The sequence below is a fragment of the Scylla paramamosain genome, chromosome 22, assembly GCF_035594125.1.
Source record: "Scylla paramamosain isolate STU-SP2022 chromosome 22, ASM3559412v1, whole genome shotgun sequence".
NCBI lineage: Eukaryota > Metazoa > Arthropoda > Malacostraca > Decapoda > Portunidae > Scylla > Scylla paramamosain.
In genome coordinates this window covers 21,764,930-21,817,429 of record NC_087172.1, presented here as the reverse complement: position 1 = coordinate 21,817,429, position 52,500 = coordinate 21,764,930, and the positions used below count along the sequence as shown (strand labels likewise).

At 44.0% G+C, this 52,500-nt stretch overlaps 2 protein-coding genes and 1 long non-coding RNA gene across 5 annotated transcripts in view; 1 reads left to right on the top strand and 2 right to left on the bottom strand.

Annotated features, from left to right (window-relative positions):
- LOC135111795 (uncharacterized) overlaps positions 1-569 on the bottom strand; it is a 7,625-nt gene extending 7,056 nt beyond the window's left edge. For both annotated transcript variants that reach the window (XR_010273912.1, XR_010273913.1), the window contains exons 1-2: positions 425-569; positions 1-87 (exon numbers count right to left, since the gene is read on the bottom strand). The exon at positions 1-87 is cut by the window's left edge and continues 75 nt beyond it. This is a non-coding gene — a long non-coding RNA (uncharacterized LOC135111795). The remainder of the gene's footprint in view (positions 88-424) is intronic.
- Positions 570-7,213: 6,644 nt separating this feature from the next.
- On the top strand, positions 7,214-14,285 carry LOC135111793 (uncharacterized). Of its 2 annotated transcripts, XM_064025507.1 has the most exons (10): positions 7,214-7,288; positions 8,564-8,883; positions 9,271-9,436; positions 10,068-10,249; positions 10,629-10,819; positions 11,409-11,496; positions 11,998-12,172; positions 12,287-12,474; positions 13,151-13,457; positions 13,745-14,285. In XM_064025507.1, the coding sequence occupies exons 4-7, from the start codon at positions 10,157-10,159 to the stop codon at positions 12,124-12,126; spliced, it is 501 nt and encodes a 166-aa protein (XP_063881577.1). In that variant the 5' UTR covers positions 7,214-7,288; positions 8,564-8,883; positions 9,271-9,436; positions 10,068-10,156; the 3' UTR covers positions 12,127-12,172; positions 12,287-12,474; positions 13,151-13,457; positions 13,745-14,285. The 2 variants fall into 2 exon arrangements, with proteins under 2 accessions (XP_063881577.1, XP_063881578.1); XM_064025508.1 differs by lacking the exon at positions 7,214-7,288 and having other exon boundaries at positions 7,871-8,883.
- Positions 14,286-35,673: 21,388 nt separating this feature from the next.
- LOC135111830 (uncharacterized) lies at positions 35,674-36,342 on the bottom strand. Its single transcript, XM_064025541.1, has one exon. The coding sequence runs from the start codon at positions 36,340-36,342 to the stop codon at positions 35,674-35,676; it is 669 nt and encodes a 222-aa protein (XP_063881611.1).
- Between the last annotated feature and the right edge of the window lie 16,158 nt (positions 36,343-52,500).

Here is a 52,500-nt window from a genome sequence, read left to right as displayed (position 1 = left end):
CGCACAAGTTGTTGTAGATGTTGTTGTCAGAGCCACACACGCGCGTCTGCTTCTCCACAACAAGGCAGTGGCTGGAGCAACTTGCATCTGGTGAGGCGGGAAGGCAAGGTGTGAGCAGCCACGTATTGGAGGGCGAGTGATGTACTGTACGCTGTGAGTAGTTATGATCATGGTGGTGATGATGATGATGATGATGATGGTGGTGGTGGTGGTGATGCTGGTGATGATGAATAAATAGACAAATAAAAAGTGACCTCACCATTTGTTACACACACACACACACACACACACACACACACACACACACACACACACACACACACACACACGAATTTCAAGTGGTAGCAGTAGTAGTAGTAGTAATAGTAGTAGTAGCAGTAGTAGTAGCAATAGCAGTAGTAGTAGTAGTAGTAGAGGTACATACCCTTTACACCGGGCATCGCTGCCACCATCACCACCACCGCCGACAGCAGAATAAAGTGCCTCATGTTTTCCAGAAGTTACCAGGAAAGTTAGGAATCTGCAAAGGAAAAAGTATAATCCCATTGCGAGAAAGTAATACGGAAAAGCTTCTTTTACGGTGCTAATGACAGATTAACAAGATTTTTAACTTATTAACAGGAAAGACACTCTTACGAACCTGACTAATCATCTCTGTGGCCTTTGAAAATAGTCGTGGAGAGAGAGCAAAGCATCATGGCAAGGAAGTTTTGGGGATGGGGGTGACGTAAGATGTCTTCCAGTCCGCGGGGCAAGAGTGTTGAGAGAGTGAAGCGTTTATTATGGAGCATAGCGGTGTTGCTAGCTCTACAGCAAATTCCTTGTAAATTTTTATAGGAAGGTCAGTGGGTGTGGTGGACCTTGGTTTAAATTTAAGTATTCTCTTAAAAACATCCATCGCCTGGACAGTGTGTGGAGGGGAGGGAGCGGGAAGATAGGCAGGAAGCGGAGTGGTGTGGAGGGGAGGAAAGGTTTGACAGATAGCAGCAAAGTGATCGTTCATCTCCTAAGCCGCGAGAAAGTGTGTGTGTGGGTATGTGTGTGTGTGAGAGATTAATGGGGAGGTGGGTGTTTCAGTGCACCTGTGTATTCTGCTTCCTTCCTCCACTCTCTCTCTCTCTCTCTCTCTCTCTCTCTCTCTCTCTCTCTCTCTCTCTCTCTCTCTCTCTCTCTCTCTCTCTCTCAAGCCTTTAATCAATACGATCCAGTACTCTACACTCGGGACTTTCAAACACTTTTCCTTCCTTGACTACATAAACGTTAGCATCTGTAATTCATGCACCTGATTCAATTACGGTCCGGTTCCGTCAGGTACAGCTTCAGGGTGCCCCCCTGGTGGGTGACGCGCGTGCCGAGTGTCGGTGACGGTCCAGGACGTGGCTTTGTTGAGATGGGAGGGTGTGTACTAATAATAATAATAATAATAATTATTATTATTATTATTGTTATTATTATTATTATTATTATTATTATTATTATTATTATTATTACTATTATTATTATTTTTATTGTTGTTGTTGTTGTTATTGTTGTTGTTTTTGTTGTTGTTGTTGTTGTTGTTGTTGTTGTTGTTGTTGTTGTTGTTAATTTGTTATTGTTGTTATCATCATTAATATTATCAGTATTATTATTGTTATTATTATTATTATTACTATTATTATTATTATTATTATTATTATTATTATTATTATTATTATATTATTATTATTATTATCATTATTATTATAATTAATGTTACTTGTCACTAATTATTACTCTTATTCTTATCATCATCAATTACGAAACTCTATTTGTGTTAAACCTGTGTATTTTACAAACCATTGTTATTGGTCCTGCTTTAAAAAAACTGTCGAAAAGTTTGTTGCCAAAGAGAACAAGCTAACCTTTATACTCCATCAGGAAAATAAGGAACATAACAACCTGTACTGACACACCGGGGAGACGCGGCGCTGACACACACCCGGGGAAGAACCTCCTCAAGAAGTTAACTCCTTGGAACATGTTCAATTAGTCCACTTCAACTTTACATCGGACCAAATTAAATACTTTTAGACCGATGATTTTGCTGGCCACAACACACAGCTCACTGACTTTAAGACAGCACCCGTGAAGCTTCGTGAACTCGTGAAGTCTCAGCCTGAAATAAAAGTGTAAGAGAGCCACCGAACTTGAAGGGTTAAGGAACGGTTCACGGCCAAGGAGGAAAGTTCAAAAGGCTTGGATTATATATTTTTTTTCTTTTTTTCTCACACACACACACACACACACACACACACACACACACACACACACACACACACACACACACGCCCCTAAAGGTGCCACGTACAGACCGGTACAGACTCAGTGCGATTCCCACCATGGTGCGAGCCATCAATCATTAGTCCCTTCTAGATTTGACTTACCTTTAGGATTAATGTCAAGTATTTCCCCACCCCCAATGTACATTTTCAGTTTGTTGACTGCCTAAAAGAATAAACCGCTTATTATAATTATTATTATTACACACACACACACACACAAACACACAATTCTAACCAGCTTATCAAACATCGCTGGAAGTATGTGGACGACTGCACCGTAGGCGTCCCAGTTTCCACCAAGAACCCCGGGACTATTCGCAACTGCAAGCAATTCTGGAGCGACAGCAGACGTGGGCGGAGGAGAGCAGGATAACCATCAACCAACTGTACCTCCTCTGTACCACTGGCCCCCTCCCCATCTAACACTGGGCCTTCACCCCCTCCAGGTGGTCCGATGTGCCAAGCTTTTTCTAAGTCACGGTGGACGACCAGCTGACCCTGGAAGCAGCATCTCGCCAGCACCGTAAGATCAGCTACCTACAGGCTGTACATGCTGCGCAGACTCAGGTCGCTGGGGACGCCGACAGATGAGTTAAGGGGGGGTCATGTACTTCACCATCATTCCTCCCCAAACTCATGTACGCCTCCCCAGCGTGGTCCCTCCTCCCCCTCACACACACTCAACAGCTACATCTAGAGAGTGTGCAGAAAAAGGGCGTGCAGGGTCATCCTTGGACCTGCCTACACCACCTATGAAGAAGCCCTGACCGCCCTGACTCTGTCCAGACTATTACACCAGGCACCGAGAGGCTCTGGAGAAGTTTGGAAGGGGACTACTGCATCATCCACGTCTCAGAAACATGCTGCCGCCTGACGCGCCCTCGCCCGGTCCGTGCCACCAGACACCACAACAAGATAACGCCCCTAAAGGCGCCGCGCACGGACCGGTACAGACTCGGTGCGATTCTCACCATGGTGCGAGCCATCAATGAATAGTCCCTTCTAGATTAGACTTACCTTTAGGATTAATGTTAAGTATTTCCCCACCTCCCTCTGTACATTTTCAGTTTGTTAACTGCCTAAATAATAAACCGTTTATTATTATTGTTATTATTATTATTATTAATATTATTATTATATACACATACACAGATAGACAGAATACGTAGCCACTCTAAGTCAGCTAAAGTCAGCATTTTGCAAATTTACTTATAGAAGGTCCTCAAAAAAAAAAAAAAATTGGTGGTGTGTGGTGGTAACGATCAAGGAAAGAAATGAGAAGAGAAGAGAGAGAGGAGAGAGTAGAGAGAGAGAAGAGAGAGAGAGAGGAGAGAGAATGAGAGAGAGAGAGAGAGAGAGAAAGAGAGAATGTATGTTAGATTTTGAAGGTAAAATCTCGATTGATGAACATTTATCACTCACTCTTGCCACCACCCACCACCACCACCACTACTACTACTACTACTACTACAGTGACTTAACCCGATGCTAGAAAGAGTTACGTGGAAGTTGAATAATCTCACATATCCACTTCTCCTCTTCCTCCTCCTCGTCCTCCTCCTCCTCCTCCTCCCTCCTCCACCTCCTCCCCTTCCTGTCCCTTCATCCCGCCCCCTCCCAACCACCACCACCACCACCTCCACCACCACGTCCACATTACACTTATAATTATGCCTTCTCTCTCTCTCTCTCTCTCCTCTCTCTCGTCTCTCTCTCTCACTCTCTCTCTCTCTCTCTCTCTCTCTCTCTCTCTCTCTCCTCTCTCTCTCCTCTCTCCTCTCTCTCTCTCTCTTAAATGTGCGGTTTATGGAAAACAGTGTGTGGTGTGTGTGTCTGTCTGTGTGTGTGTGTATGTGTGTGTGTGTGTGTGTGTGTGTGTGTATGTTGTGTGTGTGTGTTTTCTCTTCGTAATGTGGATGAGTGAGTTGCTTTGTAGCGCGAGGGACTTCATGACCCTAATTTTTACGACAAGGCGACGCTTCACCATGGTTGCGGTCTCTCTCTCTCTCTCTCTCTCTCTCTCTCTGTGTGTGTAAGACGTCAGAACCGAGCCATTATTTTTCATTTTTTTTCATTTTTTTTTTCCTTTGGGAGAGCCGTCAATAAGCTTCTTTCCTTTATTTATTTACTTTCTTTCTTTCTTTCTTTCTCTCTTTGTAAAGCCTTTTCCATCTTCCTTCACGCATGCAAATAAAGATAAATAAACAAAAAAAACACTTATGATGTACTAAAACTCTAACAATGCTTACTGATCGTTTATAATTGCTTGACATTTGCACTGCTGAGGAAAAGAAAGCAAAGGAACAAAGAAGAGTTTAAGAAGTTAACTGCCGTCGTGGCGAGATGTTGTGGTACTGCTGTAGATCTGTGGCACTTGCTTCCTCCTTCAGCGCTGGTTAGCCTCGCAAACCATGGGTAAGCGTGAAGGAAAGGTGTGAGTGAGTGTGTCAGGCATGGTGTTGTGTGGTGTTGTGGTGGGGGATGTGAGGTACTGTTGCGTGCATGTTATTGTATTCCAACCCTCACACACACACACACACACTCACACAGTAGTAGTAGTAGTAGTAGTAGCACTTACCCAGCTAGCTGTTCAGTAGTTTGCGGTTCATCTTGGTGTTCATGTTCCTAATTTTCTAGTTTTATTACTGGCCCATCGTTTGTTTCCAGAACTTTTCCCCTTCATGCTCATCGCAGTTTGCTCCACGCTGGTCATTTTAAGGTTCCTGGCCGACATTTCTCCACTCATGCCTTCTGTAGGATAACCTGGGCATGACTTCAGGTTGTCGTCAGCCTGGAAGTCAGGCTCGTTGCAGCGCTTGGCTTTCAGCTCACAGTCACTGTACTGCATGCCATCCAGCGCCACACAAGATAGTCGGTTTGGTTTGCACACAGGTCTCCCGGCACCTTTTCTCTGGCAAAAGCAATGGTCAGTATGGCTTTGGAGTTATTAATGAGATGATTTACTATTGAGATGAAACTCTTACATACCGCAAAGTGAGTGAAGAAGTAATGTGAAGGAAAGATAGTGAATGAACGAATGAGTGAATGAAAAGGTGTGTTCAGGTGTTGAGTGTGGGCATGTGAAGTTGTAGTGTTGCGTGCACATTACAACATAAGAACTTTTAAGAAACATAAGGAAAGCTGCAGTAAGCCTTCAGGCTATGCACGTGCCACTCCCTGCGTGAAACCTGCCTACAGACCTACCTGCTTCAATATCCAATCCTCATCCATACATTTGTTTAACCTCCTTTTAGAATGTCCTGTTAACTCGACACTAACAGCCTGGTTACTGAGTCTATTCTATTTATTAACTCTACAATTTCTTCCCATCTCTATTTTTCACAGACACACACACACACACACACACACCTCTCAGCAGTTTCTTTCAGGCCGCTTCGTCAAGTTGAGTGAGTGTTGCATCGCTGCATTTCTGATAGTCCAATGCGCACAAAGTTGTTGTAGATGTTGTTGTCAGAGCCACACACGCGCGTCCTGCTTCTTCACAACAAAGCAGTGGCTGGAGCAACTTGCATCTGGTGAGGCGGGAAGGCAAGATGTGAGCAGCCACGTATTGGAGGGCGAGTGATTGTACTGTACGCTGCAAGTAATTATGATCATGATGATGATGATGATGATGGTGGTGGTGGTGGTGGTAGATGCTGGTGATGATGAATAAATAGATAAATGGAAAGTGACCTCAGCATTTGTTACACACACACACACACACACACACACACACACACACGAATTGCAAGTGGTAGCAGTAGTAGTAGCAGTAATAGTAGTAGTATAGTAGTAGTAGTAGTAGTAGTAGTAGTAGTATGTAGTAGTAGTAGTAGCAAGTAGCAGTAGCAGTAGCAGTAGTAGTAGTAGTAGTAGAGGTACATACCCCTTTACACCGGGCATCGCTGCCACCATCACCACCACCGCCGACAGCAGAATAAAGTGCCTCATGTTCTCCAGAAGTTACCAGTAGAATTAATTTAGATATTGCTTTGAAAAAAAAAAAAAAAATGTCATGTCTACTCATTTTCTGTTATCCAGCTTCCTCTTTGATGTTTATTGTACTGGCCCCGATGTTACTTCAGCATGTTACAGGCGAGAAGTATTATCCGTCATTGTCATCGTACTAATGAGTTGGGTGGTGGAAGGGAGGTAAGAAGAGAAGGAGGTGGAGGAAGGAGGAGGAGAGAGGGACTGAAGGAGGTCTTGACTACCGCTTTGGACCCTTTTTTGGGGCTGGCATCCCAGTGGGCTTTTTTTTTAATTGGATTTTTGTTTCACTTGGCCAGTGTCCCTCCTACATAAAATAAATAAATAAATAAATAAATAAATATAAATAAAAATACTAGTTATGAAGTAATTGAGGAGGAGGAACAGAAGGTGTCGGTGACTGTGGTGGAGAGAGAGAGAGAGAGAGAGAGAGAGAGAGAGAGAGAGAGAGAGAGAGAGAGAGAGAGAGAGTTATTATGGTGGGAATGATGGGAAAGAGGGGAGGTGCAGGAGGAAGAAGTGGTGGTAGAAGGGAGGGGAGTTCTGGGGGGAGGAAGAGAGAGAGGATCGGAGGGGGTAATAGCAGACCTAACTAGTTAAAAAGTGATTCTCTCTGGATGAGGAAGTATCAGAAGGAAGGGAGGAGAAAAAAAAGTGGCTGGTGATGATAGGGAGAGGGTGGATGGGCACAAATGAGATTTATGAAAATAAATAAATAAATAAAATGAAGTGTAAGGAGAAAAATATTCATATAAAAGGTCTCTAAGAACCACATATAACCAGATGCATCAAACAAAATAACAAAATTACTAACATTGACTTAAAATGAAAAATAACATTCTATTTAATGCTACAAGAAAATTCTATAAAATAACAAAATGAGGTATGTCTGAGGTAAATATTTATATACAAGGTCCCTCTATCACCAACGTGCGGGACAAGAGAAAGGCCTTGCTTTAACTCACCCGGATTTCTTCTCCCGAACTCTGGAGGTTATATAGTTCACCTCCAGTGGCCTTCACACAGTGGTATTCAGAGAAATGCAGCCACTCTTATTCATGACTTAGCCACCGTAGAGCCCTATCCTCTTGATTTCTCCCCGCTGCTTCACTCACTTCACTGGAATCAAAATACTCTCCCAGCCTTGTAGTACACTACCGATTATTGACTACCGGCTTTCCTCAGTCCTGAGCTTGCAAGCCATGTCGTGATGTAGATGTATTGCTTACCTTAGTGACGGTAAAGAATAACTTAAGGGCGCTTCTCAATATCGGCCTTCAGTATGTCATAACTATTTTTAAATAGGTGAATTTTACTAATGGCGGCTCCTTTTTAATTCTATTGCCGGGGTTTTAGGATAGGGGAAACCAAAATAGTCCAAAGTTGGGAAACTCAAAAGTTTAGAATATCACCGTTTTTGGGGAAAATCCCTAATCAATAGTCAACAAGTAGGGAATACCCGCCCCCACTACGCAGTCCTAACCGATAAAGTGTTTTTCTCCTCTATTCCCAACAAGGTTAGGGACCTAGTGGGAAAGTGGAATTTTAGGGTGGGAAAGCTAAATTATGCCAAATTTGGTCATTCACGGAAAATCTAAGGATGAAATGCCATATTTTGAAAACGGAAAATTTCTAGTCTAACCTAACTTTACCTAACCTTACCTTACCTGGAGGGAGGGTGGCTTTGACCCCCTGGTCTCCCTCCCCCCCGTAAAGGACTCTACCTAACCTAACTGGTGGGGCTTCACCCCACCTGGACCTACCTTAAGGACACTAACCTAACCCAATCTAACCTATTTATGGGGCTTCACCCTCTCCCGCTGAACCACCCCTTAAGGACACTAACCTAACTAAACAGTCTGGTCAGTGTTTACGAGTATGTATATAGAAGACCTCACAGTTCTAGTATGTCTCAGGATTGGTCATACTTCTCTGAATAGACACATTGAATAATTCTGAAGTAATAGTAGAGTCTTCATCTGAGGTTAATTTCAGTTAGGGTTAGGTTTAGGTCATTAAATTCACTGTTAATTTATTTATTATGTTGATCACAATTTGAAAAGGCATCATGCTTTGCACAGAAATTAACAGCCAATGCATGGAAATTAGTACCCTAAGGCTGCTTCCATAATATTCAACACATTTAGTGCATATGGCCATACACCTTTTTGTCCATGGTGTCCAGGCACTGAGGAGACTATACACCTCACAAGTGCTCTTCCAGTAGTCAATAATTAACTTGGGTGCCTCCTTCCATGCTCTTCCAGTTCTTGCAGGTGGCAGGCTTCCAAATGAAGATGATGACAAGATATTACAACATGGGAAGAAATATCTCCATGAGGCATCCTAGGCCTGTCATCAGAATGGTGTGCCATCCTTTTCATGACCATTAACAAAGAGGGAAACAAGACTAAAGGAAAGTAGAAGACAAAAGTGTACAGCAGGAAACACCAGGAATTATAGCAACAAAGGATCATCACCTGAATTGTCCTGGTGTGCCTCAACCTGTGTGTGTCTGCAGGGATGTGTGGTGCAGTGCAGGAGCTGAGGGATTACTGTGTGCACGTCACTGCAAGGAGTATTAATGGTTAGTGATGTTACATACTGTGCACAATGTTTCTTAAGTGAACAGTTGTCAAGTCACTATCCTTGCCCTTAGGTATGATTTCATATCCTTTATATCAGAACAGAATGTATGGTGAAGTTCATAGGAAGCCTTGTATTTATCATAATGACAGGTTCTTGACATTGATGAAATGAGAAAAATTAATATGACTACTTTTTTGTAAAAGAAACTCATTAATCTAATACAAATAACATGTGAGTATCTTCTCTTCATGGCTGTAATTCTTAAATATTTTGTTCTCTTATTGTTGTCCATGAAGAGGACAGAAGTGACTATTTGGATTCCCACAATAAAGCATCATAATAAAAAAACAATATTTCTTAACTAACTTGTTATTCACTTCCACAGAGCACACTCAGCTGAATGGTCTAACCCAGCGTGACCTGCAGGAGGTGTGTGCAGGGCTGAGTGTTGACCTGCCTCTGCCCATTGCCCTTAGCCTGCCCCTGGATAACCTTTACTGGCAGAGGAGAACCCAGGCACACTTCCCCCCCACCTCATGTTTCCCTACAGAGTAAGTCAAGTAGTGGAAACCTTCTCGTGGGAAGACTGGTGGGATGTGATGTTTGATATGAGTATACAGTATGTGATATAATTTGAAAGTGTAGTAAGTAAGGGGTGTTGTAGTGATGAGGACAGGTAAAAAAAAATAAGGGGAGGAAGAGAACTACCTGAAGCTTAAGTAAGGAGTGTTGTAGTGGCTTGGACAGGTGAAAAAAATAATGGAAGGAGAAACTACTTGAGAGAGGTGAAGAAACAGGCCTAATTTGACTGAAAGTGCTGGTAAAGAATGTTGTATATTCCCTCAAACCAATGTATCCCACTTGCCTCACCTCAAACCAGGGCACAACCAGAACATAGTACATGGAATTACCGAGCAATTGACTTGGAAGCTCAGATTAATCTTCAGGAGAAAGGTGCTGTGTAAGGAAATGAACCCGGGACCTGAGTATGAAAACCCAGCATGTTACCAAAGGAGCAATGGGTGTACCTATGTTCAGGTGGGGCTGTGGGGCTGCTGTGCTTGAGTCATTACAGCTGAAGTAGTTTTAGATAGAAAGAATGAGGGAAGTGGAAGTTATAAGTCAGGAAGAGGAGAAATATTGAGGAGAGACCAAGAAAAGGATGGATGTGTTTTGTTGCAGGTCGCTTAAATCTGAGAAAAGGAGGAAGAGGTGGAGGTGAGAGGGCACATACTCCAGCAGGCAAGGGAGGAGGGAGTGGAGGTACCAAAATGAGTTCTGCATCCATCCCTCGTTCTGGCAGTAGTAGCAGTGCTGCTGCTGCCTCTACACATGTTCTCTCCCGCCCTCTGCCCCCAACCACAGTGAGTAATGTTACTGGTGTTGTGACTGCATGCCACACACTGAGGTGTTTACCACACATTAATGTACCATAGTCATAAGAACACAAGTTGTAAGAAGCTAGTAGACTTACATGTGATAGTTTCTGCATAACACCTACACATCCATGTTCATCCACCATCCTTATCCATAAATTCACCCTGTGTAGCTTTAAACTTCCTCATGAGTCTACTAACAGCTTGATAATGGAGTCTATTTTAGTCATATAACAAGAACCAATTTCCTATTTCACGAATCTGACTTTACCAAGCTTGAATCCATTACCTCATTTCTGTTCTCTAATGAATGTAAACATAAAAACCTTAACCTCTGCACCTGTCACTCAGTCATAACATCTGGCAGGTGGTGGGCAGGCGAGATGCAGGTGGCAGGCAGTGGCAACAGGTGTATGTAGAGCGTTACCTTTCCTGTGTGATCTGTGCCACCCAGGACACAAAGGCTGGCTGGAGGCAACTGTCGGCCCTCCTGCAGGTGTGTGGGAGGGATGTGCACACCTTGCACCTGCCCTCCTTAGCATCCCCATCCCCCTCCAGGTACACATTCTGGGAGAAGCTTGATTATTAGACATGCCAGGGAGTGTCATGACAAAGGGAAGACCACTGACCATTACCTGAACTGGTCCTGGTGTGCCTCAGCCTGTGTGTGCTACTACTGATCATTCTTTTGCTCACTTTATAGGCAATAAATCACCTTTGTTGTTTTCTGGTAAATTATTGCCAGACATAGATGATGATGTATATAAAGATTCATAATAGAGTACTGGTAGTAATGATGATGATGTAGTGGCTGGACAGTTGAGGCAGGCCACATTCCACCCTGGTCTAATTGGCAACATATCAGACCAGCAGTGAGGGTCTGTCAGGGCTTCAGTTTCTAACAGCATCCTCTCATGACTAATTTATCACATTTTTAGATCAGTGGTTCAATGTTTTCATGATGGCCTAATGGTGGAAGGGAGGAGCATAACAAAAATAATAATATCAATAATAATAACAATACTAGTAATAATGATAACCATAATAATACCTAAATTTACTCATTCAACTACAGTATAAGCATGTTATAAATATGAAGCAAACCATCATGAATTAATCAGTTTCCTTCACCATCAACACCCACCAGAGGGAATGGGGAAGTAGTGGAGGTGGAGCCAGGCAGCCTGAGTCACCTGGATCTGTTTGAGATCATCTCAGCCTTGCCAAACCTGCAGGTGAGATGCCTCCTTAACCCACCTTACCTCACCTTCCTTCATGCAGATATATGCCTTTCCCTCTCCTTGCTCCATGTACTTAATGACAAACACATCTCCCTTCCATCTTATCTCATTCCTCGTCGAAGCATGTTATCCAGCATTCTCCCACCTGCCCCTCTCTCCTCCCTAAGCCTATCACACTATTTTTCCCTCTTTCCTTTCTCTCACTTCTTCACTCTACCTTTACCTGCTCCCTGACCTTAACATACAATTTCTTCTTCCCTTCTGGTCTTTCTAATATTATAGTTAATGTAGAATAGTATATGTAGTTAATCAAACAGGCTAGTTGGTGCTAAAAAACCTGTCACTGATATCCTCTTGTATCCTTCACAAACATCCCCTTCCCTCCCTCCCTCCCTCCCTCCCTCCCACCCAAATAATAACATGTAGTCTTTCCTTCTACGCTTTCTTCCTCCTCCCCTTCACTAACAATCCTCATCCCTCATGCCCAACCTTCAGGAGTTGAGTATAAGATATCAGAGCACACAGGAGGGGACAGAGCTGGTGTGGGGTGCTGTGGGGGCATCTGTTCTGGACCTGGCAGCCCTCACCCCAGCCCTCACCCCCACCGTCACCCACCTCAAATAAGCATAGGAGCTGGGATGATGGGCTGATAATTAGCTGGTACTACAAGGTAAAGATGAGGATATGTATGTTTGTGTGCGTCTGTGTGTGAAAAGATTTTTAATAAGTTTTGTTGTGCCTTGAGAAAGAGAGAGAGAGAAAATCTCCTGTCTTACTCCTATAGGATCTATGAGAGCTGTATAGATGATACAAGAGCTGAGCGACTTCTGGCAGGCCTTAGAGGTCATCCTAACTTGACCTGCCTTGACCTGCGTCACAACCTGCGGACCTGTGCCTCAGCGCCTCACCTTGTTGATCTCCTGAACTCTTGCCCATCCTTACGAAGCCTAAACCTGCACCACAACAATATAGGTGTGTGTGTGTGTGTGTGTGTGTGTGTGTGTGTGTGTGTGTGTGTGTGTGTGTGTGTGTGTGTGTGTGTGTGTGTGTGTGTGTGTGTGTGTGTGTGTGTGTGTGTGTGTGTGTGTGTGTGTGATTCACCTGTGGTCATCTGCTGGTCACCCAACCAGCCGTTACCCTACGGAAAGAGCTCAGAGCTCATAATGACCGATCTTTGGGTAGGACTGAGACCACTTAGACACCACACACCAAGACAGCGAGGTCACAACCCCTCGGGTTACATCCCGTACCTACTTGTTGCTGGGTGAACAGGGGCTACACATTAAGAGGCTCGCCCATTTGCCTTGCTACTCCTGGGACTTGAACCCAGGCCTTCTTGGTTGCGAGCAGAGCATGCTAACCACTACACTATGTGGTATGTCTACACTACGCAGTGTGTGTGTGTGTGTGTGTGTGTGTGTGTGTGTGTGTGTGTGTGTGTGTGTGTGTGTGTGTGTGTGTGTGTGTGTGTGCATAGAAACACATGATCCTTCTGAGTGTCCCATTTATCAAGTTTTGCACTCATGTATGTACATACATATCAATACAAAATACAATTACATAATCACACACAACAAAGTATGTATTGCCCATTCACTGCCTATTTACCCAACACCACTTTGCCTCCTTAATTTTATCACTATTTCAGGCAGCACTGGTGGCTCAACTTTGGGAGAAGCCCTAGCCAGGAGACCCCTTCTACCCTTAGAAGCCCTTATGATGGACCTGAATCCTTTAGGGTCCAAGGGGGGGCTGCCCTACTTCAGGGAGCAGCAGCCAGCAGCAGCAACAATGATGAGGAGGTGATGGAGGGTAAAGGAGAGAAAGGGAGGAGAGGCCTGCGTGTGTTGTCTCTGGCAGGGTGCGGCTTGGGGGATGAGTGTTGGGATCCCTTAGTGGCAGCCCTCACCTCCTCCCTCAGATATGTGTGTCTGGCTGCTAATTCCTTCACACAGGTCAGTCAGTGATGATATTTTGTCTTGGCACATTACAACCACGCATGTCTTGATATGTCTTCGAGAGTGTGATTTAGTTTATTTTTAATGCCAGAGGTATTACTCTTGGTGCTTAGGACAACAGATTTTGTTTTTCCCTTATTGTTTCTTATCCTTTATTTAGTCTGCTATTCATGTTCATAAAATCTATGGATGTTTTTCTCATTGTATTCTATAGATCATATATATATATTCATAACAGACAATGGCAAAATCTCACCTAGCATTCTTTACTTCCCCATGTATAGGAACCACCCAAAGAAATCCTCTCCATTGTGGAAAGAAAAAGAAGAGGAAGAAAAGAAAACCACAAAAAGGAGACAAGGAAAAAGAAGCAGAGAGAGAAGAACCACCTCGCCTCCTCTTGACCAATCTTGAGGGCAGCACCTATCTGCTGGGGAGTGTGATGGGAGGCCACAGCCTGGCCCTTCCCCTCCTGCACCTTCGGGAGGCCCTCCAGTCACCCCTCACCCCAGCAGCTGCACGGGAGGACCTGTCACACCACCTTCCCCTCCATGGTGTGTGGTTGAGGGAAAAAGACTTTTTCCTAGAGGAGGAGTTGAGAGGGATGTGTCTGTTCAGCAAGGAGGCCAGGCAGGTAATGAAGGAATGAAAGGAAAAAGTGATGTGTGGTGCAGGGGAGGCACACACACCAATGTTGGTCATATATTTTATGAAAAAACCTACCCTTTCTTGGCCTTATGTTACCTCTCTCTCTCTCTCTCTCTCTCTCTCTCTCTCTCTCTCTCTCTCTCTCTCTCTCTCTCTCTCTCTCTCTCTCTCTCTCTCTCTCTCTCTCTCTCTCTCTCTCTCTCTCTCTCTCTCTCTCTCTCTCTCTCTCTCTCTCTCTCTCTCTCTCTCTCTCTTTTTTTTTTTTTATTTAAACAAAATTTACATCAGGCTTAAAACAACACGTTTTTTATGCTGTTATTTGAAAAGCCTATACTTAAATGTAAAGAAGAAAATATATACAAAAAGTGAACTCATCCTACTATATATATATAGACATGATTAACACAGCACTAGTGTGGGGGGTTGTGTTTTACGCCACCTGTGTGCAGCTACTTTCACTTGCTGGAGTGTCATTGTCTGTGTATCACTTGTGGCTACCGTAAACACATTCCACAGTCTGGAGGTTCTGGCTGTGTAAGAGCGCTGGTGCTGCCTCGAGTAAGATCGAGGCACTTGCACCAGCATGTCATTGGAGGTGGTGGTCCTGGACTCCCTCTGGACAGCTCGTGGTGGGAGCCTTATCGAGCTGAGATGAGGGACCTCCAGAACCCGGGCCTTGTGCTGGACCACCAGCGCCGACACGTCCCGCTGATGCTCCAGCAACGTGACTCCGGTCTGCTCCTCCTGCTGCTGCTGCTGCTGCTGCTGCTGTCCGTCCATCCCCACCAAGCGCAGGGCACGGCGTTGCACAGCATCCAGTCTCTGCAAGTGGGTGGGGCCACTCGACATCCAGGACAAGGCACTGTACTCCATACAAGGCCGTATCTGAGCCTTGTACAGTGTGAGGATGCCCCGGGAGTCGAGGTTTCCTGACATCCGACGCAGTGCAGAGACTCACTGGGAAACCTGGTGGGCAACAGCAGCAACATGGCGGTCAAAGCGCAGGCCACAGTCCACTGTCACTCCCAGCAACTTGACGTGTTCCTGGAGGGGAAGTGTCTGGCCTCCAAAAATCAGACAGCCTGAGACGGCTGGGGAGGCAGCTGGGGACCGTGAGATGACCATGGCCTGCGTCTTTTCTGGAGCGAAGCTGACTTGCCACGCCTCTCCCCACTCCATCACCAGCCTGAGCTGCCTATTTAGCTCTCTAACGGTTCGCTGACTGTCGGAGCGGCAGTAGGAGCGGGAGAGATTGCAGTCATCGGCGTATGCAAGCAGAGTCGGGATTTGCCGCAGGAGGTCATCGATGTATATGTTCCACAGGATCGGGCCCAACACTGAACCCTGTGGAACTGAGGCCTGTATAGGTAACGGCTGGGATGCCTGTCCATTGATGACTACCCGGAGGGTTCTCCCCTGGAGGTAGTCCTCAAGCAGTGCAAGGAGGTTGCCCTGGATACCCTTGGCGCAAAGCTTTTTTACAAGCCCCGCGTGCCAGACCCTATCAAAGGCCCCAGCAATGTCCAGGGCCACCACAAGAGTATCCAGACCTTCGTCCAGGGCATCCTGCCAGCCTTGGGAGAGGAGGGTGAGGAGGTCCGCTGTTGAGCGGGCCAGGCCGGAAGCCGAACTGTCTGTCTGAGAGGAGGCGGTGCTCACTCAGGTGATGACAGATGACACCTGCCACCACCTGCTCCAGCAACTTGCCCACCACGGAGAGCAGCGAGATGGGTCTGTAGTTGCTGGGCTCAGACTTTGAGTTCTTCTTGTGGGCTGGTACCACTTGCGCCTCCTTCCATATAGAGGGCCACCTGTGCTCCATCAGGCAGGCCCTGAAGACGCTGGTGAGAGGACCTGACAGCTCACTGGTGCAGCGTTTGAGGAGCCGCAGGCTGATGTCGTCCGGGCCGGTGGCTTTGTTCTCCTCTACTTCCCTCATCAGCCGCTCCACCTGTTCACGTGTCACCTGAACATCGGCGACGGTGTGGTCTGTTTCCTGAGGGAGGTGAGGTGGACGTCTACCCGGATCAGTGACTGACATCTTCTCTGCGAAAAAATCAGCGAGTAGAGAAGCCTTGTCCTCACTGCTGGTGGCTGTTGTCCCGTCCGGCCTTGTTAGTGGAGGAACAGTGTCGCTGCGGCCTGTTCCTTGCTGCTCCTTGACAAGCCTCCACCAGGTCTTGTGGCCAACCCCTGAGCCACAGAGCTTTCGCCTCAGGTCCTCTCGCTGCTGCCGTTTCGCCCACCTGCAGGTAGCTGTCACCCGTCTACACGCCACACGGTGTTGAGCCCAGTTGTAGTGTGTTGGACGACGTTTGTACCTCACCCAGGCTTCGTGTTTAGCCTCAGCGGCCGCTCGGCATCGGTAACCAAACCAAGCAGGGTCATTAGGCCTAACGAGGTACCTTCTGCTGGGGACGTGTTGCTGCTGGAGGGCAAGGAGCTTGGTGGTGAGGGCACGGGCCTTTTCCTCCGCGTTGCCTATCAGTAGGGCGTCCCAGTCCAAGCGAACAATGTCGTGTCTCAGGGATGCCCAGTCAGCCTGCTCCCACAGCCAGGTAGTGCGCGGGGCAGCGGCCTCCCTCGCTATATCCAGCTTGACTCGTGCCAGCACAGCATGGTGGTCGGAGGTGCCCACCGTCCCCAGTTGATGGCAGACGATGCTGGAGTCAGGGAGATCTGTTAGCACAGGGTCCAGCGACCCTCCCCTCTCATGTGTAGGGAAGGACACGTGGTTCGTCAGACCCTGCACCATCAGGAGGCTGTTAAAGGCATCCTGCTCCAGGTGGAAGTTTAGATCCCCCAGAATCATGACGTGGGAACACTTGTGCCGCTGTAGCATAGTGTCCAATTCCTCCGTCAGAAAATCCAGTGCTGAACGTCCTTGCCTTGGGGGACGGTACATGACACACAGGAAGAGTCCTGTGCTGTCATTTATTACCACTCTGAAGAACAGCGCCTCCATTCCTTCAGGCAGCACCACGTCAATTTTTTGAGTTTGGAGGCAGTGTTTGAAGCAGGCAGCCACGCCTCCGCCCACTCTATGCTCACGGTCCTTCCTCACCCACTTTGTGTAGCCCGGGATGTTGCCAAACGTCGGCTCCACCTCACCACTGAGCCACGTTTCCGTGACGGCAACAATGGCCGCGTTGTGTCGGAGGACAAAGTTGTGGGTGAGGTCACCAAGGTTGGTGCGAAGACCCCTCACGTTGGCGGACACAACAGTCAGGTGTCGGCTGAGGTGGCCAGTCTTTTGTTTTTCCTTGGCGCTGGTTTGACTTAGGGCTACCTTGGCAGGGGGAGGCGTGTTACTGCCTTCCCTGCCACATGAGTGGGCTCCAGTCGTGGTGTTGCCTGGGTTGTGGTTGCCATGATGGTGGGTAGGGGTGGAGAGGGGAGTCTCGAAAGGGCAGCTGAGGTTGAGGATTTAACTCTTTTCTCCATCCTTCTGTCAGGACCCTTCTGAGAATCGTTTCCTGCCTTATATCAGCAGTGCGGCTGTAACACCTCGGATGTGTGTCCGAGGCGGGAGCAGTAGTCGCAGCGTGGTCTGTCTCCACCTCTGACGTCCCTTTGGGATCTAAGATGATGTGGGTGGGGCTGGGGTGCGGGAGGGTTGGGTCGCGCACCTGGTGTGGCGGAGTGAGGTCCTAATCGCTGCTGACCTCGTTTCTTCCTCCTCTTGTTGCTGCTGCTCCTATTGTTGTTGTTGTTTCTGCCATTGCTGATACTGTTCCTGTTGTTACTGTCGTTGCTGCTGCTGCTCCTCCTCCTGTTGTTGATGTTGGTTGTGGTGGTAGTGGTGTTGGTGGCGGCAGCGGCGGAGTCAGTGTCGGAGTCGGCAGGTGTTGATGCTGCTGCGGCGACTGTGGTGGCGGTGGAAGTGGCAGCAGCGGTAGCTGTATTTGTGGTGGGGTCTTCTTCTACTTCTACTGCCTCGTGTCTAAGAGGTCTGGGCTTCCCTGATCTCCACCACTGCCTCCAGCGGTCCGAGGAAGCACACGCGTTTTCCCAAGTTCTGGCGATTGAGAGAGGGGTGGCTGTTGTCGCCACGGAGCAGGTGGCGGTCTTTTCCTCATTCTCCCTCGCATCAGTAAGAGCGTCTATGAGCCCTAATAGGTCTATCAATTGTGCCTTTTTGTTAATTATCCAGTCTCTCTGTAGACGGAGAGACTGAATCACATTTTTATCTTTCATTACCTGTTTTTGTAGCTGGATAACAGTGGTGACGAGCTCGTCTTTCTCCAGCTGCGACAGGTGTTGCCTCGCGTCATCATCCACTCCATCGTGTAGAGGTGTGGATGGAAGGTCCACTTCAGGGTTTTCACTAATGTAGACCACTTCATCCGCTAAACTGGCTTCATGACGTAGCTGCAGTGTGTCCTTACAAGTGTAGGTCTCTCTGTCACCTAGGCAAGCTGTGTGGCACACGTTAGGACATTCGTTACTGCCCTCACAACTCACGTAGGGGGCTGATTTGGTAGCCGCCCTACCACACACGGCACACCATCGCTGAGGACAATATCCCGGGAGATCACGCCTCTTGATGAGCCTGTGTTCCGCCATTTCAGGTAGAGATGGAGATTTGCGTTACTGAAGAACTGATCTGAATGCGCGGAGCACACTGAAAACACGTCCGTCCTCCACGGCGGTGACCTGACCTCTCTCTCTCTCTCTCTCTCTCTCTCTCTCTCTCTCTCTCTCTCTCTCTCTCTCTCTCTCTCTCTCTCTCTCTCTCTCTTTTTTTTTTTATTTATACAAATTTACATGATATGTGTTTACAGAGTTGCTGTACATATACTTTACATATTTCACACAACAGTTTAGGCTAAAGAAGTCATTGTTAATGCCTTCTATCTGAAAGCCTCTCTCTGTTTGTCTGTTGCAACCACACATTCACTGCAGTGTTGAACTGCTGCCTGGTCCAGCCCTCAACACTTGGCTGCACGGTAACAAACTCGTTCCACCAGCCAATGTATGTGTTCAGAAACTGTCTTTGATGGTGCCACGTTCTGCACCTGGGCTGGTGCAGCTCCCCAGGGGCACGTGTAACAGCTCTGGTGGTGACTTCGGCATGTCGGGCAGGCTGCCGGAGAGCCTGTAGGTGCGGCACCCGTTGCTGTTGCACCTTGAACATGACGGTGAGGCGCGCCACGCCTCGTCGGTGCTGGAGGGTGTGCAATGCAGGCTGAAGGCCGAGCTCACTGTTCCTGATGAGCCTCGCCGCTCGGTCCTGCACCTTGTCCAGGAGAGCTAGGTGCTTGTTTGCCGCGCCGCCCCAGGCCAGGCACGCGTACTCCAAGGAGGAGCGGACCCGTGCCTTGTAGAGTAACTCCAGTCCCTTGGCGTCAAGGAGGTAGGAGATTCTCCTCAGGGATGCCAGCTTCCCTGAGGCCTCTCTGGCAAGTCGCTCCACGTGGGTTCTGAAGGTCAACTTACGGTCGTAAGTGACCCCCAGCACCTCCACCTCATCCCGCGGCGTCAGTGTCTTCCCGTTGAAGGTGAGGCGCGGGGCTCTACTTGTCCTGTTGATAGTGAGCTGCTGGGTTTTGTGAGCGGCAAACTTTACTTGCCACTTCCTTCCCCAGGCTGCAACACGGCTCAGGGTGGCGTTGATGTCGTGGTTGGCTGCAGCTTCCTCCTCCAGTCCGTAGCTGTGGGATAGTGTTATGTCATCTGCAAACGCCTTCGCGGTAGGAACGAGGTGTATCAGATCATTGACATACACATTCCACAGCAAAGGGCCGAGGCAGCTCCCTTGAGGAACACCTGCCCTTATGGGCTGTGGATTTGATTCCCGCCCATTGATGATTACTTTGAGATGTCTGTCTCTCAAGTAATTCTCAAAGAGCTGGAGGAGAGCCCCGTCCCACGCTATAGCACGGAGCTTTGTGGTGAGGGCTGCGTGCCACACTTTGTCGAACGCCCCCTCGATGTCAAGAGCCACGACAGCCGTGGTCTTCCCTTGGTCCAGGGCCCCACTCCACTCCGTCGAGAGGAGCAGGTGCAGGTCTGCCGCCGACCTCCCCTGCCTGAACCCAAACTGTCTGTTGCTCTCTCTCTCTCTCTCTCTCTCTCTCTCTCTCTCTCTCTCTCTCTCTCTCTCTCTCTCTCTCTCTCTCTCTCTCTCTCTCTCTCTCTCTTTAAGCAGGTATATCGTTAAAGCAATACTTGGGAGTCCAAAAATACATAAAATTAATTTTATATTATTGTTGCACTTTGTTTTCAATTTCACTCCTAACATTGCTAGATCATCTAGATTTTTGGATATCTTAAATTTGACAACTATCTCTCTTACATCATATTTACACTAATTTTTATCAAATCTCATCTCAGGAATTATACATTTCCCCATATCTGACCATCTATCAACTTTCTTAAAAATTTATATCGCATCAGCAAACATGAATAAAATAAAATTGAATTCAGCGCCTGAACATAAGCAACTTTCCCTCCCTCCCAAAATAGGCTAAACGCTAGAGCCTAGAAGTCTCTCTGGCCAGGATGTTAATTATAATTCTAATACATTTCAAAATAAAATTAAGAAAATAGCACGGAGACAGGTTCACACAATACCCCAAGAAGCTAACTGTACAACATAAAGAGAGCGGTGAAGTGTTTCCTAGGAGTCAGGACATATACAGGTCCGGAGCTGTGCCTGGTGAAAGCCGGAATCTCACCCATGCAAGAGTAGTTACGAGGAAGAGACCCAATTTTATAGAATCCAAACTGTATCAAATGATGAAGACGAGCCTTTACACCTGGTATATGAAATGTGAAGGAGAGCGAATACCCCAGGCTATATATTCCTTTCACAGTCCCTGCAACGTGATTATAATATTGATCCACTACACGAAACCATTAGGACCACTTGGACAAAGCCTCTACTAAAGCTTTGAGGGACTGTGCCCTATTGTTGTGTGTGTGTGTGTGTGTGTGTGTGTGTGTGGCAAAAAAGACAGCTGCTGGTTGGATGGGTGATTACTCTTAGGTCATAGTTAAACGTCACATCGACGTCACGAAAGGATAAGTGGGAGGGATATTTATCATGACGACACCGGTGCCTGTATATTTTAGCTAAGTTTACTCTAAATTTATTCATATGATTGCCTTCATTATCCACATATAACACCAAAGCATATTTTTGCCAAATAGGTCGGTATCTCAAACACTCAATGCCAAATTAGCATCCTTGTCCGATGCTGTGTTAAAATTTTATTTGCGAAAAATTATACAACACGACACCTCAAACCTTTAGTAGTTGGTCCCTTAATTATTTTTTTATTATTTTATTTAGAAATTATTAATTCCAAAATTAATGGTTTAATATTTTCACCATAATTTTCCTATTTTATATTATGTGTTGTTAAATTAATACATGATATCTATGAGAAAAAAAAAATAATAATAGTAATAGGCTCGTGGTGCCGCTCCTCAGCTGTGGCAGACTGAGCTGTAAGCCGCCCGTGGTAAATTTGAAGGTAAATAGTCTGGGACAAGTACTCGTAGCATCGTCACGTAAACTGTCAGTATGCACACATGGCATGTGAGCACCCTTCCCGGTGTGTGGAGGCAGGTGTGAGGGTAACAGAAAGCAGACAGGTACCAGACTTTGAGATAAATGCTGTAGGTGACACTCGCCAGGTGACTTGTAGACGTGACCACACGTCGACTATTATAGGTAGTCGCAAGAGGTAAACTAACCGTGCCTTTCATAGGTTATATGCAGATATATATATATATATATATATATATATATATATATATATATATATATATATATATATATATATATATATATATATATATATATATATATATATATATATATATATATATATATATATATATATATATATAGATCTTTCTAAAATTTCTGATAGGGGCAGAGCAAACTTGGTATTGTTCAATGCCTCAAAAACTCAATTCCTCCATCTACGAGTATCAACTCGACACAACCTTCCAGACAACTATCCCTTCTTCTTCAAAGACACTCAACTGCCCCCCTCTTCTACACTGAACATCCTCAGTCTGTCCTTTACTTATAATCTGAACTGGAAACTTAACATCTCATCTCTAGCTAAAACAGCTTCTATGAAGTTAGGCATTCTGAGACGTCTCCGCCGGTTTTTCTCACCCCCCCCCAGCTGCTAACTCTGTACAAGGGCCTTATCCGTCCATGTATGGAATATGCTTCACATGTCGGGGGGGGTTCCACTCATACTGCTCTTCTAGACAGGATGGAATCAAAGGCTTTTCGTCTCATCAACTCCTCTCCTCTGACTGTCTTCAGCCTCTCTCTCACCGCCGCAGTGTTGCATATCTAGCTGTCTTCTACCGCTTTTTTCATGCTCTTCTGATCTTGCTAACTGCATGCCTCCCCTCCTCCCGCGGCCTCATTGCACAAGACTTTCTTCTTTCTCTCACCCCTATTCTGTCCACCTCTCTAACGCAAGAGTTAACCAGTATTCTCAATCATTCATCCCTTTCTCTGGTAAACTCTGGAACTCCCTGCCTGCTTCTGTATTTCCATCTTCCTATGACTTGAATTCCTTCAAGAGGGAGGTTTCAAGACACTTATTAATCAATTTTTGACCACTGCTCTGACCCTTTTATGGGACTGGCATTTCAGTGGGTATATTTTTTTATTGGATTTTTGTTGCCTTTGGCTAGTGTTTTTCCTACATAAAAAGAAAAAAAAAAAAGAAAAAGAAAAAAAAAAAAAAAAAAAAAAAATATATATATATATATATATATATATATATATATATATATATATATATATATATATATATATATATATATATATATATATATATATATATATATATATATATATATATATATATATATATATATGTGGTGCACCAGCGGTTGGCGGTGGAGCAGGGATAGGAGTTGGTGCACAAGCAGGCGGCAGAGGGACAGGACAGGAGGTGGTGAACCAGCGGGCGGCGGCGAGGCAGGACTGGAGGTGGTGTACCAGCGGCCAGCGCCGTGGCACTAAACGAGTTGGTGTATCATTTGGCGCCGGCGGGGCAAGAAAGATGGTGGTGCACCAGAGGTTCCGGCGGAACAGGACTTGAGGTGGTGCACCTGTGGGGGGCGGCTGGGTAGAACAGGTGATGAACCAGTAGGTGGCGGCGGGGTAGGACAGGTGGTGCACTTGCAGGCGGCAGACTTGGCGGGACAAGAGCTGGCGCGCCAGCGGGCGGAGGCGGGTATGACAGGTGGTGCACTGGCGGCTGACGGCAGACCAGGACAGGAGGTGATGCAGGAGCGGGCGGCATTGGGTCAGGCCAGGAGATAGTGCACAAGCGCGAGGTGATGTGACAGGACAAGATGTGGTGCAGCAGCAGGCGGCGGCGGAGCAGGACACGATGTGGTGCACATGCGGGTGGCGGCGGAGCAGGACAGGAGGTGCACCAGCGGACGGCGGCGGACAGGACATGAGTTGGCCCTCCATCAGGCGGCGGTGGGTCACGATAGGAGGTGGTACACCAGCGGGCGGCGGCGGGGCAGAACAGGAGGTGGTGCACCAGCGTCCGGCGGTGGGGCATGATAGGAGGTGCACCAGCGGGCTGTGGTGGGCCAGGACAGTAGGTGGTGCACCAGCTGCCAGCGGCGAGGCACTACAGGAGGTGGTGCACCAACGGCCGGCGGCGGGGAAGGACAGGAGTTAGTGCACCAGCGGGCGGCGGCGGGGCAGGACTGGAGGTGGTTCACAAGCGGGCAGCGGCGGGGCAGGAAGGAGGTGGTACATCAGCGGGCGGCGGCGGGGTAGGACAGGTGGTGCATCAGCGGGCGGCTGTGGGGCAGGACAGGTGGTGGTGCACCAGCGGGCGGCGGAGGTGCAGGACACGAGGTGGCGCAGCAGCGGGCGGCGCCAAAGCAGGACAGGAGATGGTACACCAGCGGCCGGCGCCGGGGCACTACAGGTGTAGCTTTGGGTTGTTTCAGTGGTATGGTTTATTATGTTCGTTTCAGTTCGAACCAGAATTCATGTACTGGTTACTAGACGAATAAACGGGATTAGGCTTCCTGACGGTTGTAGAGGTAGTGCGCCTCTCCTTACCCTCTCGGCCTTGCGACTAGACACTATATTTTGGAGCAGTGAGTAGGATTCTCACCTACAATGAAGGCCACCGGAATATATCCGCCTCCGCCATTTCTGCCGTGTCTTGGGAAGGCCTCCTGCGCCTGGGCGGACTGGGAGTGCCGGTTTGAGACATTCCTCGCAGCTGTCGGCGGCAACGACTTCACGGAAATACGGAAGAAGGCGTTGTTGCTTCACAGCGTGGGTGATGAGGCGCAGAGGGTGTTTTATAAGGAGCCACAGGCTATTAAGGCTACGGGTGAGGATGACTACGCGAACGCGATGTGGCAGCTAAAGTGTTTCTATCCGCCTTAAGTAAACGTCCTTGTTGAAAGGTTTAACTTCTGATGCAGAAGGCAGCGCGGAGGTGAGTCAACGGCTTAATATATGTGGCTGAGCTGCGGCGATTGGTGCATAATTGCCAATTCGGGGCACTTGTTTGTTTTCTCGACCAAGTGGTTGAGAAGACTGTTCATCCGTGGCCACGTGAAAGGTTCCTCCAGAATAACAAGCATACGAGTACGTTGGATGTGGTTGTGACGCAAGCGGAAGCGTAAGAACGCTCCATGAGGGAATCACAAGAGATGGAAGAACCAGCTTGCAACACTTTCAACTTCACGCGTGAGGGAACCTCATGGGAGGTGCAGAAAACTGCAGCCTTACAAGGGGAAAGGTAGTGAGAAGTGTGATAACTTTAAGAAGGGAGAGCACTTGGCCCGAAACAGCCAGTGCCCTGCTCGTCAATCACAGAGCTGGCGTTGTGGAAAGCTGGGCCATTGGGCAGCGTCGTGTCGTTCCTCAAGATTTCAGAAGGTCCAGAAGTGTGAAGAGGAGGAAGCTATCCTGAGTTGCACCAACAAGAAACACCTAGGACGGCTAACGTGTCAAATTGTGATTAATGTAGGACAGGAGAGGACGCTACGCCTGCAACTGCGTCCATTCCGCTGTTCCCCTTGTCTTTTGCAAAAGAACATTTCAAGAGACCCAGAGGGAAGGCGACTGCAACCAATCTCTACGGGGTAGGGAGAACGCCACTCGTTGTCATCGGCACCATAACTGCTACGGTGAGTGTTGACGGTCGTCAGGTGACGACGAATTCTTACATCGTTAATTCATGCGCTACCGAAGCATAAATTGGAGTACATCTTTTGACACTGCTTGGGCTCACCATCCACCCAGCGACGGGCGAAGTGTTTGCTGTAGAACAAGGGTGTGTTAAAACTCAGCTCGAGGGAGAGATACCCAGATGAGCTAGTACCTGACAATGGGCGTCAGTTCAGAGAGAGAGAGAGAGAAAGAGAGAGAGAGAGAGAGATGGTGGTTGTTAGTGTATCGTGATTATAGTAAAAATCACAATATATTAGAAATTTATTTCTAAGTAAGGTCTGTGTTATATGCAATATATAATATGTAAGCATTACTGAATAAGTGGAACCACCTGCGCGTGGTTTATTTATGGCTTGTATTGTGGCATTTAAAGTTACAACTTTGTCTATTTTGGTAATTATATGGGACTATTGAATTACATAAAATGTTTTAGGCAGGGAAATTTAGGGATTCAGTGTATAAATTTTTATACATGTTTAGGTTTAATCTTTAATAGGGTTGTAGGGTTGTGTTGCTTTAGCGGGATAGAGGCAGTGACTGACGACATGACGTTGTTGTTTCCGGGTCTCAGAGGAGCCCAGCTTAGGCAACATGCAGACGTGTCAGATGTATGTCCAGGATTTGTATTTTGTGTTGAATATCTCTTGACTCTTTATGCAACGATATTCAGATTTTGGTCAGTAGCAGGGTTAACTTAAATAGGTATTAATATTCATTCCAGCAATGAGAGGGTGAGATAAATGAAACATATGACTGGGTCCCGGTGGAGAATTTTGCGTCAGTTCTATACCTGTAGTGAGACGGTGCATCATTTGTATGTAGTTATTAGGATTATAATATACATTTCAGCAGTTTGGTGAAGTGGCTGGTGCCCTGTCTCCATGTGTTTATCACTGTGGGACCTGTGCTGACTGACTGATGTTATTCGGGTCTTGTGTCGAAAGACGGTGCGGCAGTGTTGTGAGTTTGCCTATTTTCGTGCAACTATTTTCATGTATTGAGTTCAGCTAAATTTTATGGTTGATTCATACACTTAGTTGTTGACTTATATATTCTGTATTTATCTTATTGTGATTTGATTTCCTGGTTTGGTTGTTGAATGATGCATTCTATATTTTCTTATTGTGGTGTGATTTCATGGGTTGGTCGTTTCATTCATAATTTTGAGGAGAAAATTGACTGTTTGGATGTTAACATGTTGAATCAAATCAGTAAAGGGATCCCAACACCGCAGATTTTTTATTTATTTATTTATTTATTTTCTGAGTAGCATTACAGTTCAACAACGCGCAATCATAGACGAGCTCAAGAAGGACAGGACAGCAGCCAAGAGGAGGTTTACCAAGAAGGTCAACATCTTCAAGGAGGCACATATAAGAAGGTCGGCAGTTGAAGTGTTGCAACAGATATACAATGTGGTTATTGCGTGTTTCAATGTAGATGATGCGGCAAACAAGGCTCTTATGGCTGTTTTGCAGAAGTCAGAACCGTGTGATGAATATGAATAGTACATGATTGAACTGAAAAATGTTAGACATGAAGTTCATGATACTTTGGTGACTGAGGTAGCAAAGGGGAAGCAGAAGCCAACCCAGGCCGTAAAGAAACTGGTGCCTCCTAAATTTTGTAGTTCTATTAGAGTATTCCCTACCTTTATCAAGGACTATGAAAGGTTAGTCGTATCTCAGCAAGGAAAAAGACCCTTATGTGTTGGGGAATTCTTTGGAGGGTGAAATTGGTGGAAGATTCGGATAACTATGATCGCATGTGGGTACGTCTGCAGGAGACTTTTGGTAATCCAGCCAAAATGATAGATTCTATTTTGGGATATATTAGAGTAACTAAACCAGTGATTGATGGAGACAATAAAAGGCTTATAAATATGATTAACACTGTGGAGAAAATGTGGTTGGACATTGAGAATATGGGTCAGTTGAACGAGCCTGAAAATACTACTGTGATTACTAAAGTGGAAAGATTATTACCGAGTACTTTGAGAAGAAAATGGGCAATAAGAGTGCAGTCTATAAAGTCTGATGGATTTAAAAGTTTAGTGACATTCTTGACTGAACAGCGTAAGGCAATAAAGTATTTACATGATGACTCGAAGGTAACTGCTAGAACTACCGTTCATGTGCTTGAACAGGGTAACTCCAAGGAGTCAGAACTTGCAGAAGTTGTGAAACAGCAAGAGAGCAGGAAAGATTTGAAAGTCAGGTGCTAGAAAGCTTAGCCAATATGTCCCTGGCTATTAATGAAAGGTTTCAGGGAGTAGCAAGTAACAGTGCCTCAAATTATGCACCCAGAGGCAATTTTAAAAGGTGTTCTGTACATGGATCTGATACTCATGATCTGAAGAATTGTAGTTCTTTTAGGCAATGGACAAAAGAGGATAAACTTCCATTTCTAAAATTTAAGGGTATATGTTACATGTGTATGAAGGAAGGATATTTCGCAAGAAACTGTAGTAAAGGATATCCATGTAGTTATTGTAATTGGGGAACAGTGTGGAAAATATCATCATTCTTGCATTCACCTTCTATTTGTTAATAATAGTAGCTGACTGTGGAAGCTACAAGGAATCATATGACAAGGAATGGAATAATATTTATGACAAGCTATGTGAACAGTGGTGATCATGCCATAACCACCCATTATGATCCAGGAAGTAATATAACATTGATCACCAATAGAATGGTACAGAAACTGGGTCTTGTAGGAACACCAATAAGTTTAAACCTAACCAAAGTTGGAGCGCAAGCAGAAAAGTTAGAAAGTTATATATACAAAATAGTGCTGAGAGATAGATTTGGTAGGGAAAGAGTAATTGATGCATGTGGCATAACTGAAATAACTGCCGCGTCAAGAGAAATAAACCTACTTCCATTTGCAGATATGTTTGGTGTGCAAGAGTGGCAACTGAAGAGACCTAGTGGACATATTGAGTTATTGATTGGATCTGATTATTGTGCACTTTTACCACAAGTGATAAGGACAATAGGCAATGTTCAACTGAAGGGTAATGACTTTGGATTGTGTATTAGAGGAAGTCTGAATGGGGAAACCAATGGAGATGTTAGTTATCATGTTCAGATAAACAATATTACTTAGTCGAAGCCTGAAGGGTGGCTTCTTATGCCTCGACCAAACCCTAACCAGATAATCGAGAAGTATTTTTTAACTGAGAATTTAGGGACACAGTGTTCTCCAAGATGTGGGGGATGTAAGTGTGGGGGGTTGCTCGCTGACAGGAAATTTAACTATAAAGGAAGAACGGGAGCTTAGACTTATTGAAAATGGTTTAAACTATGAGAAGGATAACAAGTTTTGGATCTCTGAATATCCCTGGATATCAGATCCTTGTAAATTACTTAATAATTTCCCTATTGTTGTGGTTCGATTGAAAGCAACGGAGAAAAGGCTTATACGGATAGGACCTGAATATTGTTCAAAATACCATGGTATCTAGAGGGGTTGCACAGAAATTGACAGAGAGAGATGGAGATTCATGAAGGACCCGTCTTTTACTTGCCACACCATGAAGTTCATAAACCAGAATCACAGTCGACACCAATGAGGATTGTTTTCAATTCAGCAGCATCATTTCAAGGTGTTGCACTTAATGATCTCCTTGCTAAAGGGCCTGATGTGTTTAATAATCTATTAAATGTTCTCATGCATTTCAGACAGAACTAAGTTGGCATAGTCGGGGACATCCGGAAGATGTAAAATAGTGTTAAAATATCAGAGTTTGATATGCACACTCATAGATTTCTCTAGAAATCGAGAAAGTTCCTGATCATTACATGTTAAAGACAGTGACCTTTGGAGATGAACCGGGAGGAGCAATAGCCATGCTGAAGAAAACTGCTCAAACAGTTTTGAACAGTAATTGAAGTAATTTGAACAGTAATTGAAGACTCTTATGTGAATGATGTGTTAGGGAGTTTTGATAATGCACAAACCGCAATCGAAAGGATGAGACAGGTGGAAGAGGTGTTGGAAGCCGGAGGAATTGTTATGAAACAACGGGTCATGTCTGGTGATGAGAGATGCCTGAATAAAGAAAGTTTTGGATGTCAAGCACGAAAAGGTTTTGTGTTTATACTGGAAACCTAAAGAGAATGTCATTTCATTCAAAATAAAACTAAATTTTTCAAGGAAAACCCGACAAGGAAAGATTGAGCCAGATGTTGCAGCATGTGAACTGGATGTGCGTATGCCACGCCTGTTGACAAAACGCATAATACTTAGCCAGATAGTGACTTTGTATGATCCTCTTCGATTTATTACTCCCTTTACCCTTAAGGCCAAGTATTAATGCGAGACGTACTCATGAAAGGTAGTGGAAATCAACAAAGAGGATAGGATGAACCCGTTAATGAAGTTTTATGTAAGAAGGCAAAATTACTATTTAAGGAGATGTTTTTGTTGGAAAATTTGATGTTTCACAAAGCATATAGACCTGAGCATAAGTCAGGTGGGAATTGTCTGATGGTTCAGTTACCTCTCATTTATTGTGCTCTAAGAATAGAATTGCACCTACTAGACAACTCAATATACCAAGATAATAATTATGTGATGCTGTTGTAGCCAGTCGTGTAAGATCCATAGTTGAAAGTGAAAAGTAGTACAAGTTTCAAAGAATTATTCATATCACAGATTCCTCTATAGCATGGGCCCAGATTCAAAAGGAATCATTTAAGTTTAACCCCTTTGAATGAACACTCATTCAAATGAATGATTTCAAATTCCCCACAAATCATCCTACCAATGCCACACTTAAGTAGATTATGAAACAATCATTGTACAATACACATACATCATTAATCTCATATGATCTCATGTTCAATATATCACTGGTGTATAAAATAAATGATCAATTAACTCACACTATGACCGCCCGATTAGAGCCATGGAACACTCTGCAGCCAGTTTCATCCCAGTCTTGCCCTCTATCTCTCACAAATTATTGGGCTCATAACTCTCTCTCTCTCTCTCCTTTCCTTCATTGCAGCTCCTGCTTGACTGAAGCCTTCTCCCGCCACAGGTCTATCCTCATGCGCAGCATATATCCGTGTTATCCAACGGACACCAAACTGTAGTTTTCTCTATACTCTTTTTTTTTTTAATTCTACATCCTAGATATACAAATTATCAATTTAATATTTCATTACAATTTCCACTTCACAACAGTCTATAATCCTTCTAAAAGCAATCCTAATACCAAGTCCTTCACTGCCACACAACCTATACTTGTGCATCACTTCAACCAATCACAGCTACGCACGCCTCCACCACCCACTTCCAAAGTTGCCAAAATATAATAAATAAGGATGAACATCATATATAAATAAAACGGCTATTATGATGATAATCATAATACACTCCCCCCACAAAAGTAAGTGTTCTTTCACTCTATTGTTTTTCCACTGCAGAGATATTGTCATTTTCATATCAAGTTGTCCCACATAACGTTTTCCTGATCCATTTATTTTATTCCTAAGTAACATATCTCTTGTCTTTCCATCTCTTCCCTGTATGCTGTCTACAACTTGTGCTAATTTCCATTCTCCTTTCAATACATTTTGATCATTAGTAAGTACAATGTCATCCATCTGAACATTTCTTACACTCATTTTTTTTTTTTTTTTTATGCAGGAGGGACACTGGCTAAGGGCAACAAAAAAAATGCCCACTCAAATGCCAGTCCCATAAAAGAGTCAAAGCAGTAGTCAAAAATTGATGGATAAGTGTCTTGAAACCTCCCTCTTGAAGGAATTCATAGGAAGGTGGAAATACAGAAGCAGGCAGGGAGTTCCAGAGTTTACCAGAGAAAGGGATGAATGATTGAGAATACTGGTTAACTCTTGCATTAGAGAGGTGGACAGAATAGGGGTGAGAAAAAGAAAAAAGTTTTGTGCAGCGAGGCCGCGGGAGGAGTCCCGCGGCCTCGTTGCACAAAACATGCAGTTAGCAAGATCAGTAGAGCAGTTAGCATGAAAATAACGGTAGAAGATAGCTAGAGATGCAACATTGCGATGGTGAGAGAGACGGTTAGAGGAGAGGAGTTGATGAGACGAAAAGCTTTTGATTCCACCCTGTCTAGAAGAGCAGTATGAGTGGAACCACCTCAGACATGTGAAGCATACTTCATATATGGACGGATAAGGCGCTTGTACAGAGTTAGCAGCTGGGGGGTGAGAAAAACTGGCGGAGACATACCAGAACACCTAACTTTACAGAAGTTGTTTTAGCCAAAGATGAGATGTGAAGTTTCCAGTTAAGATTATAAGTAAAGGACAGACCGAGGATGTTCAGTATAGAAGAGGAGGACAGTTGCGTGTCATTGAAGTTGAGGGAATAATTGTCTGGAAGGTTGTGTCGAGTTGATAGATGGAGGAATTGAGATTTTAAAGCATTGAACAATACCAAGTTTGCTGTGCCCCAATCATAAATTTTAGAAAGATCAGAAGTCAAAAGTTCTGTGGCTTCCTTGCGTGAAATTTTCACGCACTTTCAACCTCCTGAAGGGTTGGACGTCTATGATAATACGTGGAAAAGTGCAGGGTGATATCATAAGCGTAGGAGTGGATAGGACAAGAAGTTTGGTTTAGAATTTCATTAATGAATAATAAGAAGAGAGTGGGTGACAGGACAGAACTCTGAGGAACACCACTGTTAATAGATTTAGGAGAAGAACAGTGACCGTCTACCACAGCAGCAATAGAACGGTCAGAAAGGAAACTTGAGATGAAGTTACAGAGAGAAGGATAGAAACCGTAGGAGGGTAGTTTGGAAATCAAAGCTTTGTGCCAGACTCTATCAAAAGCTTTTGATATGTCCAAGGCAACAGCAAAAGTTTCACTAAAATCTCTAAAAGAGAATGACCAAGACTCAGTAAGGAAAGCGAGAAGATCACCAGTAGAGTGGTCTTGACGGAACCCATACTGGCGATCAGATAGAAGGTTGTGAAGTGATAGATGTTTAAGAATCTTCCTGTTGAGGATTCAAAAACTTTAGATAGGTAGGAAATTAAAGCAAGAGGAATCAATGGTAGTTTGAGGGATTAGAACGGTCACTCTTTTTAGGAACAGGCTGAATGTAGACATACTTCCAGCAAGAAGGAAAAGTAGATGTTGACAGACAGCGAAAGAGTTTGACTAGGCAAGGTGCAAGCACGGAGGCACAGTTTCGGAGAACAATAGGAGGGACCCCATCAGGTCCATAAACCTTCCGAGGGTTTAGGCCAGCAAGGGCATGGAAAACATCATTGCGAAGAATTTTAATAGGTAGCATGAAGTAGTCAGAGGGTGGAAGAGAGGGAGGAGCAGGCCCAGAATCGTCCAAGGTAGAGTTTTCAGCAAAGGTCTTAACGAAGAGTTCAGCTTTAGAAATAGATGTGATAGCAGTGGTGCCATCTCGTTGAAATAAAGGAGGGAAAGAAGAAGAAGCAAAGTAGACGAAGTAGACAAAGAAGAAGCAGGAGACATTTTTGGCTAGATGCCAGAAGTCATGACGGTAGTTAGATCTTCAAAGGTTTTGACACTTTCTGTTAATGAAGGAGGTTTTGGCTAGTCGGAGAACAGACTTGGCATGGTTCCGGGCAGAAATATGAAGTACATGAGATTCTGGTGATAGAAGGCTTAAGTACCTATTGTGGGCCACCTCTCTATCATGTATAGCTCGAGAACAAGCTGTGTTAATTAAACCAAGGTTTAGAAGGTTTAGGTCGAGAAAAAGAGTGAGGAATGTACGCCTCCATGCCAGACACTATCACCTCTGTTGTGCGCTCAGCACACAAAGTCGGGTCTCTGACACGGAAGCAGTAGTCATTCCAAGAAAAATCAACAAAATACCTCCTCAGGTTCCCCCAACTAGTAGAGCCAAAACGCCAGAGGCACCTTCGCTTAGGGGGATCCTGAGGAGGGATTGAAGTAATAGGACAAGATACAGATATGAGATTGTGACCGGAGGAGCCCAACGGAGAAGAAAGGGTGACAGCATAAGCAGAAGGATTAGAGGTCAGGAAAAGGTCATGAATGATGGGCGTATCTCCAAGACGGTCAGGAATACGAGTAGGGTGTTGCACCAATTGCTCTATGTCGTGGAGGATAGCAAAGTTGAAGGCTAGTTCACCAGGATGGTCAGTGAAGGGAGAGGAAAGCCAAAGCCAAAAGAGGGTGTAGGACAAGAGGAGGGAAGATGTGTCCGGAAGGGGCGGAGGAGAGAGGGAGGGGGAGATGTGAGGCGTGAGTATGCTGGAATGTCAGGTCATGCTGAAATGAGAGAGGTGAGGTCGAGACGAGTAGATGAGGGTGTGGAGAGGATGGTAGGGGCCGAGATGAGTGGACTAGGTTATGTATATGTATGTGAATTGTATCAATGTTTCGTAAAGTTCATGCAGGTCAGTTAGCAAATATCCCGTGTAGAGCAATAAAAGTACAGAAAAATGACCCTAAATGGATAACTGCTAGGTTAAAACATTATATAGGACGTAAGAGAAGTATATATAAGAGATTAAGGGCAGGTGAAGAATTTTTAAGGTCACAATGTAATGAATTCGTTAGAACAGTCAGGAAGTTAACGAGGAAAGCTAAGGGCAATTATGAATTAAAGGTAGCCAGCTAGGCGAAGACGGACCCCAAAGGGATTTTATCAGGTATACAAGACGAAGAATAAGAATACTATAGGTCCATTAAAGGCAACAGATGGGGAGCTGGTTAGTTCTGGGGAGGAGATTAGTAAACTTCTGAATGAGTATTTTTTAACTTTCTTCACTCAGGAAAACATGTATGATATGCCAGATAGTGAACAGGTGTTTAGAGCAGATGAGAATGAGAAGCTGACAGATATTTCCATAACTAGGGATATAGTGGAACAGGAGATAGATAGGCAAAAAAAGTTCAAGACACCAGGACCAGATGAAATATATCCCAGAGTAATTAAGGAATGCAAAGAGATTATTAGTGAGGCGTTAGTTTCTGTCTTTAGGAAATCACTTAAGTCGGGTGAGGTACCAATAATGTGGAGGCAGGCTAATGTAGTACCCATCTTTAAGAAAGGAGATAAAACTTTAGCGTCTAACTATAGACCTGTCAGCTTAACTTCAGTTGTAGGTAAATGTATTAGAGTCAATAATAGCGAGGAACATTAGGGAACATTTAGACAAACATAACTTAAATCAGTCACAGCATGGCTTCACTAAAGGAAAGTCTTGCCTGACAAACTTGTTAAGTTTTTACAGTAAAGTGTACGAGGCAGTAGATAATGGTGATAGTTATGGTATCTTATATCTGGACTTTAGTAAAGCATTTGACAAGGTACACCATCAAAGGCTCCTCAGAAAAGTTAGGGCACACGGGGTAGATGGGAACGTGTTATGCTGGATTTGGTCATGGGTTAGCGACAGGCAACAGAGAATTGTAATAAACGGCTCTAAATCCGAGTGGGGTTATATAATTAGTGGAGTGCCACAGGGATCAGTATTAAGGCCATTATTATTGCTAATATATATCAATGATTTGGATAGTGGAATTAGTAGTGATGTTACTAAATTTGCGGATGACACAAAGATAGGTAGATTAATTAGGTCAGAATCGAATGCCATCGCCTTGCAGGCAAATTTAGATAGAATGAATGAATGGACAGATAGATGGCAAATGCAACTTAATATCAATAAATGTAAAGTACTTAGCGTAGATAGAGGAAACTCACACAATAGATACACATTAAACAACCAAACTCTGGTAGGTACAGGGTACGAGAAAAATTTAGGTTATGATTAGCTCTGAACTACGTCTAGGGAAACAATGCATAGAGGCCAGAAACAACGCAAATAGGGTACTAGGATTAATTTTTAGGAGTGTTAAAAGTAGAAGGCCGGAAGTAATATTAAAGTTATACTTGGCGCTGGTCAGACCTCATCTAGACTACGCTGTGCAGTTCTGGTCCCTACATTACAGGAAAGATATAGATCTATTAGAACCAGTACAGAGGAGAATCACTAAAAGGATACAGGGGATGAGGAGTATTCCTTACGAGGCGAGATTGAAGTTGTTAAATTTAAGAGGGGACCTGATAGAAGTTTTTAAGTGGTATAAGGATTATAACAAGGGGGATGTAAGCAAAATTCTTAGGATTAGCAAACAGGGTAGAGCAAGATATAACTGGTTCAAGCTTGAAAATTTTAGGTTTAGGAAGGAGATAGGAAAAAATTGGTTTTCAAATAGAGTGGTAGATGAGTGGAACGGACTCAGTAATTACAGTGCTCGTCATAAACATTGTCGCCGGAGAAAACGGTATCCGTTTGAAGGATCAAAACGCGCGCGCTTTTCTTGGCGGGCATCAGGTGCTTTAAATTTAATTCCCCTGATTCATTGTGGTGTTCTTGGGTAACACCACGAGGCTCCCCACCCCATGGTAGGAAAAGCATCCCCATACCATTAACGAATCAGGGAACCTGACGGCAGGAGCAGTGTAGCGGGGGTCAAGGGGATCGCTGCCTGGGCGCCGGTACACGCGACCTTGACTGCTGGCTGTCACTATGAATCTTGACTCGTCGCTCCACAGCACGCCACGCCACTGCTCGATAGTCCAGTCCTTCATCCTGTCACAAAATGCAAGTCTCTTCTCTTGCTGGGCTACAGAAACCACAGGCTTGGGGCGCGCTGCATAACTCAGGTACTGGAGGTCGTCGTGGATACGGCGCGATAATGTCCTCACAGACACATTACTCAGCAATCCAAAGTTGTCTTCCCTTATTTTTCTGGCTGATACTCGTGGATTGCGTTCAAGTTCAAGGTGTACCACCCTCAGGGTTCGTAGGGAAGTTTTGCGGGTGTTTCCTGGTGGTTTCCTCTTCGCGGGTATTTTGTTGCCGCCCATTTCAGCCATGCGCCTCACGTATCGTTGAACTTGACGGACACTGACACCCGTCTGGTCAGAGATAGCCCGTGTGGAGTGCCCAGCCTTGTGGAGAGATGAGATGGCTACGATGTCATCCCGTGACAACATCTGGTAGCGCACCATTGTGCAGGACAACAGCTAAACAGGAGAGTAACTGCAAGCCAGTGTGGGGGGGTGGCGCGGGAGGACAGCAACAAAACACCCCCCAATCAGAGTGATTGACAGGCGCCTGTCACTTCTTCCCGCCTTGGCAAGCTGCCCAACACCCCGGGTGAGGTGCCAGATGTGTGATAACTGAATTTAAAGCACCCGAGGCCCGCCAAGGAAAGCGCGCGCGTTTTGATCATTGAAACGGACACCGTGGTCTCCCGCGACAATGTTTATGGCGAGCACTGTATGTTGTTAGTGCTAGAACACTGGAGAGCTTTAAGAGAAGATTAGACAGGTTTATGGATGGGGATAACAGATGGAAATAGGTAGGTATATTTCATACAGGGACTGCCATGTGTAAGCCTGGTCGCTTCTTGCAGCTTCCCTTATTTCTTGTTCTTATGTTCTTATGTTCACTTTGGAAGTTAAGTAGTCAAAGAATTTCTTATAGTCAGAGGAGTTAGGTGAGAGGTATACAGCACAGATAAATTTAGTTTGAGAATGACTCTGTAGTCGTAGCCAGATGGTGGAAAACTCGGAAGATTAAAGAGCGTGCGCACGAGAGCAGGTTAAGTCATTGCGCACATAAAAGCAATATCCAGCTTTGGATCGAAAATGAGGATAGAAAAAGTAAGAGGGAATAGAAAAGGGGCTACTGTCAATTGCCTCAGACACCTGAGTTTCAGTGAGGAAAAGAAAATGAGGTTTAGAAGAGGAGAGGTGGTGTTCTACAGATTGAAAATTAGATCTTGCAGAAGTTAATAAAGAAAAAGTTGAGGATAGTGTCAAGACACTTAGGGCGTCGACAGAAAGGCAATCCAACCTGGGGACATTTATTGTTCCCTCCCCAGATGGGGACTCCGAGGCTGGTGTAGGAGTCGCCATGATGATTTTGAAATTTTTGAGTGAAGGGTGTGTGTGTTATTAGGTGCTTGTAGTTTTGTGTGGAGGAAGAGAGTTGTCTTTAGAGGGCAATTTGTGATTGCCCCCTTGTGCTGTGAGACACAAAGGGAAATGTTCAATGAGGTCACAGCTGGGTTTATTAATAAGTTCACAGCAACCCCTGAACAGTGCTTTAGACCTCACTGGGAATAGTTACCGTTTCGGCAGGTGTCTACTGCTACTTTTGGCGCACAATTAAAGTGGGGAAATAATTCTTCATCATTTTTTTTTTCAAAAACAAATCAACTATCTTCGTCTTAAATGCATTTGACTTATTTAAGATTCCACTTTCGTCCCAAAATCCACAATGAGCTTCATTGAGAGATCGACCTAGTAGTAAATAAACCATTGTGTCTCAACACAGTCCCTTCATTGAAATCTTCACTTGGCTTAAACCCAATAGGCCGTTTATTCAAGACATTGGGAACCTCATACATCACAGTTGTATCTACAAAAGATACAACTGATTCACCTAGGATTCTGGTAAGAGACCTCTTCACCAATCTAATCAATGATTCGCTACAAGCGTTCTCCCATGGGGCATCTGCAGATCTGTTAAATAGCCAGGTTAAACCATTAAATTTTCTAAACCTAAATACTTCATGCTTATTCTACTGAGTAACCATTTCTCTCAATTCCTTGTTAGCAGACACCAACAGTGTGCCATTATCTGAGTACAGCTTCTTTGGAAATCCTCTAAGACATGTAAGTCTCTTCAATACAGTAAGAAAATTTTAGTTCAGAAATGTCCAAATTTACAGCCCTTGTCACCATGCAACTGGAAATTACTCCAAATACTTTTCTCTTCACGCTCCTTTTTACCGTATCACAAATCCATAAAGGACCAAAAAGGTCAACACTCACATTTTACCATGGAGGGCATGGTTCAAGTCTTTCCTTAGATATTTGTCCCATACACTGGGACAAATAGAGAGATGTGTAGTATCCCTGGAGAACCTGTCAACTTCGGTGGCAGTTTTGGAATTTATTTTGTGTTACAAGGAGAAACATTCTTTATAATCAGTGTACCGTGGGGTTTATTACAGGTCCACTGAGATTGTCAATTCCAACAGAAAGGTAAAAAGATCATCCAAAAATTGGAGGAAAAGTGTCCTGAAACCTCCCTCTTGAAAGAGTTTGAGCCATAGAAAAGAAGAAATACGGAACCAGGCAGGAAGTTTACCAGAGAAAGAGATGAATGGTTGAGAATACTGGTTACTCTTCCATTAGAGAGGTGGACAGAATAGGAGTGAAAGTAGAAAGTCTTGCGCAGTGATGCCGCAGAAGGTGAGTGGGTCTGAAAGTATCGGTAGAAGATAGCAAGAAAAGTAAACATTGCGGTGAAGAGAAAAAGATGTTGACGGCAATAACAATAATCATGAAAACACAGCTGAAAATCCCATTTGCTTCCACTACAGCTTGTTAAAAGTCTTCGACATGGGATGCTGAACGAAATGTTTGAGAATACGACCCCATGAATGCGTGACTTGGAAACTTGTGAGTGGCATTACTCTGTATGGGAATTTTCAAGGTTTTGTTGAGATCTTTCTTATGTGTTAAAAATGTTAGATTAGAGCACTAGAATGGTGGAGCGGCACACAGCCTGATCAGATTATTTTTCGCACTTCCCCGGACGATACTCAGTAGATAGTATCTGAGCCCAGGCGGGATAATAAGTAACTACGCACATACCGCCTCACTTTCCAGTCTTAATCGATAACAAGAAAACATCATCCAATTTACAAAATATTTATTTTCATGGTTTACACATATAATTGCAAGTTAGAGGGAATATTCACTGCATAATTTGGTGTAATCAATACGCCAAATGGAAATGACCACAAAGACTGAACCAGAAGTACTCCTCGTGATGGTTTTGTGGAGAGGCTACTCGTGTGTGTGTGTGTGTGTGTGTGTGTGTGTGTGTGTGTGTGTGTAGCCATGGTTGCCGCTGTCATTAGTGTTACTTGTGTTGCTCCTGTTACTGGTGTTACCGGTGTTGCCACTGTTACTGGTGTTACAGATGTTACTGCCATTATCAGTGTTATTAGTATTATCGCTGTTGCCACTTTTACTATTGTTACCCATAACAATCGCTATGCCACTGTTACTAGTGTTTCCGCTGTTATTTGTATTGCCGCTTTTGTCAATGTTATCGCTGTTCTCGCTGTGTGTGTGTGTGTGTGTGTGTGTGTGTGTGTGTGTGTGTGTGTGTGTGTGTGTTTATGCGCTCAACATACAGAGATTGGTCCCTGATAAGGATCAGTGGTCATTCCTTTGAAAAGATTAATAATACCTCTAGGTTTTCCAGTTAGGCGAAGGAACAATAGGTCAAGATACAAATATAAAGTTGTAATCAGAGGAGCCCAATGGAGAAGACAGGGAGACAGCAGGAAAAATTTGTGGGAGTATAAATATACTTAGAAAGCAGCCGAGAATTGCAAGCTAATCTGAGGCCTGCCACAGCCGTTGTGGCCATTATTACAGGAATTCCACATATCACCGTTGTTACCAGAATTCCCGTTATTACCATTATTGCCGCAATTGCCATTGTTTTCCCTGCCGCTGCTGCCGCCACTACCACTTCCGCCACTGCCGCCGCCGCCGCCGCCACCACCGCTGCAGCCGCTGCCGCTGCCGCCACTACCACTTCCGCCACTGCCGCCGCCGCCGCCGCCACCGCTGCCGCCACTGCCGCTTCCGCCACTGCCGCTTCCGCAACTGCCGCTGCCGCCACTGCCGCCGCTACCGCTGCCGCCACTGCCGCCACCGCTGCCGCCACTGCCGCCACTGCCGCCACCGCTGCCGCCACTGCCGCCACCGCTGCCGCCACTGCCGCCGCCGCCGCCGCCACTGCCGCCGCCGCCGCCGCCACTGCTGCCGCCACTGCCGCCGCCGCCGCCGCCACCGCTGCCGCCACTGCCGCCACCGCCGCCGCCACCGCCGCTACCGCTGCCACTGCCACTGCCCCCGCTACCGCTGCCGCCGCCGCCGCTGCCACTTCCACTGCCACCGCCGCCACTGCCGCCGCTACCGCTGCCTCCACTGCCGCCGCCGCCGCCGCCGCCGCCGCCGCCATCCTATTATTGATCCCTGTGGTACACCTACTATAATAGTTCTGATAAAAGAATATTTAGTATTGCAATAAACAGCCTGTGTCTTGCTGATTAAATAACTTTGAAATTATTTTAGTGGTACACCTCTGATGCCAATATAATCTAATCTGTCAAGTAATATGTAATGATTCAAAGTGTCAAATGACTTACAGAAATATATATATATATATATATATATATATATATATATATATATATATATATATATATATATATATATATATATATATATATATATATATATATATATAATACAGCATAAACTTTATCTTCTAGGTATTTATGGATGTTATGGGTAAATTGCACTATTGCAGACTCAGTAGAACGGTTGGCACGAAAACCATGTAGACATCCTGAAAAATTATTGTTTTTTCTCTAAATATTTTTCTAATCAAATAGATGCAAATTTCTCCAATATTTTATTGATTACTGAAAGTATAGATAAAGTTTATTAATGCCACTCTTGCTTCCAGTCTTATGTACTGGAATTTAGCGGATTTTAGTTTGTTGGGGAAAATTCAAGTTTTTAGTGTGAAGTTTGTAATTTGGGTTAGAAGCTAGTGTCAATCCTAAGTGTTAGTGTGAGTGTAAAGGCCTGTCTACACTTAGAAAAGCTGTTTGGAAGCAAAGCTTGCAAGCTGTTTCCAAACAATTATTAAGATCTTTACAAACGGTCTCGAAAATGTTTCCAAATTTTCCAACTTTTTCTAAAATGTTTTCAAACTGTTTAAATATTTTCCAATGATGTTTGCAAAGTGTTTCAAAATGTTTAAAAAACGTTTCAAAACTGTTTCGAAAATGTTTGCAATCTGTTTCAAAAGTGTTTTAAAAATGTTTCCAAACCGTTTCTAAACTTTTTTCCGAGACGTTTCCTAACTCTTTGCAAACTGTTACCATTTGGTATACAAACATTGATTTCCAGACAATGTTTCCTGTTGTGGACAGGCTTCAAGGTTCTTTTGACATGGGAGCACCTTCCAGTGCCTCACGGTGGCGCGGGAGTAGTAGTGCTTCACGCTCGTCGGTGGCGCTGCTAACGCGCGTTTGAATCTATGCTAGAGAGAATGTCAAGTGGTACGGTCAATCCGAGTCGTCTTCCGAGTTTAATATCAATTTGTATAGATCTTTGAAACAACTTGTCACACCTGAAGAGTCGAGTCAATTCAAATCATACTAAGTCGCGTCGTGTCGAGTCACAAATAGAGCTGGACCAGTGTTCTACATTAGTCGCAGCAGGGATGTGAACATCGTGCAAATGGAATTACTAATATACTCAGATCGAAAGCGTCCTGCTATATGTGATGTCAAGTGACCGCAGACACTGGGATCGTGATGTGATAGCTGCTCTGAGGGAAGAGGCTGCTGCTTCACTGAAATATACAGCTGAGAACAATTTTATTCAATATTCACCATACACTACTAGATCATTCTGTCTTGGTATTTGGGAGCTCAACCGGGGGAACAGTTTTTTTTTTTTTTTTTCGTGATATCACAAACTACCACAGCTTCAGCTGTAGGCCGTGTGCTTGTGCTGTGCCGTGTGTAAGTGTTGTTTTTGAGTAATGGAAATGTGTTTCATGTTCAACACCGTCACATAGGAAGCAGATGACATTGTTTTAATTTTTTAATGATATTATGAAGCACACGATACTTTCCACCAGTGATTCATATAACTGAACACTTGTCTCAGATTTTGTATAAACTACGACAAACCTGCTTTTAGCCAACATATCAAACCCTCTGCTAATCCATTGTAATCCAAGTTCTTTTCTAAGGCAAGGACTTATCAGAGAAAAACTTTCATCTGCCACAAAATGGTATTTCATCTAGAAATCAGATACGACACTGAGTAAATCTTGATTTTGGTTGACTCCGTTGGTAACTAAACATGTGCAGTAAGTGCAACTTACGAAGCCAGTATGGTGAAGAAAATCTTTGACTATCAGTCATCTTGCTGACAACATTATATTTCTATAGTACTTGAACTCGTACTTGTTCTTAACCCCAAAGTGTCCGATAAGTATCTGAGTAGTTTAGAGTACAACCAAAACGCGCAATGCAGTCTTGGGTCCGAGTACTCGTATTCCTGCTCAAGTACACAATATCGTGTATTTTTACTTACTCGTGTTTAGTATTTCCGTAGTAACTGTACTCAGAGTTAAAATACTCCTCAGTTTTATGAGTACTTCAAAGTATGGCCAATAAAATTCGATGGGTAGCGTAATGTTTGACTTATTTAGGTAACAATACAAATCTGTCCTTAGGGAAGACAGGTGGCCTGGATTACTTTCATTGAGGTCACGGGAGGTGTAGCCGCTGTCACTCCCACTTTTCATTATTATTATTATTATTATTATTATTATTATTATTATTATTATTATTATTATTATTATTATTATTATCATTATTACTATTATTCAGGAGGGGCACTGGCCAAGGGCAAGAAAATTATAAGAAAGAAAAAAAGGCCACACTACAGTGCTGGTTACTAAACATAATCAATAGCGCTACTCAAAAAATTAAACCTCCCTCTTGAAAGTGTTCAAGTCATAAGGAAAAAGGAAATACAGAAGCAGGCAGGGAATTCTAGAGTTTACCAGAGAAAGAGAATAAGGACTGAGAATACATCTTTCTTCTGCATTTCCTCCTTCCTATGACTTAAACTCATAAGAGAGAGAGAGAGAGAGAGAGAGAGAGAGAGAGAGAGAGAGAGATCAGGGAGGGACAGAAAAGGGGTGAGACAAAGAAGAAAGTCTTGTGCAGCGAGGCCGCAAGAGAACATAAGAACATAAGAAATAAGGGAAGCTGTAATAAGAGACCAGGCTTACACGTGAATGAAATATACCCTGTATGAAATATACCTAGCTATTTCCACCTATCATCCCAACCCATAAACCAGTCTAATAATCTCTTAAAGCTCCCTAATGTCGTAGCACTAACAATGTGATTACTGAATCCGTTCCACTCATATACCATTCTATTTGAGAAACAATTACTTCTTATCTCTTTCTTAAACATAAATATTCCAAGCTTGAACCCGTTATTTCTTTTTCTATCCTGGTTCCTGATTCTAAGAATGTTGCTTACATCCACTTTGTTATAATCCTTATACCATATAAAGACTTCTATCAGGTCCCCTCTTAACCTACGTCTCTATAAAGAATGTAAATTTAACAGCTTCGTAAGGAATACTCGCCTCGTAAGGAATACTCCTCATCCCCTGTATCCTTTTAGTTATTCTCCTCTGTACTGGTTCTAATAGACCTATATCTTTCCTGTAATATGATAACTAGAACTGCACAGCGTAGTCTAGATGAGGTCTGACCAGCGACAAGTAAAACTTTAATATTACTTGGGTGCCTTGTACTTTTAACACTCCTAAAAATTTATCCTAATACGCTATTTGTCCTGTTTCTGGCCTCTATGCATTGTTTTACTAGATGGAGTTCAGAGCTAAATATAACTCCTAAATCTTTTTCGTACCCTGCACCTACCAGATTTTCGTTGTTTATTGTGTACCTATTGTGTTGGTTTCCTCTACCTACGCTAAGTACTTTGCATTTGTTGATAATAAACTGCATTTGCCATTTGTCCGTCAATTCGTTCATCCTATCTAAATCTACCTGCAAGTTGATGGCATCCGATTCTAACCTAATTAATCTACCTATCTGTGTCATCCGCAAATTTACTAACATCACTACTAATTCCACTGTCCAAGTCATTGATATATATTAAAAACAACAATGGCCCTAATACTGATCCCTGTGGCACCCCACTAATTACATGAACCCAATCGGATTTAGAGCCGTTTATTACAACTCTTTGTCGCCTGTCGCTTAGCCAAAACCTTATTCAGCCTAACATTTTCCCATCTATTCTGTGTGCCCTAACCTTTCTCAGGAACCTTTGATGGGGTACATTACCAAATGCTTTACTAAAGTCCATATATAAGATGTCATGACTATCACCATTATCCTTGTACACTTTACTGTAAAAGCTTAACAAGTTTGTCAGGCATGACTTCCCCTTCGTGAAGCCATGCTCTGACTGATTTATCAAGTTATGTTTGCCTAAATGCTCCCTAATGTTCCTTGCTATTATTGACTCCAATATAAGAGGAGGAGGCAGTAGGCACCTGCCGAAACGATAATTACTCCCACTGAGGTCTAAAGCACTCTTCATGGGGTGCTGTGAACTTATCATTAAACCCAGCTGTGACCTGACAGAACCTTTTCCTTTGTGTCTCACAACACAAGGGGTCAGTCACAGCCTGCCCTCTAAAGACAACTCTATTCCTCCACGCAAAACTACAAGCTCCTAATAACACACACACACACCCTTCACTCAAACTTTCAAAATTCATGGCGACTCTTACACTAGCTTCCGAGTCTCCATTTGAGGAGGGGACCACAACTGTCCTCAGGTCGGATTGCCCTTCTGACAACGACCCTAAGTGTCTTGACACCTCCCTCAACTTTTTTTTCATTAACTTCTACAACATTCGTGGTCTAAGATCTAATTTTCAATCTGTAGAATACCACCTCTCCTCTTCTAAACTTCATTTTCTCTTCCTCACTGAAACTTGGGTGTCTGAGGCAACTGACAGTAGCCCCATTTTCTGTTACCTTCTATTTTGTTCCTATCTGTTCCTATCATCATTTTTTTATCCAAAGCTGGATGTTGCGTTTATGTGCAGAACAATTTAACCTGCTCTCGTGCCCACGCTCTTGAATCTTCCGAGTTTTCCACCATCTGGCTACGACTACAGAGTCACTCTCAAACTAAATTTATCTGTGCTGTATATCTCTCACCTAACTCCTCTCACTATAAGAAATTTTTTGACTACTCAACTTCCAAAGAGGAGCACATTCTGACCCTCTTCCCGTTTGCAGAGATCTCCATTCTTGGAGACTTCAATGTTCTCCACCAGCTTTGGCTTTCCTCTCCCTTCACTGACCATCCTGGTGAACTAGCCTTCAACTTTGCTATCCTCCATGACCTAGAGCAATTGGTGCAACACCCTATTCGTATTCCTAACCGTCTTGGAGATACGCCCAACATTCTTGACCTTTTCCTGACCTCTAATCCTTCTGCTTATGGTGTCACCCTCTCTTCTCAGTTGGGCTCCTCCGACCACAATCTCATATCTGTATCTTGTCCTGTCGCTCGAATCCCTCCATAGGCTCCCCTTAAGGGAAGGTGCCTCTGGTGCTTTGCCTTCGCTAATTGGGAGGTAATTTGCTGATTTTCCTTGGAATGATTACTGTTTCCGTGTCAGAGGACCGTCTTTGTGCGCTGAGCGCATAGCGGGGATGATAGTGTCTGGCATATAGACGTATATTCTTCACTCTTTTTCTCGACCAAAACCTTCCAAACCTTGGTTCAACATAGCTTGTTCTCGTGCTATACATGATAGAGAGGTGGCCCACAAAAGATACTTAAGCCTTCCATCACCAGAATCTCATGCACTTTATATTTCTGCCCGGAACAATGCCAAATCTGTTCTCCAATTAGCCAAAAACTCCTTCATTAACAGAAAGTGTCAAAACCTTTCAAGATCTAACTCCCCTCCGTAACTTCTGAAATCTAGTTAAAAATATCTCCAATAACTTTGCTTCTTTTTTCCCTACTTTATTTCAACCAAATGGCACCACTGCTATCACATCTATTTCTAAATCTGAACTCTTCGCTCAGACCTTTGTTAAAAACTCTACCTTGGACGATTCTGGGCTTGTTCCTCCCTCTCCTCCACCCTCTGACTACTTTAAGCTATCTATTAAAATTCTTCGCAATGATGTTTTCCATGCCCTCGCTGGCCTAAACCCTCGGAAAACTTGTGGACCTGATGGGTACCTGCTATTGTTCTCCGAAACTGTGCCTCTGTGCTTGCACCTTGCCTAGTCTAACTCTTTCATCTCTGTCTGTCAACATCTACCTTTCTTTCTTGCTGGAAGTTCGCCTACATTCAACCTGTTCCTAAAAGGGGTGACCGTTCTAATCCTTCACCTTCCGTCTACCTTGGACGATTCTGGGCTTGTTCCTCCCTCTCCCCCACCCTCTGACCACTTTAAGCTATCTATTAAAATTCTTTGCAATGATGTTTTCCATGCCCTCGCTGGCCTAAACCCTCGGAAACCTTGTGGACCTGATGGGGTACCTGCTATTGTTCTCCGAAACTGTGCCTCTGTGCTTGCACCTTGCCTAGTCTAACTCTTTCATCTCTGTCTGTCAACATCTACCTTTCTTTCTTACTGGAAGTTCGCCTACATTCAACCTGTTCCTAAAAGGGGTGACCGTTCTAATCCTTCAAACTACCGTCCTATTGCTTTAATTTCCTGCCTATCTAAGGTTTTTTAATTTATCTTCGACAGAAAGATTCTTATACTTATATTACTTCACAACCTTCTATCTGATCGCCAGTATGGGTTCCATCAAGGCCACTCTGCTGGTGATCTTCTGGTTTTCCTTACTGAGTCTTGGTCATCCCCTTTAAGAGATTTTGGTGAAACTTTTGCTGTTGACTTAGACATTTGATAAAGCTTTTGATAGAGTCTGGCACAAAGCTTTGATTTCCATACTACCCTCCTACGGCTTCTATCCTTCTCTCTGTAACTTCATCTCAAGTTTCCTTTCTGACCGTTCTATTGCTGCTGTGATAGATGGTCAATGCTCTTCTCCTAAATCTATTAACATTGGTGTTCCTCATGGTTCTGTCCTGTCACCCACTCTCTTCTTATTTTTCATTAATGACCTTCTAAACCAAACTTCTTGTCCTATCCACTCCTACGCTGATGATACCACCCTTCACTTTTCTACGTCTTTTCATAGACGTCCAACCCTTCAGGAAGTAAATATTTCACTCAGAGAAGCCACAGAACGCTTGACTTCTGATCTTTCTAAATTTTTTTATTGGGGCAGAGCAAACTTGGTATTGTTGAATGCTTCATAAACTTAATTCCTCCATCTATCAACTCGACACAACCATCCAGACAACTATCCGCTCTTCTTTAATGACACTCAACCGTCCCCCTTTTCTACACTGAACATCCTCGGTCTGTCTTTCCTTATAATGTGAACTGGAAACTTCACATCTCATCTCTAGCTAAAACAGTTTTTATGAAGTTAGGTGCTCTGAGACGTCTCCGCCAGTTTTTCTCACCCTCCAGCTGCTAACTCTGTACAAGGGGCTTATCCGTCCATGTATGGAGTATGTTTTTCATGTCTGGGGGGGGGGGGATTCACTCATACTGCTCTTCTAGACAGAGTGGAATCAAAAGTTTCTGGTCTCATCAACTCCTCTCCTCTAACTGACGGTCTTCAGCCTCTCCCTCATCGCCGCAATGTTGCATCTCTAGTTATCTTCTACCGCTATTTTCATGCTAACTGCTCTTCTGATCTTGTTAACTGCATGCCTCCCCTCCTCCCGCGGCCTCGCTGCACAAGACTTCCTTCTTTCTCTCACCCCTATTTTGTCCTCCTCTCTAATGCAAGAGTTAAACAGTATTCTCAATCATTCATCCCTTTCCCTGGTAAACTCTGGAACTCCCTGCCTGTTTCTTTATTTCCACCTTCCTATGACTTGAATTCCTTCAAGAGGGAGGTTTCAAGATACTTATCCTTCAAGTTTTGACTACCGCTTTGGACCCTTTTATGTGACTGGCATCTCAGTGGGCTTTTTTTGTTTTTTTTTGTTTATTGGATTTTTGTTGCTCTTGGGCAGTGTCCCTCCTACATAAAACAAAAAACTGAAGTTAAGCTGACAGATCTATAATTAGACTTTAAAGTTTTATCTCCTTTTTTAAAGATGGGTACTACATTAGCCTGCCTCCACATTAATGGTACCTCACCTGACTCAAGTGATTTCCTAAACACAGAAACTAACGGCTCACTAATATGCCTCTTTGCATTTCTTAAGTACTCTGGGATACATTTCATCTGGTCCTGGTGTCTAGAACTTTTTTTAGCCTATCTATCTCCTGTTCCACTATCTCCTTAGTTATGGAAATATGTCAGCTTCTCATTCTCATCTACTCTAAACATCTGCTCACTATTTGACATATCCTTTATGTTTTCCTATGTGAAGGCAGTTAAAAAATACTCACTCAAATAAATACTCACATTTAACTAATCTCGTCCCCAGAACTAACCAGCTCCCCATCTGCTGCCTTTAATGGACCTATATTTTCCTTATTCTTCGTCCTGTATACCTGATAAAGTGAGGGGAGGCATGTAGTTAAAAAGATCAGAAGAGCAGTTTGCATGAAAATAGCGGTAGAAGATAGAAAGAGATGTAATATTGCGGCGATGAGAGAGAGAAAACAGTTTGTTATTGAAGAGGAGTTGATGAGACTTTTTTTTTTATTTCACCCTGTCTAAAAGAGCAGTATCAGTGGAACCAGCCTCCCCCTTACATGTGAGGGGGTGGTTGAGAAAAACTGGCAGAGATGACTCACAGCTCCAAACTTCATAAAAGCTGCTTTATCTAGAGATGAGATGTGAAGTGTCCAGTTTAAATTATAAATAAAAGAGTGGCCCCCCAAAAAAAATTTAGTGTAGAAGAGGTTATACTTGAGAGGTATACTCTCTCTCTCTCTCTCTCTCTCTCTCTCTCTCTCTCTCTCTCTCTCTCTCTCTCTCTCTCTCTCTCTCTCTCTCTCTCTCTATCTATCTATCTATCTATATAAGAGATAAGGTAGGATGAGAGAGGTGAGGTGAGGCGTGAGGGTGTAGGACAAGAGGAGGGAAGATGTTTCCGGAAGGGGCGGAGGAAAGAGGTAGGGAGAGATAGGTGTATGTTGGAATGTCAGGTCATGCTGAAATGAGAGAGATGAGGTCGAGGCGAGCAGATGAGGGAGTGGAGAGGATGGTAGGGGCCGAGATGAGGGGATTAGGTGAGGTAAATGTAGATGAATTGTATAAATATTTCGTAAAGTTCATACAGGTCAGTTAGCAAATATCCCGTATAGGGCAATAAGATCACAGAAAAATTACCCTAAATGGATGACTGCTAGGTTAAAGCATTATATAGGGCGTAAGAGAAGTATATATAAGAGATTAAGGGCAGGTGAAGAAGTTTTAAGGTCACAATATAATGAATTAGTTAGAACAGTCAGGAAGTTAACGAGGAAAGCTAAGGGCAATTATGAATTAAGCGTCGCCAGCCAGGCGAAGACGGACCCCAAAGGGATTTTATCAGGTATACAGGACGAAGAATAAGGATACTAGAGTTCCATTAAAGGCAGCAGATGGGGAGCTGGTTAGTTCTGGGGAGGAGATTATTAAACTTCTGAATGAGCATTTTTTAACCGTCTTCACCCAGGAAAACATGCAGGATATACCAGATAGTGAGCAGGTGTTTAGAGTAGATGAGAATGAGAAGCTGACAGATATTTCCATAACTAAGGAGATAGTGGAACAGGAGATAGATAGGCTAAAAAAAGTTCAAGACACCAGGACCAGATGAAATATATCCCAGAGTACTTAAGAGATTATTAGTGAGCCGTTAGTTTTTGTCTTTAGGAAATCACTGGAGTCGGGTGAGGTGCCAGTAATGTGGAGGCAGACTAATGTAGTACCCATCTTTAAGAAAGGAGATAAAACTTTGGCGTCTAATTATAGACCTGTCAGCTTAACTTCAGTTGTAGGTAAAATGCTAGAGTCAATAATAGCGAGGAACATTAGGGAACATTTAGACAAACATTACTTGATAAATCAGTCACAGCATGGCTTCACGAAGGGGAAGTCTTGCCTGACAAAGGGCAGTAGATAATGGTGATAGTTATGATATCTTATATGTGGACTTTAGTAAAGTATTTGACAAGGTACCCCATCAAAGGCTCCTGAGAAAGGTTAGGACACACGGGATAGATAATAATGTGTTAGGCTGGATAGGGTCATGGTTTAGTGACAGGCGACAGAGAAATCCGATTGGGGTCATGTAATTAGTGGGGTGCCGCAGGGATCAGTATTAGGGCCATTGTTATTTCTAATATATATCAGTGACTTGGATAGTGGAATTAGTAGTGATGTTAGTAAATTTGCAGATGATACAAAGGTAGGTAGATTAATTAGGTTACAATCGGATGCCATCGCCATGCAGGCAGATTTAGAGAGAATGAATGAATGGACAGATAGATGGCAAATGCAATTTAATCTCAATAAATGCAAAGTACTTAGGTAAGTAGAGGAAACCCACACAGCAGTTACACATTAAACAACCAAACTCTGGTAGGTACAGGGTACGAGAAAGATTTAGGAGTTATCGTTAGCTCTGAACTCCGCCTAGGGAAACAATGCATAAAAGCCAGAAACAGGGCAAATAGGGTACTAGGATTAATTTTTAGGAGTGTTAAAAGTAGAAGGCCGGAAGTAATATTAAAGTTATACTTGGCGCTGGTCAGACCTCATCTAGACTAAGCAGTGCAGTTCTGGTCCCCACATTACAGGAAGGATATAGGTCTATTAGAATCAGTACAGAGGAGAATGACTAAAAGGATAAAGGGGATGAGGAGTATTCCTTACGAGGCGAGATTGAAGTTGTTAAATTTACATTCTTTAGAAAGACGTACGTCAAGAGGGTACCTGATAGGAGTCTTTAAGTGGTATATGGGTTATAACAAGGGGAATGTAGGCAAAATTCTTAGGATCAGCAACCAGGGTAGAACAAGAAATAACGGGTTCAAGCTTGAAAAATTTAAGTTTAGGAAGGAGGCAGGAAAAAATTGATTCTCAGTTAGAGTGGTAGATAAGTGGAACTTACTCAGTAATCATGTTGTTAGTGCTAGGACACTAGAGAGCTTTAAGAGAAAATTAGACAGGTTTATGGATGGGGATAATAGATGGAAATAGGTAGGTATATATCATACAGGGACTGCCACGTGTAAGCCTGGTCGCTTCTTGCAGCTTCCCTTATTTCTTATGTTTTTATGTTCTTATGAAGAGGCATTCTTGAGTGACATTGTAGAAATAGGTATAGTTATATGGAAGGTTTTCAGGCATTGAACAATATTAAGTTTGCTGTGCCACAATAAAAAATTTTAGAGAAATCAGAAGTCAGGTGTTCTGTGGCTTTCCTGCGTAAAATGTTTATTTCCTAAAACGTTGGACGTCTACAAAAGATGTGGAAAAGTGCAGGGTGGTATCATGAAAGAAGGAATGGAAAGGACAATAAATTTAGTTTAGATCAATGATTAATAATGGGAAGAGAGTTGGTGACAAGACAAAAGGCCGAGGAATATCACTGCTAATAGACTTAGAAAACTAGTGACCATTTACCATAACGGCAATAGAACGATCAGAAATTAAACTTAGGATGGAATTGCAGAGAGAAAGATAGAAGCTGTAGGAGGGTAGTTTAGAAATCAAAGCTTTGTGTCAGACTCTATCAATTTTATTTATTTTTTTTTATGTGTGTAAGGTAACAGCAAAATTTTCACCAAAATCCCTAAGAGAGGATAACAAAGACCTAGTAAGGCAAGCAAGAAGATCACTAGTAGAGCGGCCTCGACGGAACCCATACTGGCTGTGAAGTGATAGATGTTTAAGAATGTTCCTGTTGAGTATATGTTAAAAAAAAAAAAAAAACTTTGAAGAGGCAGAAAATTAAAGCAAGAGGATGGTAGTTTGAAGGATTATAACTTTCACCCTTTTTAGGAATAGGCTGAAGGTCCTGCAAAAAGGATAAGTAGATGCTGAGAGGCAGAGTTGGAAGAGTTTGACTAGGCAAGGTGCAAGCACGGAGGCACAGTCTTGGAGAATAATTAGGAGGGACCCCATCAACTCCATAAGCCTTCCGAGGGTTAAGGTCATCGAGAGCAATGGAAAACACCTCTGCGAAGGATCTTTAACTCTTGTTGCTAATCTGTTAGCACATTAGTGTAAGTGCAGGAAGTGAGAAACATGTGTCATATGCTGCCTGAGCTGACATCCTGCTTCACCGAGTGGCGCATAGCAACCCATGCCCATCAGACATTAAATAAGATTCGTTGAAAACTCCCCACAGATAAAGTTTAACATTTAGTTCAGTTCTGAAGTCTTCAACGTTTTATGGTTATTATCAGCCCTTGCGGGGCGT

Bases quoted from the DNA above. Each gene is read 5' to 3' on its own strand.
- LOC135111793 (XM_064025507.1), top strand. From the start codon at position 10,157: ATGAGTTCTGCATCCATCCCTCGTTCTGGCAGTAGTAGCAGTGCTGCT. The intron at 10,250-10,628 runs GTGAGTAATGTT...AACATCTGGCAG, and splicing joins GCCCTCTGCCCCCAACCACA to GTGGTGGGCAGGCGAGATGC. The intron at 10,820-11,408 runs GTACACATTCTG...AACACCCACCAG, and splicing joins GCATCCCCATCCCCCTCCAG to AGGGAATGGGGAAGTAGTGG.
- LOC135111830 (XM_064025541.1), bottom strand. From the start codon at position 36,342: ATGGTGCGCTACCAGATGTTGTCACGGGATGACATCGTAGCCATCTCA.